At 42.3% G+C, this 72089-nt stretch overlaps 1 protein-coding gene across 2 annotated transcripts; it reads right to left on the bottom strand.

Moving 5' to 3' along the window:
• Window positions 1-39908: 39908 nt before the first annotated feature.
• On the bottom strand, window positions 39909-69095 carry LOC124710126 (transcription elongation factor SPT4-A). Of its 2 annotated transcripts, none has more exons than XM_047240897.1 (4): window positions 68896-69092; window positions 68684-68790; window positions 40290-40345; window positions 39909-40189 (listed from the first exon to the last, which is right to left on the bottom strand). In XM_047240897.1, the coding sequence occupies exons 1-4, from the start codon at window positions 68962-68964 to the stop codon at window positions 40071-40073; spliced, it is 351 nt and encodes a 116-aa protein (XP_047096853.1). In that variant the 5' UTR covers window positions 68965-69092; the 3' UTR covers window positions 39909-40070. The 2 variants fall into 2 exon arrangements, with proteins under 2 accessions (XP_047096853.1, XP_047096854.1); XM_047240898.1 differs by having other exon boundaries at window positions 40071-40185; window positions 68896-69095.
• Between the last annotated feature and the right edge of the window lie 2994 nt (window positions 69096-72089).

The following is a 72089-nucleotide window of genomic DNA, read 5'->3' as shown; positions in this document are numbered from 1 at the left end:
TGATTAAAAGAAGGAATCTGTTGATATGAAACATTCTGAGACATCAAGGTATCATCAATTTAGTATCGAAAAGGGGGGGGGGGGTAATGGGGTAAAAATCATAGAGGGAGGCCAAGGGATGAGTACAGTAAGCAGACTGAGAGGGATTGTTAGGAGATGAAGAGGCTTGCACAGGATAGTGTGTCATGGAGAGCTGCATCAAACCAGTCTTCAGATTGAAGACAACAACAACAACAACAACAACAACTACTACTACTACTACTACCACAGACTAGAAGGTTTAACTAAAGTTCATGTAGCTCTGCACTTTCTTAGAAGGTAATTAAGTAACTTTTTTCACTGCCTGAGGCTTTAAATCACATTTTCCTTTGATGTCACAATCTACCAGCTGTTGCAGATGGGAGATGATAGACATCAAAGAATCTTTAAGGACTTCAAGATACATAGACACCCATGCTTTGAACCTTCAGTGTCCTCACCTAAATGTATCATTCATGCTAGGCAGCTCTAAATGAATGACATTCATGAAAGTTAATGCCATGAGCAGCAGTGTGATGATGGAACTTTGCAGAATAGTACAGAAATTATAAAGGTGGACACGCAAATAAAGAGCCTTACCTGGTGAATGATCTAACACCTTATTTCCCAATAATGACTACAGAGATCCAGGAAGAGGTTGATGCTAAGGTTGTGATTGTATTGCTCAATGGAGCATTAGGTATTACTAAAGTCTAGCTTTTATGTGATGAATAGAGTTACTGGCCGCAATTGGCATATGACCAATTATATATCTCATATGTAATTTTCATGTATAGTTTAACCCTATTTGGATAAACTGAGGGCAGATGTGGTATCATATAGTCAGTTCTTAATGTGTAATGATTGCAGATGCCAACGGCTTTACAAATGTCTGCTTGTGTCTGTGTATGTGCGGATGGATATGTGTGTGTGTGCGAGTGTATACCTGTCCTTTTTTCCCCCTAAGGTAAGTTTTTCCGCTCCCGGAATTGGAATGACTCCTTACCCTCTCACTTAAAACCCACATCCTTTCGTCTTTCCCTCTCCTTCCCTCTTTCCTGATGAGGCAACAGTTTGTTGCGAAAGCTTGAATTTCATGTGTATGTGTTATTTTTCCCACGTGGAATGTTTCCCCTATATATATATATATATATATAATATATATATATATATATATATATATATATATATATATATATATATATATATATAAATACAAAGATGAGGTGACTTACCGAACAAAAACGCTGGCAGGTCGATAGACACACAAACAAACACAAACATACACACAAAATTCAAGCTTTCGCAACAAATTGTTGCCTCATCAGGAAAGAGGGAAGGAGAGGGGAAGACGAAAGGAAGTGGGTTTTAAAGGAGAGGGTAAGGAGTCATTCCAATCCCGGGAGCGGAAAGACTTACCTTAGGGGGAAAAAAGGACAGGTATACACTCGCACACACGCACATATCCATCCACACATACAGACACAAGCAGACATATTTAAAGACAAAGAGTTTGGGCAGAGATGTCAGTCGAGGCAGAAGTGTAGAAGCAAAGAAGTTGTTGAAAGACAGGTGAGGTATGAGTGGCGGCAACTTGAAATTAGCGGAGATTGAGGCCTGGCGGATGACGAGAAGAGAGGATATACTGAAGGGCAAGTTCCCATCTCCGGAGTTCGGATAGGTTGGTGTTGGTGGGAAGTATCCAGATAACCCGGACGGTGTAACACTGTGCCAAGATGTGCTGGCCGTGCACCAAGGCATGTTTAGCCACAGGGTGATCCTCATTACCAACAAACACTGTCTGCCTGTGTCCATTCATGCGAATGGACAGTTTGTTGCTGGTCATTCCCACATAGAATGCGTCACAGTGTAGACAGGTCAGTTGGTAAATCACGTGGGTGCTTTCACACGTGGCTCTGCCTTTGATCGTGTACACCTTCCGGGTTACAGGACTGGAGTAGGTAGTGGTGGGAGGGTGCATGGGACAGGTTTTGCATCGGGGGCGGTTACAAGGATAGAGCCAGAGGGTAGGGAAGGTGGTTTGGGGATTTCATAGGGATGAACTAACAGGTTACGAAGGTTAGGTGGACGGCGGAAAAGACACTCTTGGCGGAGTGGGGAGGATTTCATGAAGGATGGATCTCATTTCAGGGCAGGATTTGAGGAAGTCGTATCCCTGCTGGAGAGCCACATTCAGAGTCTGGTCCAGTCCCGGAAAGTATCCTGTCACAAGTGGGGCACTTTTGTGGTTCTTCTGTGGGGGATTCTGGGTTTGAGGGACAAGGAAGTGGCTCTGGTTATTTGCTTCTGTACCAGGTCGGGAGGGCTAGTTGCGGGATGCGAAAGCTGTTTTCAGGTTGTTGGTGTAATGATTCAGGGATTCCGGACTGGAGCAGATTCGTTTGCCACGAAGGCCTGGCTGTAGGGAAGGGACCGTTTGATGTGGAATGGGTGGCAGCTGTCATAATGGAGGTACTGTTGCTTGTTGGTGGGTTTGATGTGGACAGACGTGTGAAGTTGCCATTGGACAGGTGGAGGTCAACGTCAAGGAAATGTGGCATGGGATTGGAGTAGGACCAGGTGAAACTGATGGAACCAAAGGAGTTGAGGTTGGAGAGGAAATTCTGGAGTTCTTCTCACTGTGAGTCCAGATCATGAAGATGTCATCAATAAATCTGTACCAAACTTTGGGTTGGCAGGACTTGGGTAACCAAGAAGGCTTCCTCTAAGCGACCCATGAATAGGTTGGCGTACGAGGGGGGCCATCCTGGTACCCATGGCTGTTCCCTTTAATTGTTGGTATGTCTGGCCTTCAAAAGTGAAGAAGTTGTGGGTCAGGATGAAGCTGGCTAAGGTGATGAGGAAAGAGGTTTTAGGTAGGGTGGCAGGTGATCGGCGTGAAAGGAAATGCTCCATCGCAGCGAGGCCCTGGACGTGCGGAATATTTGTGTATAAGGACGTGGCATCAATGGTTACAAGGATGGTTTCCGGGGGTAACAGATTGGGTAAGGATTCCAGGCGTTCAAGGAAGTGGTTGGTGTCCTTGATGAAGGATGGGAGACTGCATGTAATGGGTTGAAGGTGTTGATCTACGTAGGCAGAGATACGTTCTGTGGGGGCTTGGTAACCAGCTACAATGGGGCGGCCGGGATGATTGGGTTTGTGGATTTTAGGAAGAAGGTAGAAGGTAGGGGTGCGGGGTGTCGGTGGGGTCAGGAGGTTGATGGAGTCAGGTGAAAGGTTTTGCAGGGGGCCTAAGGTTCTGAGGATTCCTTGAAGCTCCGCCTGGACATCGGGAATGGGGTTACCTTGGCAAACTTTGTATGTGGTGTTGTCTGAAAGCTGACGCAGTCCCTCAGCCACATACTCCCGACGATCAAGTACCACGGTCGTGGAACCCTTGTCTGCCGGAAGAATGATGATGGATCGGTCAGCCTTCAGATCACAGATAGCCTGGGCTTCAGCAGTGGTGATGTTGGGTGTAGGATTAAGGTTTTTTAAGAAGGATTGAGATGCAAGGCTGGAAGTCAGATATTCCTGGAAGGTTTGGAGAGGGTGATTTTGAGGAAGAGGAGGTGGGTCCCGCTGTGACGGAGGACGGAACTGTTCCAGGCAGGGTTCAATTTGGATGGTGTCTTGAGGAGTCGGATCATTAGGAGTAGGATTAGGATCATTTTTCTTCGTGGCAAAGTGATACTTCCAGCAGAGAGTACGAGTGTAGGACAGTAAATCTTTGACGAGGGCTGTTTGATTGAATCTGGGAGTGGGGCTGAAGGTGAGGCCTTTGGATAGGACAGAGGTTTCGGATTGGGAGAGAGGTTTGGAGGAAAGGTTAACTACTGAATTAGGGTGTTGTGGTTCCAGATTGTGTTGATCGGAATTTTGAGGTTTTGGAGGGAGTGGAGCTGGAAGTGGGAGATTGAGTAGATGGGAGAGACTGGGTTTGTGTGCAATGAGAGGAGGTTGAGGTTTGCTGGAAAGGTTGTGAAGGGTGAGTGAGTTGCCTTTCCGGAGGTGGGAACCAGGGGTTGGATAGTTTTTTGAGGTGGAGGGTGGCATGCTGTTCTAATTTACGGTTGGCCTGTAGGAGGATGCTCTGGACAGCCGGTGTGGATGTGGGAGAGGAAAGATTAAGGACTTTTATTAAGGATAGGAGTTGACGGGTGTGTTCATTGGCTGAGTTGATGTGTAGGTGAAGGATTAGGTGGGTGAGGGCAATGGATTGTTCAGTTTGGAACTGGTATGGGGACTGATGGAAGGAAGGGTTGCAGCCAGAGATGGGAACTTTAAGTGTAAGGCCTTTGGGGGTGATGCCAAATGTCAGACAAGCCTGAGAAAATAGAATATGGGAGTGTAATCTGGCTAGGGCGAAGGCATGTTTGCGGAGGGAATGTAAATAAAACTTAATGGGGTCATTGTGGGGGTGTTGTGAGGGTGACATGGTATTAGAAGGTGGAAAGTGTTAACATGAGGTGAAATGAAAATGAAAATAAAAATATATGGGGAGAGATAAAGGTGAACCGGAAAGAAACAGGAGATCTGGAATGAAAAAAGGCGAAAAGGTGTTGGTTACAGCTGGGCTATGTTGGACTTGGGTTGGTAGATAACGATGTGCAAGAAGGTTAGGTGGTTGTTGCCGCCAAAACACGTTAAAGGACGCAGAAATTCGGGAAAATTTCGAAAAAACTGCGTGTAGTATATTAAAAGGAGTGGTATTGTGGTGGCAGATTATGAAAATGAGACTAACAATTGTCTGACGAAGAAATAATCGCGTTAAAACCTGTGGGAAGCGGCTAAAAATGATCAGTGGTGTGGGAAAAACGGAGATGGAAATAAAGCGAAAGTTATTAGAACTGGCCGAAATGGTTGTTTAAAAGGTGAAAGGAGCTGTTTGTGAACTAGAAAACGGTGGATATTATAGCGGCGGTAGTGCTGAAAGCGGCAAAAAAATTTTTTTGGTTATGGTTTGGAAGTGGGTTACGTATTATTGAGTATATATATAGGCGGGATAAAATAGTATAGCAGATTACGGTAAAAAGGAGAAGGTGAATTCAAAGTGAAACCAAAGTGAAACTACTGGCAAAAACAGAAAGAGGAAAATAAGACGACAGAAAAGATTTCGAAATGCAACAGTGACAATAACAAACGTAATTGTTGGATTCAAATTAATGATATCAATATAATGGAAGGAAACATTCCACGTGGGAAAAATTATATATAAATACAAAGATGAGGTGACTTACCGAACAAAAACGCTGGCAGGTCGATAGACACACAAACAAACACAAACATACACACAAAATTCAAGCTTTCGCAACAAATTGTTGCCTCATCAGGAAAGAGGGAAGGAGAGGGGAAGACGAAAGGAAGTGGGTTTTAAAGGAGAGGGTAAGGAGTCATTCCAATCCCGGGAGCGGAAAGACTTACCTTAGGGGGAAAAAAGGACAGGTATACACTCGCACACACGCACATATCCATCCACACATACAGACACAAGCAGACATATTTAAAGACAAAGAGTTTGGGCAGAGATGTCAGTCGAGGCAGAAGTGTAGAAGCAAAGAAGTTGTTGAAAGACAGGTGAGGTATGAGTGGCGGCAACTTGAAATTAGCGGAGATTGAGGCCTGGCGGATGACGAGAAGAGAGGATATACTGAAGGGCAAGTTCCCATCTCCGGAGTTCGGATAGGTTGGTGTTGGTGGGAAGTATCCAGATAACCCGGACGGTGTAACACTGTGCCAAGATGTGCTGGCCGTGCACCAAGGCATGTTTAGCCACAGGGTGATCCTCATTACCAACAAACACTGTCTGCCTGTGTCCATTCATGCGAATGGACAGTTTGTTGCTGGTCATTCCCACATAGAATGCGTCACAGTGTAGACAGGTCAGTTGGTAAATCACGTGGGTGCTTTCACACGTGGCTCTGCCTTTGATCGTGTACACCTTCCGGGTTACAGGACTGGAGTAGGTAGTGGTGGGAGGGTGCATGGGACAGGTTTTGCATCGGGGGCGGTTACAAGGATAGGAGCCAGAGGGTAGGGAAGGTGGTTTGGGGATTTCATAGGGATGAACTAACAGGTTACGAAGGTTAGGTGGACGGCGGAAAGACACTCTTGGCGGAGTGGGGAGGATTTCATGAAGGATGGATCTCATTTCAGGGCAGGATTTGAGGAAGTCGTATCCCTGCTGGAGAGCCACATTCAGAGTCTGGTCCAGTCCCGGAAAGTATCCTGTCACAAGTGGGGCACTTTTGTGGTTCTTCTGTGGGGGATTCTGGGTTTGAGGGGACAAGGAAGTGGCTCTGGTTATTTGCTTCTGTACCAGGTCGGGAGGGTAGTTGCGGGATGCGAAAGCTGTTTTCAGGTTGTTGGTGTAATGATTCAGGGATTCCGGACTGGAGCAGATTCGTTTGCCACGAAGGCCTAGGCTGTAGGGAAGGGACCGTTTGATGTGGAATGGGTGGCAGCTGTCATAATGGAGGTACTGTTGCTTGTTGGTGGGTTTGATGTGGACAGACGTGTGAAGTTGGCCATTGGACAGGTGGAGGTCAACGTCAAGGAAAGTGGCATGGGATTTGGAGTAGGACCAGGTGAAACTGATGGAACCAAAGGAGTTGAGGTTGGAGAGGAAATTCTGGAGTTCTTCTTCACTGTGAGTCCAGATCATGAAGATGTCATCAATAAATCTGTACCAAACTTTGGGTTGGCAGACTTGGGTAACCAAGAAGGCTTCCTCTAAGCGACCCATGAATAGGTTGGCGTACGAGGGGGCCATCCTGGTACCCATGGCTGTTCCCTTTAATTGTTGGTATGTCTGGCCTTCAAAAGTGAAGAAGTTGTGGGTCAGGATGAAGCTGGCTAAGGTGATGAGGAAAGAGGTTTTAGGTAGGGTGGCAGGTGATCGGCGTGAAAGGAAATGCTCCATCGCAGCGAGGCCCTGGACGTGCGGAATATTTGTGTATAAGGACGTGGCATCAATGGTTACAAGGATGGTTTCCGGGGGTAACAGATTGGGTAAGGATTCCAGGCGTTCAAGGAAGTGGTTGGTGTCCTTGATGAAGGATGGGAGACTGCATGTAATGGGTTGAAGGTGTTGATCTACGTAGGCAGAGATACGTTCTGTGGGGGCTTGGTAACCAGCTACAATGGGGCGGCCGGGATGATTGGGTTTGTGGATTTTAGGAACCTCCGGAAAGGCAACTCACTCACCCTTCACAACCTTTCCAGCAAACCTCAACCTCCTCTCATTGCACACAAACCCAGTCTCTCCCATCTACTCAATCTCCCACTTCCAGCTCCACTCCCTCCAAAACCTCAAAATTCCGATCAACACAATCTGGAACCACAACACCCTAATTCAGTAGTTAACCTTTCCTCCAAACCTCTCTCCCAATCCGAAACCTCTGTCCTATCCAAAGGCCTCACCTTCAGCCCCACTCCCAGATTCAATCAAACAGCCCTCGTCAAAGATTTACTGTCCTACACTCGTACTCTCTGCTGGAAGTATCACTTTGCCACGAAGAAAAATGATCCTAATCCTACTCCTAATGATCCGACTCCTCAAGACACCATCCAAATTGAACCCTGCCTGGAACAGTTCCGTCCTCCGTCACAGCGGGACCCACCTCCTCTTCCTCAAAATCACCCTCTCCAAACCTTCCAGGAATATCTGACTTCCAGCCTTGCATCTCAATCCTTCTTAAAAAACCTTAATCCTACACCCAACATCACCACTGCTGAAGCCCAGGCTATCTGTGATCTGAAGGCTGACCGATCCATCATCATTCTTCCGGCAGACAAGGGTTCCACGACCGTGGTACTTGATCGTCGGGAGTATGTGGCTGAGGGACTGCGTCAGCTTTCAGACAACACCACATACAAAGTTTGCCAAGGTAACCCCATTCCCGATGTCCAGGCGGAGCTTCAAGGAATCCTCAGAACCTTAGGCCCCCTGCAAAACCTTTCACCTGACTCCATCAACCTCCTGACCCCACCGACACCCCGCACCCCTACCTTCTACCTTCTTCCTAAAATCCACAAACCCAATCATCCCGGCCGCCCCATTGTAGCTGGTTACCAAGCCCCCACAGAACGTATCTCTGCCTACGTAGATCAACACCTTCAACCCATTACATGCAGTCTCCCAACCTTCATCAAGGACACCAACCACTTCCTTGAACGCCTGGAATCCTTACCCAATCTGTTACCCCCGGAAACCATCCTTGTAACCATTGATGCCACGTCCTTATACACAAATATTCCGCACGTCCAGGGCCTCGCTGCGATGGAGCATTTCCTTTCACGCCGATCACCTGCCACCCTACCTAAAACCTCTTTCCTCATCACCTTAGCCAGCTTCATCCTGACCCACAACTTCTTCACTTTTGAAGGCCAGACATACCAACAATTAAAGGGAACAGCCATGGGTACCAGGATGGCCCCCTCGTACGCCAACCTATTCATGGGTCGCTTAGAGGAAGCCTTCTTGGTTACCCAAGTCTGCCAACCCAAAGTTTGGTACAGATTTATTGATGACATCTTCATGATCTGGACTCACAGTGAAGAAGAACTCCAGAATTTCCTCTCCAACCTCAACTCCTTTGGTTCCATCAGTTTCACCTGGTCCTACTCCAAATCCCATGCCACTTTCCTTGACGTTGACCTCCACCTGTCCAATGGCCAACTTCACATGTCTGTCCACATCAAACCCACCAACAAGCAACAGTACCTCCATTATGACAGCTGCCACCCATTCCACATCAAACGGTCCCTTCCCTACAGCCTAGGCCTTCGTGGCAAACGAATCTGCTCCAGTCCGGAATCCCTGAATCATTACACCAACAACCTGAAAACAGCTTTCGCATCCCGCAACTACCCTCCCGACCTGGTACAGAAGCAAATAACCAGAGCCACTTCCTTGTCCCCTCAAACCCAGAATCCCCCACAGAAGAACCACAAAAGTGCCCCACTTGTGACAGGATACTTTCCGGGACTGGACCAGACTCTGAATGTGGCTCTCCAGCAGGGATACGACTTCCTCAAATCCTGCCCTGAAATGAGATCCATCCTTCATGAAATCCTCCCCACTCCGCCAAGAGTGTCTTTCCGCCGTCCACCTAACCTTCGTAACCTGTTAGTTCATCCCTATGAAATCCCCAAACCACCTTCCCTACCCTCTGGCTCCTATCCTTGTAACCGCCCCCGATGCAAAACCTGTCCCATGCACCCTCCCACCACTACCTACTCCAGTCCTGTAACCCGGAAGGTGTACACGATCAAAGGCAGAGCCACGTGTGAAAGCACCCACGTGATTTACCAACTGACCTGTCTACACTGTGACGCATTCTATGTGGGAATGACCAGCAACAAACTGTCCATTCGCATGAATGGACACAGGCAGACAGTGTTTGTTGGTAATGAGGATCACCCTGTGGCTAAACATGCCTTGGTGCACGGCCAGCACATCTTGGCACAGTGTTACACCGTCCGGGTTATCTGGATACTTCCCACCAACACCAACCTATCCGAACTCTGGAGATGGGAACTTGCCCTTCAGTATATCCTCTCTTCTCGTCATCCGCCAGGCCTCAATCTCCGCTAATTTCAAGTTGCCGCCACTCATACCTCACCTGTCTTTCAACAACTTCTTTGCTTCTACACTTCTGCCTCGACTGACATCTCTGCCCAAACTCTTTGTCTTTAAATATGTCTGCTTGTGTCTGTATGTGTGGATGGATATGTGCGTGTGTGCGAGTGTATACCTGTCCTTTTTTCCCCCTAAGGTAAGTCTTTCCGCTCCCGGGATTGGAATGACTCCTTACCCTCTCCTTTAAAACCCACTTCCTTTCGTCTTCCCCTCTCCTTCCCTCTTTCCTGATGAGGCAACAATTTGTTGCGAAAGCTTGAATTTTGTGTGTATGTTTGTGTTTGTTTGTGTGTCTATCGACCTGCCAGCGTTTTTGTTCGGTAAGTCACCTCATCTTTGTATTTATATATAATTTTTCCCACGTGGAATGTTTCCTTCCATTATATTGATATATATATATATATATATATATATATATATATATATATATATATATATATATATATATATCTAAAAAGAAAGATGATGAAACTTACCAAACAAAAGCGCTGGCAGGTCGATAGACACACAAACAAACACAAACATACACACAAAATTCTAGCTTTCGCAACCAATGGTTGCCTCGTCAGGAAAGAGGGAAGGAGAAGGAAAGACAAAAGGATATGGGTTTTAAGGGAGAGGGTAAGGAGTCATTCCATTCCAAGGCCTTTACAAATGTCTGCTTGTGTCTGTGTATGTGTGGATGGATATGTGTGTGTGTGCGAGTGTATACCTGTCCTTTTTTCCCCCTAAGGTAAGTCTTTCCGCTCCCGGGATTGGAATGACTCCTTACCCTCTCCCTTAAAACCCATATCCTTTTGTCTTTCCTTCTCCTTCCCTCTTTCCTGACGAGGCAACCATTGGTTGCGAAAGCTAGAATTTTGTGTGTATGTTTGTGTTTGTTTGTGTGTCTATCGACCTGCCAGCGCTTTTGTTTGGTAAGTTTCATCATCTTTCTTTTTAGATATATTTTTCCCACGTGGAATGTTTCCCTCTATTATATATATATATATATATATATATATATATATATATATATATATATATATATATATATATATATATATATATATATATTTTTTTTTTTTTTATTTTTTTTTATTTTTTTTGTGGCGTAGCTGTTGAACATGGTCCATTGCTCCAAGATTGAATAGTAGAACCAAATCTGCTTGTTATGAGTAGAGGTGTCAACCATACAGATATCAGATGGAGTGGTTACTCTAGCAACATTGGCTGAGATATAGATCAGCCATGGAAAGAAGACATGGCTCAAAAGTAAACTGAAATATCACCACAAGTAATGAAATGGCAATAACATTTGATCTACAACAGACTGTAGAAACTTCTGTGGCAATTACTTTTTGCATGAAAAATGTTGATTGGGATCTCCTAGCTCCAATGACAGAGGCATTTTTGTTGCAACATGACGAATGCAGAGTTTGTTACAGAGAACACTTGTCAGAAGTTGTACAATACACACAATTTATCACAGTACCAAGGAACAAGACATCCAATATGTCAAAAACACCATGGAATAAACTGACCAAACAGGGGTTACAAGAAAGGAATTATTAACCCGAAATTACTGAATTTGGAACATATAGTATATAGACAATTACAGTTCAAATTGCTCCCTTAAGAAATCAATTCACCTGTAGCTATTTCAGCTCTACAAATGCATGAGAAGAGAAAAATTGTAGTTTCGAGGAATTCAGCATAGGACATCCTCCACATATCTCTTCCAGATAATGTCACTACTACAGACGATCCCAGACATACTTGCCATTGTGTTCCCTTTTGCAGAGAAAGTGGTCATCTCATAGGTGAAGTCAAATGGGTATTAAATATATGGCATTAGTTTTGTGTTTTCTTTTGCAGAGAAAGTGTTCCATCTCCAGGTGAAGTAGGAGAAAGTTCCAGTTCTGGCAATATTTACCCAGAGCTGTTATTGTATGTAACACCACAGATAGTACCTTCTTTAACATTTTAATAACTCACTCATACTAGGACGCGTTCTGATACCTGGAAATCAGCACAAGTCATTGTTACAAAAGGAGATCACAAGAGCTACAGACTCATATCTATCGTGAATACTTTGGCCACAGTCCATGAGAAGCTATTGTGTGACTGACTGACACACAGAACTTCACATGTTGTGTGAGAGTTAGTTGTGATTCAGAACGGAAAATCTACGGACATAATAAATATGGATACAAGCAAGTGGTTGACACCCATAAAAAATATTCATTTGCTATTGTGGTGGATATCTCAGGTGCTTTTGGCACAACTAGTATTCACTGCTCTTGTATTGACACATCTCCACACCACCTGTAAAAGGACAAATTGCTGAATGGCAAACAAATCAACTAGATGTCATGAAATGCCTTATCAAAGGCTGCCCATAGGATTCTATCTACAATATTTTGCTTTTTTGGGTTGGCGTGGATTTAACCACCGAGTCATTGTTAACTTTACTTAATGGGGAGGAAGATGCTGACAGTGCAGTCACATACACAGACTGTATATCAGTTTTTTATAAGAGGATTCATAAGGAAAGCTGTGGTAAAAAATAACAATTGTTGTATTGGTAATGCAGCAAATATGTGTAAAAGAACAAATTCACAGTAGCTATTCATAAGACAGAGTTTTTACTGATGAAAGATAGATTGTTCATAACTAGAAATCACACTTTCAAATTATATAGAATTTGCATTTGCACAAGTCAGATGTGTAGACCTTTACATATGTATTCACACAGTGAATTACAGTTCCTTTATAACTGCAACTTTCAAGTTTCCATTCTGTTATCTGTTAGTTAGTTTCCTTTCTTATATCTACTGTACCAATTTCCTGTACATTGTACAACTCAAGCAGTTTCTAACAATGCTAATACAGTATCCAATGTGCATTTGAAAATGATGCATTGTCACACTTCAACGCCACTTTAAATCTTACTTAAGGTCTGTGTTACTAATAATTACTTTCTATGCCTTTCCCTACAATTGATAAATCTCATAAACACTTTCTTTGAGCAATTAATGGTAAATAATTGGGACATGAAACAAGATTACAATGAATTTAAATATGGATTTACAGAAATTATTAAAATTTAGCAATGGTGCACTAGCTCCTGACATACAGTTTTCCCTCAATTTCACAAAACCAAGTTTCATGCTCAAGGAGCCACTTTGCTTACTCTATTACTGTTCCTATTCATAACTTCCTTATTCAACTGTGACCATATACTGCAAAGCTTAATTCTGCAATGTCTCATCCACACTCACATTCATTGTGGTAGCCCATGTCATTCTTTGAACAATATGATAAGTGTTGGCTTATGCATTTTGTGTGACATGTTATGCACACCTTGAGAAATTGCTCGTGAGAGGGGGACATCCACCCATAGATGTGACTGATGTTTCATCCCTCACTTGGTCTCTTCACACTCAACAGAATTTGCATCTGAAAAGCTTGTGGTAAAAGGCTACTTTCACAGCTAATTTCCAAAAGCATCCTCCTGATCAGTGCTCTATCCGTAGTGTTCTCTAGGCTTTTTTAGGGGTAGATTCATATCAAAGCTAGAGCTGCAGTATAAATACAATTACAGTTGAAACAGGTAGTACCAAAATAAAATACTGCAGTCAAGACAAAGTTAAGGATATTAAAGAAAACACAGTGTCCTCCATCAAGTCTCATAAATAAAAACGTATCCATATCCATACAAGAAAACGAAAAGGTAAATAGATTTTCAGCATACTTATGCATATCAGAACATGAAACGGGTATCACTGAAATTGATCAGATTCATGTTGATGGACACAAGCTAATACCATATTACTAGAAGACACTAAGAAGAAAGATGGAGTGTATATATATCACCTGCAGGGGCCATATAAAGCTTCACAAAACAGTTTTTTTTAGGTATCAGTCTTCTGACTGGTTTGATGCATTCCATCATGGATTTATCTCCTGTGCCAACCATTTCTGAGTAATTCTTGCACCCAATGACCTCAACTATTTGCTGGATTTATTCCAATCTCTGTCTTCCTCTGCAGTTTTATGCTCTACAACTCCCTCCAGTAACATGGAATATTCCCTGTTTCCTTAACCTGTGTCCTATCACCCTGTTGCTTATTTTTATCAGTGTTCATCTACAACTACATGGATACTCTGCAAATCACACTTAACTGCCTGGCAGAGGTTTCATTGAACCACTTTCACAATAATCCTCTATTATTCCAATCACAAATAGTGCATGGAAAAAAGAACATCTATATCTTGGGACAAGCTCTGATTTCCCTTATTTTATTGTTATGATTTTTTTCTCCCTATGTAGGTTGGCGTCAACAAAATATTTTTGCATTTAGAGGAGAAAGTTGGTGATTGAAATTTCATGAGAAGATTCTGCCGCAACTAAAAACACTTTTATTTTAATGATGTCCACCCCAAATAATGTATCATATCAGTGACACTTTCTCCCCTATTTAGCAATGAGAAAAAATGTGCTGCTCTTCTTGGAACTTTCTTGATGTACTCTGTTAATCCTGTCTAGTAAGGACCCCAGACCACACAGCAGTACCTCAAAAGAGGATGAATAAGAACGATGTAGGCAGTTCTGTAGTAGATCTGTTACATTTTCTAAGTGTTCTGCCAATAAACTGCAGTCTTTGCTTTGCCTTTCTCACAACATTTTCTGCATGTTCTTTCCAATTTAAGTTTGTAGTTGTAATTCCTAGGTATCTAGTTGAATGTATGTCCTTTACATTTGACTGATTTATTGTGTGACTGAAGGTTGGCGGATTCCAGTTAACACTCATGTGGATGAAATTTTCACACCATACAGATATCTTTTCTAAATTGTTTTGAAATTTGTTTTGATCCTCTGATGACTTTACTAGAAAATAAATGACAGCATCATCTACAGACAACCTAAGACAGCTGTCCAGATTGCCTCCTAAGTTGTTTATATAGATAAGGAACAGCAGAGAATCTGTAACCATATCTTGGGGAATGCCAGAAATCATTTCTGTTTTACTCGATGTCTTTCTGTGAATTACTACGAACTGTGACCTCTCTCACGAGAAATCACGAATCCAGTCAACAGAGATAATATTTCATAAGCAAGCAATTTCACTACAAGCCACTTGTGTCGTACAGTATCAAAAGCCTTCTGGAAATCTAGAAATATGTAATCAATTTGAAGTTCCTTGCCAGTAGCACTCAAAACTTCAAGTTAATAAAGAGCTAGTTGTGTTTCAGAAGAACTATGTTTTCTAAATCAGTGTTAACTGTGTGTCAATAGACTGTTTTCTTCAAAAGAGTCATAATGTTCAAACACAATATCTAAAATTCTGCTGCTTACTGACGTTAATGATATGTGACTGTAATTTAGTGGATTACTGTTTTCCGTAAGTTCCTTTCTTCATTAGTTCTGCAGAGAACTTCCTCATTCCTGACCTCAACAGTCCACCTAATTTTCAACATTCTTTCATAGCACCACATCTCAAATGCTTCTATTCTGTTCTGTTCCAGGTTTCCCACAATTCATGATTCACAACCATACAATGCTATGCTCCAAACATACATGCTCAGAAATATCTTCATCAAATTAAGGCCTATGTTTCATACTAATCAACTTGTTTAGGCCAGGCATGCCCTATTTGTGTGTGCTACTCTGCTTTTTGTGTCTCCCTTGCTTTGTCCATCATGGGTTATTTCACTTCCATGGTAGCCAGGATTCCTGAACTTCATGTGCTTCATGATCACCAATTTTGCTGTTGAACTTCTCACTGTTCTCCTTACCTTTAAATCTCAATCCATGTTCTGTACTCATTAGAATGTTCATTCCATTCAATCAAGTCTGTAATTATCCTTCACCTTCACTGATGATGGCAATGTCATCATTGAATCTTATCATTTATATCATTTCACACTGAATTTTAATCCCACTCTTGAATTGTTCTTTCATTTCTGTCTCTGCTTTTTCTGTGTATTGATTCAACATGAGGGGCGAAAGACTACATCCTTGTCTTACACCCTTTTTACATCTACATCTGCATAACAAACCTGCAATTCACACTTAAGTGCCTGGCAGAGGGTTCGTCAAAACACCTTCACACTATTTCTCTGCCATTCCATTCTCTAAAAGCGAACAGGGAAAACTGGACCTCAGATTTTTCTGAAGGATCTCAAATTTCTCTTACTTTAGTATGATGATCATTTCTCCCTGTGTTATAAGGTGACAATAAAATACGAGGGCCGTTCAGAAAGTAACCTCCGGTTGATTTAAAAAAATACACCAAGTTAAATAAAAATATTTTAATATATACATCTTACAACTACATCTTTGCACTATTTTTCTACATAGTCTCCATAGCGATTGAGGCACTTATTGTATCTCTTCACAAGCTTTGAAATTCCTTCTGCATAAAAATCACCCGCTTGTGCCTGGAGCCAGCCTGTGACCGCATCTTTGAGCTCTTCGTCGTCATCAAACCGCTGTGACCCGAGCCATTTCTTCAAATGCATGAAGAGGTGATAATCACTTGGCGCCAGGTCTGGGCTGTAAGGTGGATGGTTGATAACGTCCCACTTGAAGGACTCAAGAAGGGCCGTTGTTCTGCGAGCAGAGTGAGGACGGGCGTTATCGTGCAAAAAAACGATACCGGAAGTCAGCATACCACGGCGTTTGTTCTGTATAGCCCGTCGTAACTTTTTTATTGTTTCACAGTACACGTCTTGATTAATGGTCGTACCACGTTCCATGAATTCAACCAACAACACCCCTTTGGCATCCCAAAACACCGTTGCCATCAGTTTTCTGGCAGAAAAATCTTGCGAGGCTTTTCTTGGTTTGGTAGGCGAATTTGAATGTGCCCACATCTTTGATTGTTCTTTTGTCTCAGGGTTCACGTACTTAATCCAGGTTTCATCACCGGTCACGATTCTGTTTAACAATGGTTCTCCTTCGTCCTCATAACGTGACAGAAAGTCTAACGCAGAGGCCATTCTTTGAGTTTTGTGGTGGTCGGTAAGAATTTTGGGCACCCATCGTGCACAGAACTTACGGTAACCCAATCTTGCTGTCACTATCTCGTACAAGAGAGTCTTAGAAATCTGTGGAAAACCAGTAGACAACTCCGACATTGAGAAACGTCGATTTTCACGAACTTTTGCATCAACTGTCTGAACGAGTTCGTCAGTCACCAATGATGGTCTACCACTCCTCTCTTCATCATGAACGTTTTCTCGTCCACTTTTAAATAAACGTACCCATTCACGGACAACTCCTTCACTCATAACTCTTGGTCCGTACACGGCACAAAGCTCACGATGAATAGCTGCTGCAGAATATCCTTTGGCTGTAAAAAACCTTATGACAGCACGCACTTCACATTTGGCGGGGTTTTCTATTGCAGCACACATTTCAAACTGCCACAAAAACTAAACTAGCGCAGGTACGACGTTCACTCGACCACGGCTTGATGCCAACTGACCTGTTGAGTGCGTGAACGCACAGATGGCGTCGCTACTCCCCCCACAACCCGCACTGTGACCAATCGGAGGTTACTTTCTGAACCGCCCTCGTATCATCTCATTCAGAGGAGAAAGTTGGTGACTGAAATTTCATTAAGAGATCCCACTATAATAAAAAATGCCTTTGTTTTAATCATTGCCATTGCAACTTGCTTATCATATCCATGACACTCTCTCCCCAATTTCACAATATACAAGGTGAGTTGTCCTTCTTTTAACTTTTTTGATGTCCTCTGTGAATCCTGTCTAATAAGGATCCTATACAGCATGGCAGTACTCTAGTAGAGGACAAACAAGCGTATTATAGGCAGTCTCCTAAGTAGGCCTGTTGCATCTTCTAAGCATCATGCCAATAAAACTTAGCCTTTGATTTGCCTTCCTCACAGCATTACCTATGTGATCATTCCAATTTAAGTTGTTTGTAATTATAATTCCTAGGTATTTAGTCAAATCAACAGCCTTTAAATTTGTGTGATTTATCGTGTAACCGAAATCTAACGAATTTCCTTTTCTACTTATGTGAATGACCTCACACTTTTCCATTCTGAGTGAGGATTGCCACTTTTTGCACTGTAGGATATCATATCTAAATCATTTTGCTATTGGTTTTGATCTTCTGGTGTCTTTACTAGACTGTAAATGACAGCATCAACTGCAAACAATCTAAGAGGGCTGCTCAGATTGACTCCTGTCATTTATGAAGATTAGGAACAGCAGAGGGCCTATAACATTTCCTTGGGGAATGTCAGATATCACTTCTGTTTTACTCAATGACTTTCCATTGATCCATCGATTACTACTTCCTGACAGGAAACTGTGAATCTAGTTGCACAACTAAAGTTGATACTCCATTGGCAGCCATAACTAGAAGTCTCTTGTGGGTAACGATGTCAAAAGTCTTCTGGAAATTTATAAATATGGAATCAGTTGAAGACTACCTGTTGATAGCACTCATTATTTTTTGAATGAAGAGCTGGTTGTGTTTCACAGGAACAATATTTTCGTAATTTGTGCTGACAGTGTGTCAACAGGCCTTATCTTTGAGGCAATTCATAATGTTCAAACACAGTATATGTTCCAAAATCCTACTGCAAATCGACATTAGTAATATGGGTCCATAATTCAGTGGATTACTTCTATTTCCTTTCTAGAGTATTTGTGTGACCTGTGCAACGTTCCAGTCTTTTCGTATGGATCATTAGTTGAGTGAATGGTTGTATGTGCTTGTTAAATATCAGTATACACAGGAAGGAACATTATTGGTATGTTGTCAGGACTGGGAAACTTGCCTTTATTAAGTGCTTTAAGCTGATTTTAATCTGACAATTCATTCTTGGGCTTCCAGTCTTATCGTTCCCTCTTGGTTTTGTGCATTTTGTATATTACTCATCATTCCCTGCAGCTTACATTGTCAAACACTTTTTCATGGCCAATAAATCAAATGTTTCTGCCTTGACTTTTTTTTCAGTCTTGCTTCCATTATCAACCACAATGTCAGGAAAACCTCCCTGGTGCATTTACCTTTCCTAAAGCCAAACTGAATGTCATTTACCAAAATTCTTAATTTTCTCTCCTACTCTTCTGTATAATACTGTTGTCAGCAATGTGGCAGCATAAGCTGTTATTCCCACCGCACTCTTAATTTTGGCACCCTTGCTTTTGATTTCACCAAAGGTTGTTTTGACTTTTCTATATGCTGAATAAGTCTGTCCAACAATAACTTCTTTTTAGATTTCTTCACACCTTTTCCGACCTATGTTTATCTGTCCAATGTCTGTGATTGCTCCTTTTAGAGCTATCCACACCACTTCAACTGTAACTGCTTACCGTGGCATTCCTTATCGCAGTATCCACATCTTTAGCGAACGTCAAATGTGTCTCATCATTCCTCAGTATTTCAGTATCCAACTTCTGGTACACAGGTTCTTCCAGATGATTCTCTTAAACTTCAGTTTACTCTTCATCATTACTAAATTATGATCTGTGTCTACATCTGCCCCTGGGTGTGCCTAACAATCCAATATCTGATTTTGGGATCTCTGTTGGCCATGATGTAATCCAGCTGTAATCTTCCAGTCTCTCTGGGCCTATTCCATCTTCCTCTTGCAGTTCTTGAACAGGTTATTTACTATTACTAGATGAAATTTACTGCAGAACTCAATTAGTCTCTCTCTACTCTTATTCTTACTATCAAGCCAATATTCTCCCATAACTCTTTCTTCTGCTACTTCCCTTTAAACACTTTCTAACCCCCATAACTCTTAGATTATTGCCTCCTTTCACATACGGTATTAGCCATTCAGTATTCTCATATACTCACTCTCTCTGTTCAACTTCAGCTTGAAATGTCGATATGTATATCTGAACTATTGTTGTCAGTGTTAATTTGCTGTCAAATCTGACAAGAATAGCCCTGTCACTGAACAGTTCACAGAAACTCACTCTTTGCCCAACCTTCCTATTCAAAATAAATCCAACTGCCACTATATTTCTTTTTCTGCTACTGTTGACATTACACTCTATTATCCTGGCAAGAAATCCTTATCTTCTTTCCATTTCACTTCACTGACCCCTACTGTATCTAGATTGACTTTTTGCATTTCAGGTTTTCTAGCTTATTTACCAAGTTCAGACACGTGACATTCCACACACTGACTTATACAGTGTTAGCCTTTCATTGGTTATTCCATTTTTTTCTCAGCTATAAAAGCTAAAAATAGTTTTATGAAGGTTGTGCATATTTAACTAGTGACTTATTACTTGTGGAGTGTTTAATGTTTATTTTCCGCCAGATGATACTGACCAAGGGTATCTAGATTTGTTGATATCTGGCTTTGGATTATTTTTCACAGTAAAATTCTCTATGAGAATTGAAAGACATTGTGCAACAGTTATTGCCAGCAGACCCAACAACCTGCAGTGCCTTAGCTGTAAAACCTAGACATTGATTTATTTCACTATGAAAGTCAAATGTTAATAATGAAAAATACTGATCATTTAAATACATGTCTCAGAAGAAAAAGTATAATATTATACAATCATAAACAATGACTATATTTATTTATTTACACGTCAAGTTCCGTAGGACCAAATCGAGGAGCAAATCTCCAGGGTCATGGAACGTGTCAGTACATGAACTTACAGCATAAAAGTAATAACAGATAAAAATAAATGTTCATGAACCTGAAAAAAAGTCAGTCCATAAGTTTAAATAGACGCTATCAGCAATACAATAAGAATCAGCTTAATTTTTCAAGGAACTCCTCAACAGAGTAGAAGGAGTCACCCATGAGGAAACTCTTAAGTTTCAATTTGAAAGCACTAGGATTACTGCTAAGATTTTTGAGTTTGAGTGGCAGCTTATTGAAAATGGATGCAGCAGTATACTGCACACCTTTTTGCACAAGAGTTAAGGAAGTCCGATTCAAATGGAGGTTTGATTTCTGCTGAGTATTAACAGAGTGAAAGCTGCTTTTTCTTGGAAATAAACTAATATTGGTAACAAGAAATGACAATTAGGAATATAAATATTGAGAGGCCAATGTCAAAATACCCAGACTCGTGAACAGAGGTCGACAAGAGGTTCGTGAACTCACACCACTTACTGCCCGAACCGCCCGTTTCTAAGCCAAAATTATCCTTCTAGAATGGGAAGAGTTACCCCAAAACATAATACCATACAACATAAGTGAATGAAAATAAGCAAAGTAGACTAATTTACGTGTCCAAGTATCACTCACTTTTGATACCATTCGAATAGTGAAAATGGCAGTATTAAGTCTTTGAACAAGATCCTGAACATGGGCTTTCCACGACAGCTTACTATCTATCTGAACACCTAGAAATTTGAACTGTTCAGTTTCACTAATCATATGTCTGTTCTGCGAGATTAAAATGTCAGGTTTTGTTGAATTGTGTGTTAGAAACTGTAAAAACTGGGTCTTGCTGTGATTTAACATTAGTTTATTTTCTACAAGCCATGAACTGAGGTCATGTACTGCACTACTTGAAACTGAGTCAATGTTGCACACAACATCCTTTACTACCAAGCTAGTGTCATCAGCAAACAGAAATATTTTAGAGTTACCCATAATACTAGAGGGCATATCATTTATATAACTAAGGAACAGGAGCAGCCCCAACACTGATCCCTGAGGCACCCCACACTTGACAGTACCCCACTCAGATCCCACATCACAGCCATTATCAACATTGTTAATAATGACCTTTTGCTGCCTGTTGCTACAGTAAGAGGTGAACCAATTGTGAGCTACTCCCCTTATTCCGTAATGCTCCAACTTCTGGAGCAATATTGTAAGATCAACACAGTCAAATGCCTTTGATAAATCAAAAAATACACCAAGCATTCGAAACTTTTGGTTAGCCCATCCAGTACCTCACAGAGAAAAGAGAATATTGCATTTTCAGTTGTCAAAGCCGAACTGTACATTTGATAGCAAATTGTGTGATATAAAATGGTCAATTATCCTTACATACACAGCCTTCTCGATAACTTTTGCAAACACTGATGACATAGAAATAGGTCTAAATTATCTACATTATCCCTTTCTCCCTTTTTATAAAGTGGCTTTACTACTGAGTACTTTAATCGCTCAGAAAACTGACCATTCCTAAGGGAAAAATTACAAATATGGCTAAATACAGGGCTAACATGCACAGCACAGTACTTTAATATTCTGCTAGACACTCCATCATAACCACGAGAATCCTTAGTCTTCAGTGATTTAATTATTGACTCAATCTCCGTCTTGTCTGTATCACAGAGGAGTATTTCAGACGTCAATCTCAGAAAGCCATTTGCTAAGAAATTTATATGATTTCCTGTAGAAACTAAATTTTTATTTAATGCACCAGCAATGCTCAGAAAATGATTGTTAAATTCTGTACATAAGTCTGATTTATCAGTAACAGAAATATTATTACTGCGAGCTGACTTTATATTATCAATCTTGTGCTGCTGACCAGACACTTCCTTCACAACTGACCATATGGCTTTAATTTTATCCTGTGAATTAGCTATTCTATTTGCATACCACATACTTTTTGCCTTGCTAATAACATTTTTAAGCACCTTACAATATCATATTGTTTAGAGAGATATTCCTCAAACAGTGGGGAGAAATTAACGGCTGTATTGCCATTAAAACAAAAAAGAGCAAAATTAAACAGATGGAAGAATAAGGGAAAGTCAATCCTTGGGATTTCTACTTAATTCAGAGGACAAGTTGTAGGCAAGAGTTGAAAGTCCATTACCACCAGCACTGTAAAATCCTCTAGTCTGTCATTAAAAAAGTTACGCTCATGTACGAGGATGGTTTGAAAAGTTCTTGGAATCACCATGAGAGGTCAGCACTAGCGCAACGAGTTGCTCATGTGATATTCTTTGGACTGTTGCCTGTAAACACATGCCACGTCAGTGCTCTTTGAAGAGAGATGTGGTAGTGACATGGCTCTGTTGTTGTCCTGCATAGTGATTTTCGAAGATGGAAAAAAATCAAGATTCAAGCAGTGATTAGAAAGCAAAGGACATTCATGCCATTTTCCAGAACACACTGGGGGATACTGCTCCTTCATATTCAACTGTTGCCAGGTGGACAAATGAATTTAAATTTTGTCAGGAGAGCTCAGATGATGATCCATGCAGTGGTCGGCCAAAATGTGTCACTACTCCAGAAATCGTTGCAAAAGTGCACAAAATGGTCATGGAGGATTGCCGACAAAGTGCGTGAAACTGCTCACACTTGCTACATGTCATCTGAAAGGGTATATCACACTTTAACTGAAGAATTAGAAATGAAAAAATTATGTGCAAGATGGGTGCTGCAACTCTTGACGCTGGATCAAAAACGCATCAGAATGGACATATTGGAACAATGTCTGGCGAGTTTTAGGAGAAATGAACAAGATTTTTTGCGCCAGTTTGTGACCACATATGAAATTGGGGTGCACTACAATACCCCAGAGGCAAAACAACAGTCAGAGCAGAGGAAACATGCTGATTCTCTGCCACTAAAGAAAGCACAGACAATTCCCTTGGCAGGAAAGGTCACAGCACATGTGTTCCGAGATGTGAAGGGGATTCTGTTTGTAGATTATCTCCCCACTAGGCAAACAATTACTGGAGAACACTATGCTAACCTCCTGGACAAATTGCAATGAAAGATATGCAAAAAAAAAGGCAAATTTTAGGAAGGAAGAAAGTCCTCTTCCATCAAAACAATGTGTGCCCACACATGTGCCGTTGCGATGGCAAAATTACATGAACTAAAGTATGAATTGTTGCCAAACCCACCTTATTCACCTGATATGGCTCTGTCAGACTTCCATCTCTTCCCAAAACTGAAAATTTTTCTTGGTGGACAAAGATTCACTTCAAACGAAGAATTGATAGCCAAAGTTGACAACTATTTCGCAGGCCTGTAGGAAACTCATTTTCAAGATGGGATCAAGGCACTACAACATTGTTGGACCAATTGCATTAATCTACAAGGAGACTACATTGAAAAATAAAAAAGTTTCAGTGATGTAAGTACTTTTTTTCTATTCCATTCTGAGAACTTTTAAAAAACCACCCTCATACTTTGCTCAAAAAATAAAACACTCCGAAAAATGGCAAAAACTAATTGGAACATTATTAAACAAGAAACATTCAAGAATAATGACCCACTAGAAATCTAAATCTCTGGCAGAAATAGTGACACTTTCAATTCACTGGCTATCAGATTCAGGAATTACTTCCTAAAAGCGGCAGCACCCACTAATAAACAACCAAATACAGATCCATCAGATTTACTTATGCAGACACTACTGCACTACCAACAAACATTAGCTTAAAAAACTGAACCCCTAAGGAAATTATAAAATGCATCACATGACTAAAAGGAGAAATTCTGCTGGCTGTGATGATGTTTTGGCAGAATATTGAGATCTTGTGCTGGCTCAATAACAGTATCCTTTATAACACCTTTGCAATCATTCTGTGACTCATGGCATATTTCGTGACAGACCTGAAAGTGCGGTAGTGAGACTCGCGTATAAAATTACCAAATACGCAGCAACCAGTAGCAAAATCATGTTTTCTTTATTTACTTTTGCAAATCGATTTCAACTGATTAACAGCCATCATCATGGCAGAACATGCCTTAGAAAATGGACACCGAATTCTATTCAACGAAACATCTGCGGTTGTGAGGATGAAGGGATTTTGGGATGGCATCATAAAAGAAGCTATCGAAATAAAAATCTCTGGAAACACCATCAACAAGGACTGCAGTTTGCAGCTCAGCACAGTCTGGGACCCAGCCATTGCGAGGTTAAAATGGGTGCGACGGACGCAGGATGAAAACATTACCAAATATGGCAAGGAAGTGAGCACTAGTGATGTCACAGCCAGCGGTGCAGCAGTCAGTCTTACCACTTGACAATGACCGAGGAGACCTCGGTCGAGAAAATTTTATTAAATCATATCGCCTCGAAACCAAGCATTCATACACATTGTGTAAAATTAGTTGGGATCCAGTTGGATAACATGTTAAAATGAAGTTAACATGTACTGTTGGTGGTCAAGGCATAGATAAACTAACCAAGTTACTCAGTTCAGCATGTTATGTCCTTTAGAAACATCTCTCATTGTATTGACACTAAAAATAAGAGAATTTGCTAATTTGGGTATTTCTAGGCCCTCTTGTCTTATGGAATTATTTTCTGGTGCTGTGCACTTAATGCAAATGAGGTATTTATTCAGAAGAAGCAAGAAGTAAGAAGTAAGAACATTGTGTAATATAGAGAACAATGCGTCTTACTGAAGCCATTATTACACTTACTTCACAATACCATTTACTCCTTAATGGTTTTTAGATTGCTGGTGATAGAAATCAGTTACATGTGAACAGTGATTTATACAGACACAATACAAGACACAAAAATAATTTTCATGTAAATGTTTCATCTTTGTCTAGGGTCCAGTGAGGAGTTATATACTCTGATAGGAAAATATTCAACAAACTCCCATTGAAAAAAAGAAAGGATTGAAAATACCTATCATATCAAAAGAAAATCAAAAATATGTCGTTAGCCACTGTTTCTACAAATTATCTGAATATTTAGATTTAGGAACTGAAAAGTTCTGTTAGCAACAGGGCAAGTATCAGTGGTCTTCATAAACCCATTTTAAAATCACTAATGTACTATAAATGGGACTCAGTATTTAAAGAAATAAATCTCAGTATTTAAAGATGTCGGTAAATTTTTTTTTTTTTTTTTTTTTTAAATGTCACTGTAATCAAGTAATTGTTAAGCAACCAGTATCATATAAACAATAGTTCCTTGGTATAACCAAGTAGGTAAAATCTGTTTTCAGAGTAGCAGCTTTCTTTCTAATTAAGGGGAGGTTTACTATCTTTGGCCCGAAAAAAGCATGTTCTCTGAGAATTTTTTTCTCAGGACGTGTTACAGATATAAAAGTCAAATTTGGTCAAAATGCTTATTCATATTTCCTCTACAAACTGGAATTTTTTTGACCGGAAGTGTTGAAGAATAAAGGCGGAAGCGCCGTGAGAACGAAACAAAATTTCGATGAAGACCTCCACGCGCGGTATGTCACAGGTCAGCCACCTCATCTGAAATCAAAATTGAGTTGACGTTAGCGAAGTATATAAGATTCTTTAGGAATTGTACTTCGCTTAAGTTATTTGGACCATAGGTAACAAAACGGCGGCCATTTGAAAAAAAATAGGGTTTCTTTCATTGATTTTTCGACTTCGTCGGCCTAATAAAAATGTTTACAGTTGATGGATATGAATAAAAGTGGTACAACTCCTAGACAATTTTGTTAGCTTCATTGGAAACAAAGAATCATGCCGATCGGTTCAGTAGATTTGAAGTTACCATACCACGTGAAAAAAAAAGTCATTTCGAGAAAAACGCAAATTAAGTTTTGACTACATAAAAATGCAATGTTATGCAACTTACGTTCAATCGCTATTCTGGGACGAAAAACTAGTCCTTCCTCTTCCTCATAGAGGATGTTCTGCTCAATCTAGGCCATCCTGCGCTGCTCCAGAGCCACTCATACGGCCGGTGATAAGTGGTTTTTCGCCCGCTTGAATCCGGTGGTCGTCCGAATGCTTGGCGAACTGCATTGAACAGAATCCCAGGGTGACGTCCATCATTATCGTGGTCGTCAGAATTGCTGAATATCCTTTGTTGAAGCTGCTCACTGCCAGGAACATCGCAATCTCCACAGCCTTCACACCAGAATGCAAATGCGTGGGGGGTAACTTGCAAACACACGCGTTCAAACTTTCATTTTCATTTTGTGTCCATCCAAGCACCAGTACAATAACTTGCCCACCGAAAGAAAAAAACTGGTGCGTGAAAAAGGTCGATTTCAAGCAGGTGCATTTTTTTTTTTTTTTTTTTTTGTTCAACCGCAAATAACAAACATTTCCATTCCATATTCGGAAAAACCGTGGATTCTAAACACTTTTATGGATCCAAAAATGCAATTAAAAAAATCGATTTTTTGAACCAAAAGATATAAACTCCCCTTAACTTGATTGAAGTTAGCTGTGATAAGCTTTAATACCATCAAGCAGTAGTATATCTTGACTCGGTGCAACATTCCTGAAGGTTCTCCTTCACTATGGATCTACATAACAAGCTGAATAAATGAACTCCACTGAGCTGTAAAAATTTGCCGAGTTGCCTAGAAATTGCCTGCAGAGCTTGGTAATAGTTACATATACAAAAATACTATCACGATAAAGCAATTACCTGGATGGAAAAATCTGCAAAAAAAGAAAGCAGTTAACACTAACTTTTGAGCCCTTGCTCTTTTTCTAGTGGGACTAGATGCACGCATACCCCCGCGCTACACGCACGCGCACACCACACACACACACACACACACACACACACACACACACACACACAAACACAAACACACAAACAATCAACCAAACATCCACACTTGCGGTAGAGTGATTATCAAAAGTTCGCGGTGCAGCGCAGGAACTTCCATGTTTGATATGTTTGCCGTTACTCATTATTGAGTGGGGCTGAGCATATTCAAAAGGGCAGGACCTAACTCTCTCTCTCTCTCTCTCTCTCTCTCTCTCTCTCTCTCTCTCTCTCTTTTTTTTTTAAGTAGTGGTCATATAGTGGATGAGAGAGGAGCATGTGTTTGGTATGGTGACTTACTTTTCCAATAGCCATTTGGAATGACCAAAGTAAGTCACCATACCAAACACATACTCCTCTCTCATCCACTGCATACATTCATAGAAAAGTTTAGTATCGCACTTGCAGATCATGTTCCTGATCAAAAGGCTAATGTTATGTGGGTGGACACATTTATGGATACTGGTAGTGTGCAGAAAAAGAAACCAGGGCCTTCGAGAACCACCAGGCCAGCAGAAAACATTGAGAAAGTATGGCTGGTGATTTTGAATTCCGCAAGCAATCTGCATTCAAACATGCAGCTGCCATTGCACTTCCTGACTGAGCACAGTCAGACAAATTCTTCATGAGGACTTGAAATTTCATCCATACAAACTGGCAGCAGTGCACACGTTTAATCCATGCTGTATTGTTTCACAAAAAGTGCATGTGAAGTCTTGATCAGAAACCTGTCTCATGATGCCCCTGCCTTGTGTACTTCAGCAATGAGGCAAAATTTCATTTGACTGGATGCGTGAATAAAACAAATTATATGATTTTGAAGTGGCATGAACCCCCGAAAACTTCATGAGCAGCCCCTGCATACATGGTGTGTGACTGTTTGGTGTGCAAATTGGCATTTCTGGCCCACAGAATGATAGGGCAGTTACCGTCACTTCTGAGTGTGGATAACTGAAGAGTTTTTTCTTCCTTAACTTGAAAGATATGGATGTGGAGTATGTCTGGTTCCAACAAGACAGTGCCACAGTTCACATAGCATGATCATCAATTAATCTCGTGGACCAACACTTCCCTAACCATCTCATCTCTTTGAGGTGCAATCTTCAGTGGCCACCTTGCTTGGCAGATTTAGCTCCCCTGTGACTTTTCCTTATGGGACTATCTTAAGTCCTTGGTGTATATCAATCGTTCAAAGACCTGGATGAGATGTAGAACAATACTCATGCTCCTCTTGCCATCATAGACAGATGTGCTGGACAAAGTGGACAGAAACTTCTGATTTTGACTTTCGAAATGCCTCGAGCAGAATGAAGGCCACCTTTACGATATAATTTTCAAAACCTAATGAAATAAAGCTTTAAAAATACCTGTATGTAAAGAAATGAGAATTAAATTGATAATGCAGATACTTTCAGTTTTTCGATTTTTTATTAGTAATAAGTATATTTCCACGCTGCACCCTGTAGTTGCCTGGATCGATGAAGATTTTTTTTTTTTTGGGGGGCGGAGGGGGGGGGGCGGGTTACACAGCAAAAATACTATCAATTGGATAAAATAAAATATGCACAATATTGTACTTTGGTTCCACAAAGCACCTACTTTTTATAGTTTTTGCAAATATTTAGAAAATAAAACAAATTTTTCCCTACCTGGATATTATCTCAATCATATAAATCACCTCACCACACAGAGTCACGGACTGGCATGATGAAGAATAATGCTAAATATTTAAAAGCTTTTAGACAAAGTTCTTCTTCAGAAGTAGAAAACACACACTCATTCACACGACTCACAAACATGGCCACTGTCTCAATGTACTAAGCCCAAAAAAGAGTGGCCATGTGTGTGTGTGTGTGTGTGTGTGTGTGTGTGTGTGTGGTTGTTGTTGTTGTTGTTGTGTGAATGTGTGTCTGTATTTTCTACTGAGAAAGACTTTGCCTTAAAGTTCAAATATTTAGAATTCTTGTTAATTGTGCTTGTCTGCAGCTCGCTGCCTTCTCTTTGTTGTGAGTAGCAATCTATTCTTTCTGTGTTGTTATTCCATCCTGGACTTTCCACTGAAAGAAATCTGCCACTCTGAAATGAGCTGCCTCCTCTTCAGTTATACTGGATAGTTGACTTTTCTCTGCTATTGATAGAACTATCAGACAAATGAAAAGTAGTGGCATTACAAAGAAAACCATCAAAAATGTTCAAACCACATGGTAATAGAAATATAAACGAACACATACAAATAGAACAGGTAAGAGCATCGTACACCCCAGTATTCTTACAAGTGGAGTGGTCTCAAATGGTACACACAGCACAACCCTGGGTAAATGAAATAACAGGGAGTGGGGGCTGTTTTAGATAAGAATTTTTTTGGTTACACAATGAACATCTAATTTCTACTACAGTATTTTGTATTGTACATATTTTTGAAAGTTCTGACGGTCAAAGAAATTTAAAAAACCTCTTTTTGTAGCATTTGCTTTTGTTCTTTACTAAAGTTAAAATTATAGTTTTAGGATTAAAGTACATTAATACACAGTATGTTGTACTTCACTGTTTATAGTAAAGCACAAAAGCACAGGGACAGGGACTGATGACCATGCACTTTGGTCCCCCCCTCCCCTCTGTGAACCAACCAACCACAAAAATACCCAGGCAATGGAAAGAAACAACCACTTCAATGCAGTGTTGTTGGCAGCGTAGCTCCATTTAGACTGGTAACTAAGTGGATGGGGAAGCAACTCACCAAGGTCAGTAACCTCTCACCACAAACAACCACCTTGCACACTCAGCTGCAACTGTTTCTATGAGTATAGTTTCTCTTTCATTTGCGATTTTTGGAGTTGTTTCAGGTAACTTGGGTTTCGGCTGACCCCACCTTGGTTAACCGTGGTTTTCCTGTATCTATAAAACAATATGTAACATTGTATACTCAAGTATTCTAACAAGTGGAACACTATACATGCCACACATCTGCATGCCAACACCCTGCAAGTACAATACTTTGACTGGTATTTTTGTTTGGCAAAACTTTTCATACACAATCCACAGTGTAATGTGCATATAGATCCACATTTCCTCTGAATAACTCATCAACTGCTTTCATTCTGATGCTTCGTCTTTTCGTACAAACCTAATGCAATATGCCTTTTTGAAATTATGTCATATTGTTCACACATGATGACTAATATATTTTGGTAACTTTCAAAACCAAATTCCATAGAAAGAGCAATTTTTTCTGTTTCCTGATGCCCAGTTCTGTGCAACAAAAGCAGTGAAGTTTTTACAGAGTATGTCTTTCTTTGTACAATTCATAACAGAGATTGTTGCCTAACAGTAGCCATATCATCAGTGGGATATTCATTGTGTGTACTTTGCTCAATCTTCTTCTTTGGGCTAAATACAGGATGTACATAGTGTTCGGGAACACTTTCAATCATTTATTGCACAAGAACTAAACACTGAACAGATGTATTGCATTTTGAAGAGAAACTCTTAAAGTTTTTTTTACGAACATTCGATATGCGAACCATGAGAGACCCGGCGGATGTCAACATGGTAATCGAATTCTTGCCATACCTGTCCCAGCATGTCATCGACTGTGGCAGTCGCTTCCCTTATTCTCTCACAGAGCTCTGATACATCATGTGGTAGAGGTGGTACATACACCAGATTTTTAATGTGTCCCACAGAAAAAGGTCACATGGAGTGAGATGTGATGATCGGGGAGGCCATGTCAAGAAACATCTGTCCCCTTCCATACCTCGGCCGATCCATCGATACGGCAGCTCCGTGTTCAGGTACCCACAAACTTCACGATGAAAATGGGATGGAGCACCATCCTGTTGAAAGGTAAACAGAGAATCTGACTGCATTTGAAGCATCAGCCATTGTTGCAACATGTCCAAGTATGAACATCCAGTGACAGTGCTCTCGGCAAAGAAGACTGGCCAATAGGTTTTTGACATGACAAGGCACAAAAAACATTTACCTTTGGGGAATCACACTCAAATTCAATCCATTCGTGTGGATGCTTTGCACCCCAGATTCAACAATTATACCTGTTCACTTTCCCATTGTTGTGGAAAGTGGCTTCCTAACTAAAAATTAAGCGATCAACAATGCCATCCCCATCCTCATTCAATTGTTGCAACTGTGAACAAAACTCAAAACACTTGTCTTTGTCGTTGTCACTGAGCTTCTGCACTAGCTCAAATTTGAATAGTTTCATGGGCAGCTTATGTCGAAGGACTTTCAACTCTGTCCTTGAAGCCAATTCGAGTTCACAGGATGCGTGACACACCAATTTCTTTGGTCTCCTTATGAATGTCTCTCTTATGCGCTCGACATTCACTTCACTCACACTGGGACGTCCGCTTCTCTTTGCTGGGCAACCCGTCGTAACAAATTTATTGTGCCAGTGGTAAATGGCCTTCCTTGTTGGTGGCTTCTTACCATACTTGGTTCTAAACATCCATTGAACAGCTGTAGCACACTTATTTTTGTCGAACTCCAACACACAGAAAGCTCGCTCCGCACCTGAACGCGCCATGTTTGCGACTAGCACTATCAGTAAATTACCAAACTACACTGTGGTGGTATACACAAAAAAAAACTTTCAGGGTCTCTCTTCAAAATGACATATGAATGATAACTGTACAATGTCTGGTTCTTATGCAATAAATAATTTAAAGTGTTCCCGGACTTTAAGTGTGCTTGATTCCCACTCCCCTCAGTATCAAGACCCTCCTGCCATGATTTGTACATCATCAATGTAGTCAACTTTAATATTTTGCTTGCATGTTCCATCACCTTTTCTGTTAGCACTGTCAGTTCTTTCTGCTTCCCATCATAACTACAAGCCACTGCAGGTACACACTGTGAGGCATTTTTCCATGACTTGAACTGCAAGTTTACAGTGTGCACTGCTCTGAACTAGAATGCGGCTGTACCTAGTCATATGACTAAATTAGTTCCAGCTATAGCCGGACTGCAATTTGCTTTGCTGGATAATAAAACATAGTTCACAAATAAGGCCAAGCAAGCATCAATTTGTGTATCTTGCATCTTTGGGCGAATGTCCCAATGAATCCCCAAGCAATGAAAACTGAACCATGCCAGCTTGTAAATCATGTCCAAGCCATTGCTTGATCTTTTAAATCTTTTCTATTTTCCTTTTCTCCTGTACTACCAATGTGTGTATTTACTTCTTAGGTACAGTTGTTGCTGATGAACACAGCATCAATTTTCTGCAGAGAATCTTGCATTTTGCTGTTGCTTTTATACCCTTTATTTTTAATGTTCCTCAGACACAGGTAAGTTCGACACTTTGTTGGCTGAACTCCTCTGTCTTCACACTGTATACACCAATCTTAACCAAACCTCAACAAAACAAGAACTCTGAACATAAATGTGAGATAGCACCCCCATAGCAGCAATACGCTGCAGCTGGACAGAAACAATGTTTCCTCTGATTTGTACCAACACTGCCATGAATAGGTGTTTCCGTGCTTCAAACATGATTTCAATATAAACACATAAACAGATGTGTATGTCATACTTGTCAAAACCTGTAAAACTTTACAAGCATATCAGAAGAAAAATGTTCTAAAGGAAACTATGAAATTAAGAGACTGAATTATTGGCCAGTAATTCTCTTCTCAATATATGTTTGTACTGCTGATTTCACACATAAAAGTAAATGCCATGTATCCCCCATTCGCCTAAAGGCATAGGCAGCCCATCAGACACTGAAGCATCATGGATTTGCCTACATAGAAGGTGTGCCTCTCCAGACTGCATCGACCAAAACAAGAAACAGGTAGAAGAGATTAAAACAAAGAAAGCAGTTACCGTGGCTGGCTCACCACGAGAATAAAAAGGAAAAGTCAGCCACTCCACAACACATTAAAATCCCCAGCCTAAAAGCACTAGGGTGCAGGACACAGAGGGACAAAGGACATACGGTAAAACTTAGACAGAATGATAAAACCCACCCTCACGTACAAAACATAAAATTAAATCAGGTAATGAGACACTGTCAGCTAAAATTAATGGCAACGAGTCTGGTAACCGAAGATTTCAACGCAGGGCAGCCTAAGTAGGAAAGTGCAACAGAATATGGGCCACTGTAACCCCAGCACCACACCGATACTGACGTGGGTCTTCAAGGTGCAGGAAATAGCTGTGGGTGACCCAAGTGTGGCCAATATGGTGCCAGCAAAGAATCACAAAGTCTCTGTGAGAGGCCCACATGGAACACTTCCACACATCCGTAGCCTCCTTAATGACATGCAATTTGTTGTGCATAATGTTATTCCATTCAGTCTCCCGGAGCCAAAAACCTTGCGGCGTAATAAGGAAAGCAGGTCAGTTACAGGAATGCCGATCTCCGTAAGTGGTTTCCTTGGAAGCTGTTTGGCCAGTCTATCAGCAAGTTCATTGTCTGGGATGCCGACATGTCCCGGGGTCCAGACAAACACCACTGAATGACTCGACCCTTCCAGGGCATGGATAGACTCCTGGATGGTCACTACCAAAGGATGGTGAGGGTAGCACTGGTCAAAAGCTTGGAGGCTGCTCGAGGAGTCAGTACAGAGAAGAAACGACTTGCCAGGGCACGAGCAGATGTTCTCAAGGGCATGAGATACGGCCGCCAGCTCTGCAGTGGAAACACTGCATCCATATGGCAAGGAGTGCTGTTCAATATGTCCTCTGTAAACATAGGCGAAGCCAACATGACCATCAGCCATCGAGCTATTGGTGTAAACCACTTCAGAGCTCCAGGACATGTCAAGAACCGAAAGGAAGTGACAGTGGAAAGCCGCGGGGTTAACTGAGTCCTTAGGGCCATGCTAAATGTCCAGACGAAGCTTTGACCTATGTTTACATCATGGAGATGTACGTGAATGGACCTCGAGTAGAGTTGGTAAAGGAAAGAACTCGACTTCAGACAGAAGGGATTGGACGCGAACCACAATCTTAAGCCCTGACCTGGGCTGCCAATGCGGGAGATGAACTGCCATGGTTGTGAAAAAAGAGACAGTAATTTGGATGCTCAGGAGAGCTACGAATGTGTACTACATAACTGCCAAGCAGTTGTGCACGTCTGATCTGTAATGGAGGGACTCCAGCCTCCACCAGTACACTCATCCTAAAAGCTCCCGTCGCTAGTCGAACTCCACAGTGGTGCACTGGGTTCAGTAAACGCAACACTTAGGACGCTGCTGAACCATAAACCAGACTCCCATAGTCAAGATGGGATTGAACAACGTCTCTATAGAGTTGCAGCAGCACAGAGCAATCAGTGACTGTAGGCTTTCCTGGCGTAAACTATTGATGAAGGTTTCTCGGGTCTCCAGCCGGGTGGTAGCGTTGATATCTCGCGACGTTTCGGGAAGTGTCATACTACCCATCTTCTGACGAAGTGACTTCGCCAGAAGATGGTTAGTATGACACTTCCCGAAGCGTCGCGAGATATCAACGCTACCACCCGGCTGGAGACCCGAGAAACCTTCATCAATAGAGCAATCTGCATCCCACTTGGTGTTGCTCAGGCAGTGGAGGGCATTGAGGTGCTGCCAGCATTTCCACTTAAGGATGATGAAGATGAGGAAGCCAAGCCAACTGACTGGATCATCATTAAGGTAAAGTTCTAGTTCCAGCTGAATGGTACAATGTCGACAGAAGTGCATGACACACAACCTTGCGGCTGAAACGGCTGAAAACTGGAAGCCGTCGGCTGGAGCCCATGACTTCGTCTTGTGAATGGCTCCCTGTAGGCACCGCTCAGCTACACCAGTATTGGAGGAGCAGTATGAAATACAGAAGTCGTCAGCATACAGAGAAAGTGAGACTGACAGCCCTACAGCTGCTGCTAGACCGTTAATGGACACTAAAATAAAATAGAGAGACAGTCAATACAGAGCCCTGTGGGACTCCATTCTCCTGGATACCGGGAGGGGGGGGGGGGGGAGGCACCAAGTTGGACAAGGGAAGTACGGAGTGACAGGAAGTTTTGGATAAAAATCGGGAGCGGGCCCCAGAGACCCCACTCACACAATGTGGCAAGGATATGATGTTGCCAGGTCATGTCGCAAGCTTTACGTAAGAAAAAAGATGGCGCAACCAGGTGTTGGCGTCTGGAAAATGCTGTCCAGATGGTAGACTCAAGGGACAAGATTATCAGTGGTAGAGCAACCCTGGCAGAAACCGTCCTGGCATGGAACCAGTAGGCCCCGTGACTCCAGGAGCCAACACAACTGGTGACTTACCATACATTCTAACAGCTTTCAAAGAATGTCAGTGAGGCTCATGGGCCGATAGCTATCCGCATCAAGTGGTTATCTGCCAGGCTTGAGCACTGGAATGATGGTGCTCTCCCTCCATTGCAATGGAAAGACGCCATTTCACCAGATCCAGTTGAAGATGACGAGGAGATGTCACTTGTAGTTGGATGAGAGAGGTTTGATCATCTGACTGTGGATCCGATCTGGCCCAGGAGCTGTGTCGGGGCAATGTGCAAGGGCACTGAGAAGCTCCCACTCAGTAAATGGAGCACTATAGGGTTCACTGTGACGTTCAGTGGACGAGAGGACTTTCCTATCAATCCGCCATTTGAGGGTACAAAGGGCTGGGGGGTAGTTCGATGTAGAGGCTCAAGAACAGTGCTCAGCAAAGTGCTCTGCAATTGCATTTGCATCGGTAGATAACATACCATTGATGTTAATGCCAGGGACACTTGTCGGGGTCTGGTACCCGAAAATATGTCTGATCTTCATCCAGACATGGGAAGGTGACTTATGGCACCCAATGGTTGAGACGTACCTCTCCCAGCACTCATGTTTCCATCTTTTTATACGCTGGTGAACGTGGGCACGGAGCCGTTTAAAAGCTATTAGGTGCTCTACAGACGGATGACGTTTATGTCACTGTAAAGCTTGCTGACACTCTTTAATTGCTTCTGTGATTTATGGCAACCACCAAGGTACTGACTTTCGCCAGGGGCACCCTACAGAACAAGGGTTCACCGCAGAAATGATTGTTCTAGTGACCCGCTCAACCACCACATCGATGCTACTATGTGGGGGAGATTAAACGGTGACAGCAGAGATGAATGCTTCCCAGTCTGCCTCGTTTAAAGCCCATCTGGGGAGATGTCTGGAGGAATGGCGACTGGGGGAGTGACAGGAAGATGGGAAAGTGGTCACTACCACACAAGTCATCGTGGGCTCTCGAGTTGACAGATGGGAGAAGTCCTGGGCTGCAGAGGGATAAATCAATGGCTGATTAAGTACCATGAGCCACACTGAAATGTGTGGGGGGCCCCAGTATTTAAGAGGCAGAGCTCAACTTGAAACAGTAAATTTTCAACATCTCTACCTCGGCCAGTAAGCAAAGTGCCACCCCACAAGGGGTTATGGGTGTTAAAATCTCCCAAAAGTAGGAAAGGTTTAGGGAGTCGATGAATCAGTGCAGCCAACACGTTCAGGAGTATTGCAGCAATCTGGAGGAAGATATACGTTGCAAATGTGTGTCGTCCTTATCTTGACAGCCACAGCTTCAAGAGGAGTTTGAAGGGGGACAGGTTCACTAAATACCGAGTTCAGGACATACACGCAAACTCCACCTGACACTATTATATTCTCTATGGTTCTTGTAATATCCCCTATAGCCACAGAGGGCAGGGGTTTGCATTGCCAGGAACCAGGTTTCTTGGAGGTCACTGCAGAAAGCAGGGGTAAAGCTTAATAGTTGCCGTAGCTCAGCCAGGTGGTGGAAAAACTGCAGCACTGCAGCAATTCCACTGGAGGATGACGATATCGTGACGCTGGGAAGGCAAGAAGCGCACAATGAGGCAGGTTATGCCTCAGGGTCACCTGCTGCCACCAATTGAGTATTTGTATTTATTCCTACTCCAGATGAGGCACCAGTGAGATCCAGAACCTCAGGGGACGTTAAGATCTCCACCTCATCCTCAGATGCAGAATTGATAGGGAGTGATGGTGTTGGGGTGACCAGAGGGTACTGTTTCTTAGTAGACATCTTCTTGGTTTGCTTGCCCTCTCGCTTCTCTTTAGGAGCTTGGTGAGAGGACTTTTCCGAAGTAGCTTCAGGCATGGAGGAAGACCGTGAAGCTCTTAGTCCAGCAGCTCTTGGCTCCTTTAGCCACTGGCGAGTGTCCGCTGTGGCATTAATGGAGACCTCGGGAGAGAGGGTCCCAAGGGACCCCTTCCGCACGAGAGGAGCCGAAGGAGGCTGTTGCTTCTCCGGCTGGGAGGGGGGGGGGGGGACGACGACGATGACGACAACCAATGTCCCTTGTGTTTGGGAGGGGGTGGGGGGCCTTGCTCTCGAAGTAGGTGCTTTGTGAGCAACAGAAGATGAGCCCCCTACCACCAAGGGGGCAGATGGATTCTGGTGGCCCAGCGCTGGTCGCAGCACACAGCATGGAAATACCATCATTTGTGATGGTGATGAAGTAGCTGCAGCATATGTGGACATCAACCGAATGGGGTGTAATATTTCAACTTTTAGTTTAGCCTCTTGGTAAGTCAGCTGGTCCAGGGTCTTGTACTACATAATTTACTGCTCCTTTTGGAGTACTGTGCAGTCTGGCGAGCTGGGGGAGTGGTGTTCTCCACAGCTGATACAAGTGGGGGGAGGCGCACATGGAGTATCTGGATGCAGTGGACATCTGCAGTGTCAACATGTGGCACTGGAAGTGCAGCAGGAAGACGTGCCCGAATTTCCAGCACTTAAAGCACCACATGGGGGAAGGACGTATGGTTTAATGTCACAGCAGTAAACCATCACCTTGACATTTTCAGGCAATGAATCATCCTCAAAGGCAAAGATGAAGGCACCAATGGCAACCCTGTTGTCTTTGGGTTTCCTGTGAATATGCCGGATGAAATGAACACCTCGCCATTCTACATTGGTGTGGAGCTCTTCGTCAGACTGCAAGGGGAGGTCATGATGGAAAATAATCCCTTGGACCATGTTACCATGTTGGGGCTTTTATGGGGAGTGACGGAAACAGGAATATCACCCAGATTGTGACAAGCGAGTGATGCCCAGTATTGGGCTGGGGAGGCTGTCTGAATCAAGACTACAACGTTTCTCATATTGGACAGCGCTGTCACTTCCCCAGACTTATCCTCAAGATGTTCAACAAAAAAATGAGGCTTTGTAGGTAGAAAGGAGTCCCCATCCATTCTGCTACAGACTAAATACCGAGGCAAATATGACACTCTTGTTTCTGTAGTCCTATGTTCCTGCCATGGTGTAGCAAGAGAGGCAAACGGTTTAGGGTCATACCTGTCAGCATTGTATTCGAACCTGCCCTTCTTAGAGACTGCTGGTGCCGTTCAGTCACCAGCGAGAGATGACTTTGTCCGCTTCATTGCAGGTCATCCGCCCTGATGCCACCCACTCCGATCAGGGGCTCTCCCCACGGGCGCCACCCAGCCAGAAGCAAAGGCCACCTGGCATGATGGCTGTTGCTGGGAGTCCGGATGCCCGATGAAGATGGGAATCTACTCCTTGGCATACATGGGGAATTTACAGCTTGGGGCATCAGCAGTGTGATCCCTGTGCTGTCAGGGGGCTACCACCAAATTAGTACGTGACAGCCTCACCACAATGGACTGGCTACCGTACTGGATTCTGGGCACAGAGAAATCCAATACTGTCATGGGGCGAAGAGGACAGGAGACAACGGAAGAAGATGACCTATCCCAAAAAGTGTCCTTGCCCAGATAGATGAATTGCAGGTGAAGATGCAAAGCCATGACGAGAAGAGGTTCAGGAGAACAAATCTAAGGGCACTATGGATAACTCATGCACCACATAAGGCGTCCTTCCCCATATGGCCTGCACTTCTGTAGAATTTGGAAAGTGGGAGGTCAAACCATAAATTGGGACCTGAACTTATAGGACCGAAAATGAGAGACTTCTTTTAGTCACCTCTTACGACAAGCAGGAATACCGTGAGCCTATTCTAACCCCTGGACCTGCAGGGGGAGTGCCACCAGAGGTCCTCTGTGCCAGGTACCTATTTCCTCAGCCATGTCACATGTGCAGAACTCCATCAGCACAAATTTGATTGTGCCCTGCCTGGCTATATAGGGTGGAAGCCAACATTTTGGCAGTTCACTTTACTGGAGATCTGGGCCAGTCTATGTGCTGACTCTTAGCAGCCCATCAGTCAGAGCCCAGTCAGAATCCACCGCAACAGGACCTAAGACATTCCAGCTACAATCCAGGACATACCTGTGGGCCAAATATGCTAAATGCTCAACCTTGTCATTGAGGGTTATCAGTGACATAGTCTTCACGTCACACTATGCTTACTCACAGTGTGCTTCAGGCATATGCCTGTCAATGTCTGGGAAGTTGTATTATTTTTCATTGAGAAGTTTTCCTTCATTATTAAATCTCTCTAATGTGGTTGTAATAAACTCTTGTTCTCATTTACCTGTGTCTTATTATTCCTTATGAATCATTTCCCCATTGGAGGTACAGCAGTAAATACACAATCCAACTTTTGAAACTAGTAACTCCTCCCCTCAGGAGGCGGGAAGGATAAACTGGGGAAGGCTACAAAGAAGGGCTGGTTGGTCAGAAAGTCAGCTATTGTGAGAACAAAAGGAGACAATGAGCTTCATCGCTGGAATTGCTTTAGCAGTCATTTTGACGTAAACAAACTGACAGCAACAATTACACAAGGCTATATTCTATATTCTATCGAACTGTAATTTCTACATAAGATGGCAACCCATAGATCAATAGAAGTATAGTGAATACAAAAGTTCAGTGCATTTTTCCAGAAAATCATTTATTCTAGTAACAACTTTACAAAATGAATAAATTTACATACTTTTTGGTCATACATGTGTGAAAATAATCAAAATAAAATAAGTTCATTGTCCATACAAAGTGTCAGAAGTCCAAATCACACCAGCTGAAGGATAGAAATTCAGCGTTGGCTGGTGTCTCGAGATCTGTACGTGATTCCTCGGCTCTTCATCTCTCTCACAATACCAGCTGGCAGGCGACCAGACACTGATATCGCATATACTCCTTTAGTGAACCTATCTGCAGAAAAAATTGGTTTAGCAGATTACTAGGTCAAATAAATAAAATTAAATATAAAAAACAATGTATTTTCTGTAATGTAATCTTAAATATTACTTACTTATCCGCTGCCATTTACAGACCCAGCTGTCCTCAGGACTCATTGCAGCAATCATCCTGCGTGTATAGAAATAAAAATTAATATAAAAATCATTACATTAAGTAACAGCTGGAAATGAATTAAAACAAAAGCTAGAGTGCAGAAAAATACTGTCCTTGCCTTGCTGTGTTTAGGCATTTTACAACTGATTGTGTTTTCTTTTTAGGGCACAAAAACAACTAAGGTCATTTGCATCCATGTCAGAACCATATAACAATAAGATGAAAAAGGAGTTAAATGTGACTATGCGTTAAGCCCAATTGACGGAAGGAAGGTAGCTAAAAACAAGGACTTTCTCTTGGAGTAAGGTCCACGACATATGCCACAGGTCCTGAACTGAAGATTAAATGTCCTTCCCCTTATTGCTATGATTGAAAAACGCAAAAAGCAGTCAAGAGTCCACACATCATTCATTAAAACAGCCAATAACTCGGATGGCAAACACAAATTAGAACATACGTGGTTAAAAAAAAAAAGAGCATTCTGTCAGGAAATGGTGAACCGTCAAAGATTGGTGACAATAAGCACAACGAGGTAGTGGATCACCACTTAACAAACAGCAATGGCTAAAATGAGCCCAGCACACAACCTAGCTAAAATGATCTCCTTGGGCTGACAGGAGGTCGGCCAAACAGCTGGGAAAGTTTTAATTCCCTGGAGCTTGTTCCCATGAAGGAAAGACCAGGGGTAAGGCCAAAGGGACACCACCTGCAGACAGACGGCAACACAGAGATCATCAGAAGTAATGGAAGAACTAGTGGGCTGAGGTAGGAGGACTACAGGGCAGCAGTGTAAGCAGCCTCGTTTCTTGTCAGACCGATATGACCATGGACCCACATCACATCAAGAAGAAGCAAGTGAAAGCTTTCTTGGACCCGTTGCACAAAGGAATGGACTGTGTACAGGACACAGAAGCTTGGAAGGGCACTGAGTGAGTTGGAGCAAATGACAATTGAAAAGCCTGTGTTGCTTGAGTACTGCATGGTCTGATACAGGGCAAAGAGCTCCACTGTAAATTCTGAGCAAGCCAATACCGAAAGAAGCCAATACTGAAAATGGTTGGTCCCAATGACGAAGGCACACCCGACACCACAGTCAGTCCAAGAGCCATCAGTGTACACAAAGGTTGGACAAATGGACACCACGATGATGGATTGTATTTAGGCGGCATAAGATGGATGGATGTGCAGATGCATAAACAAAACACCCATAGTCTAGTTTCGAACAGACAAGGGATCGGTACAGACTGAGGAGGGTGGTCCAATCTGCTCCCCAGGAAGTACTGCTGAGGACACATAGGACACTGACAGACCGGGTACAGCGGGTGGTCCAGGTAAGACATGTGGGATGACCAAGAAAGCTTCCTATTGAGCACGAGCCCCAGGAATTTTGTTGTTACAGTGAATGGAAGAACAATAGACCCAAGATGTAAAGACAGCGGAAGAAGCCCATTGTGCCACAAGAAATACATAAAAAACAGTTTTGTCAGTGGAAAAGCAAAAGCCATTCTCGATGTCCATGAGTAAAGATGATCGAGACATCATTGAAGAAGCCGCACAGGAAGAGAAATGCATGGAGAACTGCAATCAGTCACAAGATTATCAACAAAAAGTGAAGCTGGAGATGCCTGGTGGGAGACAGGCCATAATGGGGTTAATGGCGATAGCAAAGAGGACGATACTCGCGACGGAACCCTGAGGCACACCATTTTCCCGGATAAAGGTGTCCAAGATGACAGAACCCACACATACCTTGCAAACTCTTGTCTTTTAAAAATTTCTGAAGGAGAAAGGCGCGCAGCCATGGAAGCCATGTGTGTAGAGTGTATGGAGGACACCACTCCTCCAGCAGATGTTGTAGACTTTCTCCAAATCAAAAAACAGGGCCACAGTCTGGGATTTCAGCAGAAAACCATTCATGAGATGGGTTGACAAAGTAATGAGATGGTCAACCGCAGAACAGCCCACTCGAAATCCACAAAGTGCAATGGTTAGTAGATTGCGAGACTTGAGCCACCATACCAGCCGGGCATGAATTACACGTTCCAGCACCTGGGAAACACAACTGGTGAGAGAAATTGGGCAATAGTCAGAAGGAAGGTTTTTCTCCTTACCAGGCTTAGGTATGAGTATGAGAGTGACCTCACAACAGTATCTGGGGAACATGCCATCTGCTCAGATGCGATCGTACAAATGAAGGAGAAAGTGCTTGCCCGAGAGAAATATGCCGCAACATCTGAATGTGAACATTGTCCGGCACTGGGGCAGAAGATCGGGAGGAAGTGATAGTATGATCCAGCTCCCGCGCAGGAAAGGTGACATTGTAGCATTCATGATTCTGAGAGTGGAGGGGTGTCACCCTAGCTCCCTCAACTCATTTCTCAAGTGGGAAGGCAGAGTGATGAGTGGAATTCGAAATCTCTGCAAAATAGCAGCCCAAGGTGTTGGAGATAGCAATATGGTCCACTATGACATCATATGCTACAGTCAGGTTGGAAATTTGAGAATGGACCTTGGATCCCCGAGAGCTGTCAGTGGCTGGCCCAAACGATGGAGGAGGGGGTTGAACTGTTAAAAGAAGTAGTCAATGAAATCCAGCTAGCTTTTTTGCTAACCCAAAGAATGTGATGACACTGTGCACGCAACTGTTAAAAACTAATGTGGTTCACCATCTTAGGATGGCTGTTAAAAAAGCGGAGAGCATGTCTCCGCATGTGAATTGCGTCACAGCATGACCCAGTCCACCAAGGGACTTGAATATGGCGCGGTAAAAATGAAATGCGAGGAATGGAATATTCTGTGGTGATAAGGATAACGTTTGTAAGGTATTCTACCTGATCATCCCAATTGGGAAAATGTTGTTCATCAAAGGTCACCAGGGAGGAGCAAAGCCTCCGATTGCTTCTAGAAGCAGCCAATTGGACTTGCACATAGGTGGGGTAGGAGTCAGCAAATGGACAGCACATGGGGGGGGGGGGGGGGGTATCAAAGTGCACTTGAAAGAAATGCCAGAGGTCAAAGCGGTCATGAGGATACAATTTTGTTTCCTGGAGTCGGAGAACAAGTGGACACTGCAATTCCAAGACAGCTTTAAATCTTCTTTGTTGGACCTATGGCTGCGAATGTTCCATTGGAGGAGTCGTGATGAGGAAAGAGGAGGAAGTAAAAAATGAAGGGGTGTCACCTCAGTGGCTACTCAGTACCAGCCAACAGTGTGCAGAGGCTGGAGAATCCAACTCCATGAGATCTACAGAGACGTCAGCATTTGCACTGGGTCAGCCAGTGAATTCCAGTTCAGAAAAACAGTTGGCAGTGCGCACCAGCGAAACAGAGGCCAGCCAGATGAGGCTATCACGGGGGACACCATCAAAGAGGATGTCCGAGTCGGTGAAGGAGAGCACTGTTTTCTTTGTTTGGTTTCTTGAAGCCTTTGCAGTTGGCAGATGAAGACACAGGTGTTCGTTGGCTGGAGGGACATAAGAAGTCTTTGCAAGAGTACTCCTGTTCTTTCTGGCCTGCCAGTTGTGTATCATGTGATTTCACCGTCTGAAGCAAAAATTTGGTGGCTTGGTACATAGCTGGAGGAGGAGATGGGGTGCTATCACGACACTGGGCAATTTTACTCTGCAGTGCTGAATTTGAGATCCCAAGTCTACATGGCCGCGTCGTTTTTGGAGTGAGGTATAGTGAGAACAGTACTGTAAATGCCAGATGGTAAAATGCAGGGCTTCCGAAAATCCAACAGCTTGTGAGCAACAGGATGAGGCACTTCTTCCTTCAGCCATATCTCCTGGATGGCTACCTCATCAAGATACACAGGACAGTCTCGGGAGGAGGCTACAAGGTCGGCACTGCAATTGATACAGCAGAGAGGAGGCGGCTGGCAATCACCCTTGTGAGTATCCCTACCATACGTAGCACATTTGTCCAGGTTTTGACAGAACATTTGAGTATGGTTGTAACATTGACACTGGTAGCAGCGCATTGGGTTACTTCATAGCCTACTTTGACCTTTGATGGAAGCACTACTCTTTCCAACATGAGAAAAAGAGTGCCTGTAGGCACAAAGGACACATCATCATTTTTCATGACCCTAAGGACAGCACTGATGCCCTAATCAGAGAGGACAGTTTGGATTTCTCCCTTGGTCACACTATCAAGCAGCCTAGTGTAAATAACACCATGCAAAGAATTCAGCTTTTGATGGGCCTCGACATAAACGGGATAGCCATGGAGGAGCGAAGCTGCAAGCAGTTGTTGTGCCTGAGAAGCACAAGTAGTCTCCAAAAACAAAGTGCATTGCATAAACAAATAATAAATGGATTAACTGTAGCAGAGGACTGACCACCTCTAGTATGCAATGCCACAATGAACTGATATGCAGCTGAGAGAGTCTTTGAATTTTCAGCCTCACTCTGTTTTCATTTAGTACACAAAGACCAAGTTGATGATGGCTAACTGCAACAAAATCTCCCATAATTGCAAGCAGCCCTGATGGTGCACTCCTTCCAACTGGGGGCCACCTCAGAGGAAGCCTCACCCACCTTAGGTGATTGTTCACACCTTGGGTCACACCTCCCAAGCTCCTGACAGAGGGCCCAACTGGCAATTTGGGAAGGTAGCAGTTCAGGCCATCACTCCTCCCTGGGCCTGGCCTGTAGCAGGGGGTGCGTGTGAGTCCTACGAAATGAGCCAGTACTGGGAATTGTGTGTTATTCAGTCACCTTTTACTACATGTCAGACGTGTGGGTCAGCATTCAGGAGTGCACAGGCAGGAAGAATAAACAAAGAGGAACCTCAAATGCCACAGTGGAGGAAGGATAGGGGACAGAGAATGAAGAAAGAAAGAAAGAAAGAACAGTGGAGGGACTGTTCTGATGTCAGGCTACTGAAAATTAAGAACACATATCCCAAATATGCTCCCCATGGGAGGGAAAAAAGAATAGCAGGACGACAGACATGCAGCATGGAAGGGAGAAGTTGTTACAAAGGCTGGGTGTCCTGAGTTACACAATGAATTCTGCATTGTTGCACACAATTCAGCATCAGTGGATTATTTACAACAAACTTCATGAGGGAATAAATATACTGTGAAGCTGTAGTCAGAATGCAACATGCCTTAAACATATGTACAAGATGATCTTTCTTTCAGAAAGACAAACCGATTTCGCATCACAAAGCAGAGGTGGAGCTGGTAATGCACTGAAAATTCCAGTGACAGATCTACTTTACAGAGATTAAGGAGAAAAACTCAATTTATTTCAAACGGTGGGGATATGTGTAGTTCTCTTGACATATATTTCGAAAGGACCATAGACTAGTTGTGGCAAAGGGGATTGGGAGTGGGAGGAATGGTAAGACCGTGTGGCAGAGCAATCTTTGAGTTGTTAGAGAAGTTACATGAGCTGCCATGCCATGACAAGCTGTTTAAATTCTGTTTAACCACAGCATTTTATTAGACTGCTTTAAAATCATTCAATAATGCTACTGCTATAATTAATGATATAAAATGACAATACAGGATGGGTGAAAATCTTTACTGATTGTACTTCATGTCAAAACATTTCAGTTTATGTTGCGCTGTGAACTTTCAGCTTGTTGCACACCATTCAGTACCAGTAAACTTCAGAAAGACAAACATATTTCATAACACAAAGCAATGGTGAAGCTGGTAATGCAAATCAGTAATATGCAACCCAAATACAATGTGGCCTTTAAAATTGCTGTAAGTTCCTTGGAACAATAAAAATTGAAACAACAGTATGACAAAAATAACAAGCAATAAGTCCAAACAACAAGCACTGTCTAGTGAACAGCAGTATAAATGTCAAAGAAAGTCTTCCAAGTCGCAGTGAGTGATGTCTGGCTATGGATTACCCTGACAAAAGAGCCCTTTATTGCACTTTCACTTTCATAGCACTAACTGGCAGTCTAATAAATATGAAGACAAAAATAAATGTAAATGGAAGTGTTTTGTTTGAAGACATTACGGGCTGATCTCAGGCACAGTTAGTTCATTAATATGATTGATCATAGTGATGTCGAATGAGTCACTTTACATTCGTATTACACATTCATTTGTAAATATCAATACATAATGATCATTTACAAGATGTATTACATTTTTATATACAGCTGCAATTTAGTAATTAATGTCCATCACCTTTTAAGATTACAGAAATAGAAATTCATCCACAGAAGAGAAAGAGATGTCTAGGACAAACTTTTTCAGTTTGTTTTCAAATTTTACTTTGCTGTGTCAGACATTTTATATCACTAGGTGAGTGATCAGAAATTTTAGTTGCAGCTTTGGGCACCCCTTTCTGTGCTAAAGACAACCTTAAAGGGGAATAATTAATGTCATTTTTCTTTCAGGTATTGTAATTATGTACATCATTGTTCCTTTTGAAGTGCAGTGGATTATTTACAATAAACTTCATGAGGGAATAAATATACTGTGAAGCTGAAGTCAGAATGCACAATGCCTTAAACATATATACAAGATGATCATGGGTGAACACCACATATTATTCACACAACATATTTTTGAGCAATGAAGACTTTCTTTATTAAACCATAATACTACTCTGTATGACATTATTGAGTGAAAATACACAAAATATGGCAACTTAGTGATTTCTCTCTCTCCAAATTTGTAAGTATTTAAAGTGCAAATGTGGCTGAATTACATTGTTTTAGGAGTTCCAAAATGTGATTTTTCCAATTTACATACTCCTCAATAAGAGTGCCAAAAATTTTAAAATGTCCGCTCCAGTTATTATTTGCTCATCATGTGTTACACTTATCATTTGTGTAATACTGTATCTTTCTGGAATGGAGAGTGAGACCATTTACTAAAAATCACTCAGTGATACTTTTAAGAACATTAATTATCATTTCTTCTGTTGCTGTAGCTGTGTTTGGATTGGCTACAATGTTAGCGTTGTCTGCAAAAATAGAACTAATTCTGCTTGTTATATATTAGATGGAAGGTCATTTACATATTATGAGAAACAACTGGGGAATTACGATGGAGCCTTGTGAACCCTATAAGTGATTTCTTCCCATTCACACAAATCTCCTCTGCTTCCATTGGTTGAATTATTAAGTACAACTTTCCATTGGTTGGCTGTACCATGAATTCCATGAAGGCCCGTTTCATCTAAGAGAATATTGTAATTCACAATATCAAATACCTTAGATAGGTCACAGGAAATAACAAATGGTGCTATTTGTTTTTTTAACTCTCTTAAAATTTGGTGAGTGAACCGTAAATGGCATTTTCAGATGAGCAACTCTTCTTATATCCAAACTGTGATTCACTGAAGATACTACTGTTGCTAAACTACGTTGCCTTCTCAAAAATTTTGGAAAACAATGTGAAACAAGTCGGTAGTTATTGACATGTCTCCTATCACCTTTCTTACAGTCAATTTAGCAATGACATATTTCAATCTATCTGGATAGATGCTGTGAGTTAATGATGCATTGCATATTCCAGAAACGACACCATTTACTATACGGGAACAAGTCTTGTACTCTGTTAAAAACACTGTTAAATCCAGATGATCTTTCATTTTCAAGAGAATATAAATTTTTTTGATTTCAGAAGGAGAAGTTGATGAGACATTAATATGACTGGATTTTACATGACTTGTTTTTTCAACACCTTGCTTTCATTTTTTCTCTTCAACTGTTTGTCACTATATAGATCAAGGGGATGTGCTGAATAAGATTTTCTCTCATGAACTAACGTGTCCACATTGTGCCTAAACAGAAATATTTCTCTCATCTCAGACTCTTAGTTTCTCAAACAGGTAGATTGGGAAGGAAGGCTAGGGTCCACTCTGTATGCTTGCTTGGATAGGAGTAGCAAGGGCAACAGATTGCCGGTAACTATGGAGAACACTGGGTGCACCATGCTGCAAATCGTGACTCATGTCGTCAGCAAAGATGCCTGACACCCGAGTTCTGTGGCCATCCTGTTGTTACAAGCACCTAGCTACTGGTGATAATACCCAGTGAGGTAAGTACAGATTCTTAATGTGAAAAAAATTGGATAGTGCTCACGACAGATCAAACATAATAGATGGATGCTTTTATTGACATTCCCCCACCCTACTTCACAATCAGTATTGGCAGAACATTTTTGGGAAAACCTTTAGAAAGTTCAAGGTCAGTAGTGATGGAACATTTGAGGGAAAGCCTGTAGTAAATTGTGCATATACTTAATGGTCACATTATAGTTTTAGAGGAAAATTTCAACTTAACAACTATTGGCTGGGGTAGTCACATGATTATGACAGGTAATTGTCTGAATGTGTTCTAAATCTCTTACCCAAAAATTATCTTGAGCATTTAATCAGGGTAACTTCTGAGATCTGGTTACAAACAGGTCCAAACTTTCAAACTCAGTTAGTGTAGAGCAGGAAATCAGGCCCATAAAGCCATTATAGCATCAATGACTACAGGAGTAATAGAAAAGTAAAGAAGGTAGAGTAATATTTACAACTCATAAATGCAACAAGAAACATTTTACATTACAAGAGCAATCAACATCAAAAATTCATCTTCGAATCTGAAAATCTTGAATATACACGATCAAAATTCCAGACATTGTACCACACGTCTCAGATAGGTATGGTACAATATGTCTCAGATAGGTATGTGCTGAGCAAAGTTATGAAGGGTGGGAAAGGCACATTGTGGTTTGAAATGCATTGGAAAAAAGCACCAAAAGAAAAGTGAGGATCACTGCAGATTTACCATAACCAAAGCCTTGTCAACAAACAAACACTGAACAAAGTGAAAATTAGCCTAACAAGAGCCCTGCGTCAAATGTTCAATGAATTTAAAGTAAAATTCTGTTTACTGATTTTATAGAAAATCCTAAGAGGTGTTTGTTTGTACACAAAGTATTTTGGTCTTACGTAAAGTCAATAAATGGAACAAATCCATCCGTCTGCATATTCAGAGACCATAATTGCATCAAAATAGAGGATGACAGAAGATCCAAACACTGCATTTCTTTTTCTGAAATTGTTTCACTGAGAAAGACTGTACTGAGATTCTTGTATTATTGAGGAAGATTGTACTGAAGTTTGTTCATTAAATCTCTGCACAAACATAAAAAATGACATACTGAAAACAGTGATTGCAGGACAGAAAATTAACTATAATCACTTGATACATGGGATTCCTATACAATTTATAAACTTCTGCTACCAGCCATCTATGATAGGTCAGTGAAGGATAAAGTGTTCACGTGACTGCAAAAATGTACAGGTCATTCCCATATTCAAGAAGTGTCAGAGTCATGACCACCTACATTTAAGTAAATTTTATGTCAACTACTATGAAGTGCATGGCAGAGGGTGCTTAGAATGGCACCACACATTAGTATGGCTTCTTCCCATTACAAATGTGTATGAAGTGCGGGAAGCAAGAGTGCTAAATGCTTCTGTTTGTGCTTTAATTAGTCTACTTCCATCTTTATGGTCTCTAAGAGAGTGATATATAGGGGCTGAAGAATATAACTAGATTCTTTACCAAATTCCAGTTCTTGAAAATTTGTATTTGTAAATGATTTTCTAATTATTTTATTCTGACTGGGGAGAAATCACATGGAGTTCCCAAAGGCTCAGTTTTAGAGCCACTATTACTCCTCAATACATGTAAACAATCTTCTATCTAACATATGTCAAGCAGAATTAGTTCTTTTTGCACAGATGATACTAGTATTATAATCAATCTAATCATACATACAGCAAAAGGCGACATGGTAAACAATGTTTTTAAAAGTATCATTGCCCTGTTTTCTATGAATGATCTCACATTCAATTTTAGAAAGACGCATCATATTCACATCTAGGGGGGACTACACCCATGAGTAGTGTAACACATGGTGAGGAAATAATAAATAGGGTGGAAACTTCAAAATCTTACGTGTCAATATGAATGAGGATTTAAACTTGAAAAAGCTCATTTTGGAACTCCTAAAACCAATTAGTTCAGTCACATTTTCGCTTATATCTAAACTTCCACATTTCAGACACTCAGATCTGGACTAAACATTGTACGTCTATAGAGCATCAATCAAGTCTCTGATTTAGTTCGTACTACGTGCTGTCGTCCAGCAGAATGGGCGTAAATGTTAACTAAAAGTAACACTAGAACTACCAAAGCACAGCAAAAGCATATCTGAGAATAATTTATTCATATGACTTCCATATGTGAGTTGCTGGAGCGTTAGGTTGTTGTGCCAAAGGTCGTGGGTTCAAAACGCCCAAATTAGAATTTCTTTTTTTTCTGTGTTATGTGTGAAAGTGTTATAAGGGACATGTAAAGGCTGTTTGAAGATTACAGCTATGTCCTCTTGGCAGTCTGCTTTCAAAATAAAGAAACAATTGCATCACATGTGTGGAAGTAATAGTAATAGTAGTAGTACAACAACAAAAACAATAATAAAACTAACAGTATTAATAATAAACAAAATAAGAACACACACACTACACACAATGTGTCATTCATATATGTAAATGATCTTCTACCTAACATACAACAAGCAGAATTAGTTATGTTTGCAAATGATACTAGTATTGTAATCTATCCAAGCATACATACAGCAAAAGGAAGCTTCAACTATAATGGTTGTGTTTTGGCACAACATCAAGTGCCGGTACATCGGGCAAGAAGTGCGGTGCCGGCACATCGGGCAAGAAGTGCGCAGAGAGCGGTGAGACAATGTCGCCAATAGTAAGCTGACAGACCTCTCTCTAGGATGACACCGAGACAGGAGCGGCATCTAGGTGAGAATGTAAGTGCTGCTCTGCCTGGGTGTGGCCCAAGTTGAAGATGAGACTTCCTCCGAATGCAACAGCAGTGACTTACGAATGGTACTGTTTTGCTTGCATTGGAATTGTATATGCTGAAGGATACTGATTATTTGCAAGTCACCATTGCCTTTGTGAATACGCATAGTTAAGTATTGTCCTTTATCCTACTTTAACAAAAATCTATTAATATCATTTGCTTGAACTGTTGTCTAGCAATACGAGAAAGGAGGCTTCCTAGGCACCCTATATCAGACGAATGGGCAGAACAACAGATTGCATACGAAGAAGTGTGTGAAGCAAATTACTTTGGTACACCAAGCGCATTTAATGAATCCCACATTTGCGCATCCACCCTGTAGATCATACAATGAAAGCTTTTGTCTGAAACAGAACTTTGTTGAAGTTTCAACGGGTTTAGCCATTATCCACCTGTGACTGAGAATAATAGAAATGTGGAGAACACAATTGATCATTGGATTGCAGCTTAAGAAGATTATTCCACTGTTGCAAACTAGTCTCTTCTGAAGAATCTCAAGCAGCATTGGATATTTTACGAATCATAGGCTTGTACATTCTGAAGAAATGAAGATCAAATGGTTGACAAATCAAGGTTGTGTTTGCTGGAATTATGTGAACTGTGACTTTGTCTTCCGGTAGATTGTTTTGTATTTGCAGGTCATGAAGAACACTAGTGTCTTTGTGGGGCCCATAAGTAACCAGTATTAGTGGAAATTTCTCTCCACTCATTTGTTCCACTACAGTTTCTTGTAGAAATGTCCTGAACAATTCTTTGGTCATTTTGCCCAAGGTGTGAGAGTGGATGATTAAATTTGGCACTGGAATCATGGACAGATGTGTATGAGTACTCAAAGAACGAGGCTCTTGAAGGACAAAAAACAGCTTTGGAGCCAGTTTGACCGTCTGTGAAAGCAATGGAACAACAGTGTATGTATAGGTTGTTGCGTAACGGAATATACAGGGTGGCGCAGATGGATCCAGGTTTTGAAGTGGACTGTATGTCTGGAGGGGGGGAGCCAGGTGTTCGGCGACTTCGTCCTGTGGTGGGGGGGGGACGGGAAGTTTCAGTTGCAGGCTGGCAGTCAGTCGCGATGGCTACGTGGTCCGTTGAGCATCGTGTTTTCGCAGTGGAAGAGTTCATACGCAATAACGAGTCAATTGTTGCTGTGACGCGTGCCTTTCGCCGGCGTTTCAACATCCCACCTCGCGGTAGTGTTCCTAAGCGAGATACGATATTGAGTTGGGTGCATAATTTCCGCACTACTGGTTCATGTGCTCCAAAATGGACGCCTAGACCGCCAACAATAACAACGCCTGAGAACGTGGAGCGTGTGAGACGCGATGTCACTGCGAGCCCACGTCGATCAACGAGACGTCGTGCTCAAGCTCTTGGAATGTCACGTCGGAGCCTTCAAAGGATTCTTAACGAAGAACTGAAATTCCACCCCTATAAAATCCTGTTGGTACAGAAGATTCTCCCAACAGACCATCTTCAAAGGCTTCAGTTTAGCCAACAGATGTTGGAGTTATTGGAAGATGTAAACCTGATTATCATGATGTCTGACGAGGCTCACTTTCACATTAACGGATACGTAAACAAGCAAAATTGCCGTTACTGGGCCGACACTAACCCAAGAGATCTACACCAACGGCCTCTCCATAGTGACAAAGTGACGGTTTGGTGTGGGGTTTCTAAGGTAGGGATAATTGGTCCTTACTTTTTTGAAAATGAAAGGGAGCAGGCGGTTACTGTTAATTCGCAGCGTTATGTGAACATGATTGAAGATTTTCTTCTCCCACAACTTGAAGAGAACAATTACGACATGGGCAATATGTGGTTCCAACAAGACGGGGCAACTGCACATACCGCTAGGATATCAATGCAAGCTGTACGCGCTCTGTTCCCTGGCCGTTTGATTTCCCGTAATGGAGATGTCCATTGGCCCCCTCGCTCGCCGGACCTCACGGTATGTGACTTTTTCTTATGGGGCTATTTAAAAGCAAGGGTCTACATGAACAAACCCCGGACCATTCAGGAGTTGAAGGCAGCAATTCACACCGAAATCACATCAATTCCTGGTGATGTGCTTGAGCTGGCAATGCGGAACGTTAAGGACCGACTCCAAGAATGCGCCGCTCGAGAAGGAGGGCATTTGATGGATGTAATTTTTAAAAACTAACATTACTATTTTTTTGTTAATAAACTTCCATTGTAACTACACGTTTTGCACTTTATTTCAATCCAATACCTTTACAATTGACAGTTTGACAAGTATTTTAAAACCACCCGATCCATCTGCGCCACCCTGTACAACCCCCACGATATCTTTAGAACACCTAGCTGGAAGAGTGTGGCCCACAGACATCTCCTTGTTGAACCCACTTTCGTTGGTGTTGTAGATATTTGCATCTGTGTTAGGCTGTCATGAGTGGACAAGATGCTTGTTGCCAGTCTTCTACCGTTTTCTGGATGTCATCTCTGTTGTGGCACATTTTCATTGTAACAAAATGCTTGTCTTTGTGGCTTACAGTACTGCTTTTATGCTTCCAGTGCAAGACCCAAATGTCACTGGTGTCAAATCATGAGAAATTTAACTGTCTCACTTTTGGTTTTGCTATGACCTTCCTGATGGTGGAGTTTGAAGATCTCCATCACATGCATTGTAATATGCTTGTACTTCTCCTTCACAGACGATAACTCTCCACATTCCCACTTCCATTTCCAATCATGAAGCATACACCATGCAGGACATCTAGTGTGAAATCTGTTTTTCATTGGAGACATCATGCAATGTGCACATGTTTGATTTGGCTTTGGCTGCTTTTTTACTTTAAGCCAATATTTGAGAGCATTTCGATAGATGGCAAATCTGTCTGCAAGTGTTACTGGTGCCCTCTGATCCAAAAAATAAAACAAAGTCTAGTAAAATTTGGTGCACTGTGATCTGTACGCCACGAGTATCACACACTGGAGGGTCCTCTTGCTGGAGACATGCATCATAGGACTACGACCTAAGAGAAGACAAGTAAGGAGAACCTCATTCCACCTGCGTGACTGGAAGGAGGTACGCCATGGCTGCACTGTGGACTTACCAAGACACAGTTAATTATCTGCGAATTTCAGCCATTCTCCTTCCCACTGACGCATGACCCTGTGCCTCAACAGCAAGCAAAAGCTTGCAAGGGGATGGCACAATGAACTAATTGAGGATCGCGACATGCCTCCTTGTGTGCTATATCCGCACCGCACTTTTGTTCCCCTCCATACCCCTGTGCCCTGGCACCTAACAGAAACACACCTCCTTTCCCAGCTTTTGTAGTCAAAGGAGGGCACTAAGGGAATTAGAATAGACATGGAATTTAGCACTTGAAACATGTCTCATTTGCTCCATTGCCAGTAAGATTGTGCATAATTCTGCACTGAAAACAGTTAAGCCTTGAGGTAGTTGGATCATGAGGATATGGTTGGGCAAAACAACAGAGCAACCAATGGAGTTCCCCTGTTTAGACACATCCGTAAAAACAGCTACTGAGTTGTGGTGCCCAGTTTATTAAAAACATAAGCAGGAGTGCAATCTCTCCTGTACTGTGCTAAATCTAAAATCACTCTTGGCCCCTGCAGTAACCAGGGTGGCAGGCAGTTAAAACCCTGGAGTTGGGGTTGTACTTGCTCCACACCAAGTGACTCCAACACATGTTGCACATGAAACCCAAATCACCCTGTTGCTCATGGACGAATGGAGAAAGGCAGCCCAGAGATTGACAAGAACAGTACAGTGTGCAAATGAATTCGGAGCAATGAGGAACTTACATGCCTGATGAACCAAGAGCTGCTGCCAGATGGTGAGTGGCAATTCCCCAGCTTCAGCATAGAGACTGAGTAAGGGGGTGGACCTGTAGGGACCTAGGCCAGCTGAATCTCCCCATGGTGGACAGCATCAATAGTCTTCAGATAAGGGGGTTTCACTAACCCATATACCCGTAATCCAGACACAATCGCACGTACACTGTGTAAAACTGGAGTAGACGCACCTTGTCTGTTCTTGGAGTCCTGTGGCTAAGACACTTTGAGACATTCAATGCCTTCTGTGTTCTGGCTTGTGGCTTTCAGATCTTTCCGGTGTGGTAACTAACACAATTTGAGGCCCAAAAACTGCATAGATTATTTAAAATGTAGAATGGTGAGTCAGGTAAATTAAAAATGCAATGAGAGTTATTAAAGTGAGCACACACACATTTATCCGCATAAAATTCAAAACCTGTCTTTGCAGCCCATTACTCTAACCTCTGCACTTCAAGTTGCAACTGACGAGTTTCTGTTAAAGCACTGTAGGAGGAACATAAAACTGCAAAAGCATCCAAAAATAAGGAACACTGTACAGCATTGTTTACCATAGACGCGATTCTGTTTAATGTTACAGTAAGGAGGGTAACATTTAAAACACTGTCCTGAGGAACACCATTCTCCTGCTCAAAATGATCTGACAGCACGTCACCAACTCAGGACACAAAAGTCCACATAGACAGGAAAGACCATATGAAGATGAGGAGCCAGCCACAAAAGGCTCATTGATGGACCTGCGTAAGGATACAGTGTCTCCAAGTAGTGCAGTATGCCTTATTGATGGCAAAGAAAATACCGAAACAAAGATGTTTATGTATGGAAGTCTGATGAATAGCCACCTACAGCAGGGTCAGGTTGTTGACAGTGGACCAAAATCTCTGGAATTCACACAGAGTGGCTAACAAGTTGCCTGGTTGCTAATAACCAGTCAGTCGGTGGTTAACCATTCGCTCCAGTGTCTTTCCTGCACAGCCCATAATGATGACTCTCCAGTAACTGTTGAAGTATTAATCACCAGATATGGTTGTGACTGTGTGCAGTATCATGAGTCTCGGATAGTGCCGAATCCAACTCCCACATGGAGAAAGGGCAGTTGTAAAGACTCAGAATTGTTGTTTCTAAAGGCCAACTTCCACCTCTCTACTGCTGCACGATAGCAACAGAACACTGGATCCTGGCTGGCACTGGCAGAAGTCATTGCAAAAAGCTCTGCCATCATTTGAGTGATGTCTCCAGACATTGTTTGCAGTCATCCCTGCTTTAGCAGTGCTCCTGTTGGAAAATGACTGTGTTTACTGGAAATCCTATTGACGTCTTCCCATACTTTCACAGAACAAGTGAGCTATTGACAGAGTCCAGGAACACCTGCCACGGCTTTTTGCTACCTTCCCTAATTACGTGTTGCGCCTTGGCTTTCACAACTTGAAAGGCTGTAAGGTTGTCTGCTGTTGGGTGGTATTTAAATCATCAGAGAGCAGTTCACCTGTCCCAAACTGCTCAGCAGCACTATCAGTCCACCAACGTTCAGGCTGCCTCCCAAGGTGACCTGAGGACTTTGGGATGGATAAATCTGTAGCATGATGGATCACCCGTGTGATGCGGTACACCCACTCCGGGGCACTGTTATGGTGTTCAAACACAGTCAGCTGGCTGAACAGTACCCAGTTAGTCCTGATGATCATCCATTTAGTGGCTTCTGTTGATGTAATGCTCCACCCATTAGGTGGATGCACAGCGTGAAGTGGTAACTGAAATGAAGGTCATCAGCTGCTTCCCACTGAGCAGGGCTTGCCAGGTCCAGAGAGAAGAAAGAAAGGATGACTCAGTAGCACCTGAGAAATGAGTGGTACCGCCTGTGTTGAGGATGCACAGCTATTGAGGTATCACACCTTTCTCCAAGACTTGACCCCTAGGGCAAATATAGTCCGAGCCCCATAAGACATTATGAGCATTGAAATCACCCAGTATGAGAAATGGGCAGGAGAGTTGTTGCATAAGATCTGTGGGAGCTTCAATGTCTATTGCTCCCTGCAGAAGTAATTACAGTGAGTAGATAATGATGATCTGACCTTTATGAACTGCAAGGGCCATGTCTTGCAGGTCAGTAACCAAGAAGAGAGCAGAGGAGTGATGTGTGTTACTGACAAACAGCAACCCCTCCCTTGGCCCATTTTCCAGTAAGGTTATCCTTGTGATGCAGGGTATAGCCCCATAGTACATGGGTATCAGACACTTTAAAATGTGTTTTCTGCAAACACAAGCACAGGGGGCATTCCCGTGCTAGGATTTTCAGTTTCTCCAAATGTGTCCTGAACCCATTAACACTCCACTGCAGTGTGGGAGGCATTTACCACAGGGTTAGCACTTTCAGCCCATCTTTCGACTGGGGAGGGGAGCCAATAATGGGTGCAGTCTCAATCCTGGGGCGACGAGCGTGCCCTAGGCCAACATCACAGTCCATCAGCTCAGAAGACAAATCATGAGAGATCTCTGTTAATCTACTGTGGATACTGACAGTGTTGTGTCGGTAGCTGGACCGACACCGTGAAGTGGATTGCTGAAAAGGAATGCTAGACTAACGCTGTGGCCGATAGTGCACGCACGGCATAAAGCAGACGGGCGTGAAGTCTGGAACATGAGAACTTATAAATGAATAAGAAGAAAAGTATGTAGATGCTTAGTACTTATCTTTTATTTAGTTCTTGGAATACATCTCTCTTGAATACTCGTAAGCTATAGGCACTGATACAAATGGCTCCTTGCTAGTTCGTAGCCATTAACTTAGCTGATGGCTATTCTGTCTCTCGGCTAATGAGAGAGAAAGGCTTCATACAACTGGGCGGTAGCTAGGTTCTCGTACAACTGGGCGATAGCTAGGTTCGCGTACAACTGGGCGATAGCTAGGTTCGCGTACAACTGGGCGATAGCTAGGTTCGCGTACAACTGGGCGATAGCTTGGTTCTCGTACAACTGGGGCGAGTCCACTCTCGTATCACGAGACCTGCCTAGGTGGTGGCGCTAGGTCTGCGATCACAGTGGCGACACGCGGGTCCGACATGTACTACATGGACCGCGGCCGATTTAAGCTACCACCTAGCAAGTGTGGTGTCTGGCGGTGACACCACAGACAGCAGCCAGTTAAATATTTATAAAAAAATATCACCAAAGCAGCTGTATGTTTTGAGAAATTATTTTATTTACACAACCAATTTCGGCATTTCAGTAATGCCCCTATGCACTCCATACATAGACAATCAGATATTTCAGTACTTGCATAACTGGAGCCCTCAATATCCAGATTCAGTGAATTTGGTTCTGGATTGTGTTCTTCACAGACTTTATGAAACTTGCAGACTCCATATACTGAGGGCTCCAGTAATGCAAGAATCTATATGTCTGCCTATCTATACATGGAGTGCATAGGTGCATTGGGACCTGAAGATGACATTGAGATGCCAAAACTGGTTATCTAACCAAATAACTTCTCAAAACATACAGCTGTTTTGGTGATTTTCCTTGGTGAAAATCATGAGAGAGTGACAGTGACATCATCAGACTGCTTATTCTGTCAGCGGCTGATCTTTTGCCTTTGATTTTTTTGTCCTGGGTAGCCTTCAGAGCCACAACCATGGCTGCAGTAGAGGTAGCACTCGACAGTGGACCAGAGTGAACTCTTGGAGGGGCAGGGAGCTCTGAAACACAGCAACCACAGCCTTATCTGATGTTCTGAGGGGGGTAGGAGTTTCAAAATAACTGCAGCAGCAAAGGTGCATTGACAAAAGCAGGTACTTGTGCTGACACTAGCAACTTCCACTTGTGTAGTGTTTCAGAATGGAAGCAAAGGGGGCAGTGCATGTGGAAGGGTGCATGGCCATGTAAGTGTTTTTGGCTTCGCCATATGGGATGTGCTTTGTCATTTTTATCTCCTGGCTCTTCCTTTCTTCAAGGAAGACACTGCAGTTCCTATTACATACAGGATGATGCCCAGAGCAGTTGACACACTTCAGAGGACATGAACAACCAACTCCTTCGCAGGTGGCCTTACCACATTTGGCACACGTGGCTTCTCCCTTACAACCGAGAGCAGTGCACCCAAAGCACTGGCATTTGTAACAGCACACTGGGTTGGGAACATAAGGCCGCACACCGAGGCAAAGGAAATCTGCCTTGACACACCCTTGGTAGGTTGGTGCTGTTAAATGTAAGTATAAACAAGTCTGATTTGATCAGATCACTGTCCACCTATCTCATGACATTTTGCACATCAACAATACCTTATTTGGCCAACTTAGCTTTCAGTTCTTCTTTGGGAATATCGAATAATTCTCTGCATGTCACAATGCCTTTGCTGCAGTTCAAACTGTTATGCAGTTCACTTTTGATTGCATACTCCCTAAAGCATTGAGGTTTCTGCAAGTTCTTTACTTGTTGGAAACTAGACTTTTCTACCAGCAGGTTACCATTACAAAAGTGCATGACAGATTTTGAAGTTCTAGCAATGCCCCCCCCCCCCCCCCCCTACACCGTCTTGGATGTAGAATGGAGAGACTTTCTCGTAGCTGCCCTCTTTCCATTTCATTATTAGAAACACATTCTGACCACCATCTTCATTCTGTTACTATACACCAAAAGACTCTGCATAATCCCTAAGTCTGGAGGACTGGCTACATGCCTCTTGTTGGACTGGGTTACCAATCAGCAATTCCCCTGGGAAGAGGAAGAGAAAATTCTGAGGGGACTGTCTCGGTCCCACAAGCAGCTAGGGGTAATAAAGGTCCACTCAGACAGAGCCCTGATTGCCTGAGTAAGCCTTATGCAACTGAGGTTGTCCCCTAATGACTGTTCTACCTCAACAGCCATCAGCCTCAGCAGTGCACAGCACACCTTGAGACTGAGAGGGTTTTTGATAGAGGTTTTTACCATCCTTGTGATCTGGCTGGACAGGCCAAGAACCCCATTCCCTGACACACAATGTCCACTGCCACACCACAGGGTGGTTGCTGAAGGCTGCCCAGAGCTTATGTTTTTGTTTTTGTTTATGGCGCTCAACTACTAAGGTCATTAGCGCCCAGTCACAAATGTTAGTGCACTAATAGCGTAGAAAAACGCAAGGGGGCAACACCAGAGAGTACTTACAAAAACGCAAGGGGGCAACACCAGAGTACTTACAAAGATGCAGATAAACAAAATAAAAGAGTTTGATCTTTTTGGACAAGTCTGTCAATGTAATAAAACTAAGGATACGAGCAGCTGCTCAAGCGTCATCAGCTAAAAGTTCGTGTAACGTAGACGGCAGACACAGGACAACACGAGAGTGAATAAAATGGGGACAGGACAATAAAATATGGTGCACCATCAATGGATGACCACAGGGGCACTGCGGGGCGGTAGCTAAATCGGCAATGCCCAATCCGCAACATGGCCAAAATGACCTCCTCTCGCTGGGAAGGGCGTGTGGAGGTCGTCCAAGCTGTCGGGATCAGTTTGATGGCCCTAAGCTTATTTTCATGGAGAGAGGACCAAGCCTCATGCCACAATGATGAAACATGCCGACAAAGAACCCCACTAACATCAGTTGATGGGACACAAAAGGAAGCTGTCTGAGGCAGGAGGACAGCAGCCTTGGCCACAGCATCAAGAGCTTCGTTCCCAGGCACACCAATGTGGGCAGGAATCCACAAAAAAAGGATACGAGCACCGGTATCAGCTAGCAACTGAAGGGACCGTTGAATTTGTTCCACGAGAGGGTGGTTCGAATATGGGTCACGGAGACTCTGTATGGCGCTCAAAGAATCAGAGCAGATGGCATAGGGAGAATGACGATGGCGGCAGATCTACTGAATAGCCTGATACGAGAGCAAAAAGCTCAGCTGTAAAGCTTGAACACTGGTCAAGGGGCCGGTACTGAAAGGTATCTGACGCCAGCAGTAGTCTCGGAGTCATCTGTGTAAATAAAGATGTTAATAGCGAGCCTCGAACTAAGTTCGACAAACCTTGAGCAGTATATCGAATCTGCGGTCCTCTCCTTTGGGAGTGAGCTGAGTTCAAGGTGAACGCGAACCTGAGCCTGGAGCCAAGGTGGCGTCGGGCTCTCACCCACTTGAAAAGTTGTAGGGAGGATAAAATCAAGTTGCTGAAGCAGACGACGAAAGCGAACTCCAAGAGGTAACAAGGCAGAGACATACAGCCCATATTGGCGGTCGAGAGAGTTGTCAAAGAAGGAGAAATATGACGGGTGGTCGGGCATTAACATCAGTCGCCAGGCATACTGACAAAGGAACATATCACGCCGGTAGTTTAGGGGTAATTCGGCAGCTTCGGCATACAGACTCGACAGGGCTCATGTAGAATGCTCCAGTCGCCAGACGTAACCCCCGATGGTGGATAGAGTTTAGACGGTGTAAGATGGACGGCCGGGCAGAAGAGTAGACAAAGCTCCCATAATTCAGCTTAGATCAGACAATGGACTGATATAAGCGAAGCAGGACCAATCGATCTGCTCCCTATGATGTACCGCTGAGAACACGGAGGACATTTAGGGAACGGGTACAATGAGCAGCCAAGTAAGACACATGTGGAGACCAGCAAAATTTCCTGTCAAATGTAATACCTAAAAAATTTTGTTGTCTCCATGAATGGGAGAGCAACGGGACAGATGTAAGGATGGTGGAAGAAACTGTTTGTAACACCAGAAGTTCATACAGACCATTTACTCACCAGATAAATGGAAAGCGTTAGCAACACTCAAGGAAAATAGACGGTCGAGACAACGCTGAAGACAGCGCTCCAGGAGACATGTTCTCTGAGCGCTGCAGTAGATCGTAAAGTCGTCCACGGAAAGGGAGCCTGAAACGTCAGCGGGAATGCAATCCATTATTGGATTGATAGCTATGGCAAAAAGGGCCATGCTCAAAACAGAGCCCTGGAGCACCTCATTCAACAGAACCCTGGAGCACCTCATTCTCCTGGCGAAAGGCATTTGACAAAACAGAACTCACATGTACCCTGAACATTCGATCCATTAAAAATGCATTAATAAAAAGAAGGAGGCGAGCACAAAGGCCCCAAGTGTGCATGGTGCGGAAAATACCCGCCCTCCAACAGGTGTTGTAAGCCTTCTCCAAATCTAAGAACACAGCCACTGTCTGGCGCTTACGCAAAAAGTTGTTCACAATGAAGGTCGACAAGGTAACTAGGTGGTCAACAGCAAAGCGGTGCCTTCTAAAGCCACATTGGACATTGGTGAGGAGGCGTCGAGATTCAAGGAGCCAAACCAATCGAGAATTTACCATGCACTCCATCACCTTGCAGACGCAGCTGGTAAGGGAGATAGGGCGATAACTGGAAGGAAGGTGTTTGTCCTGTCCTGGTTTGGGAGTGGGAACAACAACTGCTTCACGCCAGTGTGCGGGAACATGACCTTCAGTCCAGATGCGATTATAGGCTCAAAGAAGAAAGCCTTTACCTGCAGGAGAAAGGTTCTTCAGCATCTGAATACGGATACCATCAGGCCTCAGAGCAGAGGATCGGGACCGGGTGAGTGCACTTTCAAGTTCCCACATGGTGAAGATGGCATTGTAACTTTCACGATTCAAAGATTGGAAAGAAGGTGGCCGTGCCTCCTCTGTTTGTTTTCGGGGGAGCAAGGCAGGGTGGTACTGGTAATGGGCAGAGCTCGAAACCTCCGCGTAAAAGTGACCATGGTGTCAGATAGCCATCGCAGGCCACCCCAGACAACCGAAGGAGGAGCAAAACTGTTGAAAGAGCTGGTGAAAGCCACCCAACAAGCCTTTTTGCTTTCTTTGATAACATTATGACATTGTGCACGGAGTCATTTGTAACTGATACAGTTCGCCATTGTAGGGTGGCATTGGAAGTTGCGTAAAGCACGTCGCTGAGCACAAATAGCGTCACTGCATGCTGTAGTCCACCAGGGGATTAGGACTTGACATGGAGAAGAGGAAGTACGAGGGATGGAATATTCAGCAGGAGTGAGAATAACGTCCATGATGTATGCAACCTGACTATCGCAGCTGGAGAAGTTTAGATCATGGAAGGTCGCCAGGGAAGTGAAAAGCCCCCAGTCGGCTTTGGAGATGTTCCAGCTAGTGGAACGTGGAGAAGGGGTGTGATGCAGGAGATGGATTATGCAGGAGAAATGGTCGTTTGAGTATGTGTCAGACAGAGCATACCAATCGAACCGACGTGCAAGTTAGATAGTGGATATTGAGAGGTCCAAGTGGGAATAGGTATGCGTTGCGTCCGAAAGGAAGGTAGGTGCACCGGTATTTAAGCAGACTAGACTGAGGTGGTTGAAAATGTCTGCCAAGAGGGAGCCTCTCGGCCCGGATGCTGGAGAGCCCCAAAGGGGATGGTGAGCATTAAAGTCTCCAATCAACAAAAATGGTGTAGGAAGCTGAGCAATCAGTTGTATCTTGTCTGCCTTAGTAAAGGCAGATGATGATGGAGTGTAAACAGTACAAACGGAAAATGTGAAAGTGGGGAGAGTAATTCGGACGGCAACTGCCTGCAGATATGTGTGCAATGTGATTGGATCATAGTAGACATCATCCCAAACCAGCAATATGACCCCTCCACGAGCTGGAATACCTGCCACAGGGGGGTAGGTCAAAATGCACGGAGGTATAGTGTGCCAGGTCAATACGATCATATGGGTGTAACTTCGTTTCTTGGAGACCTACGACAAGCGGGCAGTGCATTCGAAAGAGCAATTTTAGTTCCTCTCGGTTGGACCGAGTGCCGCGTATATTCCATTGAACAAGTGCCATTATGAAAACAAAAAGAAGAAACAAGAAAGGGTCACCTCGACGGACACTGAAGGCTTGGCTTCGAGGGAGCACTGCTGCTGCAATCGATAGGTGGTGAGTCATTGTCCATCAACTCAACAGCTGCGTCTGCCACCGTCCTGAGCCGGTCAGGAGGGGCAGCGTCCTCCGCTGGTGAAAGGCCAGATGATCGGCTACCAGCGGTGCAGCCTAGCAAAACTGAAGATGGCTGGGGACGGCAACCACTGCGTGACGCAGGAGAAGAAACGCGCCTCGGCGGTGATGGAGAACTCTTTTTTTCTATGAGCCTTCTTAGAAGAATTACGTTTTGTCGAAAGAACAGTTGATGGCTGTGAAGTTTGTGTATGCAAGAAATCTTCGCGTGTCAGTTCTTTGTTGAAGGTCCAAGCATCTGATTTAGAGGTCCTCGTCTTAGCAGTAGCAGATGATGATGTTTGAGCCTTAGGGTTGGTGGAAGGAAGAGGAGACGTTGATCGGGCGATCTTAGCACTGGCCGATCGGACGACCGAATCGCTAAATGTTAGATTGCATTTCTGTGTAGCTACCTCTCTGGTAGGCCGAGGGGAGGCGAGAACGGTACTGTATTTACCTGCCGGAAGCATAGTGGGCTTTCTGCTATTGAATAACTTGCGAGCAGCCAAGGTCGACACCTTCTCTTTCACTTGAATTTCCTGTATACTTTCCTCATCTTTGTAGACGGGGCAGTCGTGAGAGGAGGCAGCATGGTCACCCCTACAGTTGATGCAATGAGGGGACGGAGGTGGACAGTCACCCTCGTGGGCGTTCCTGCCACAGGTAACGCATTTAGCCGCACTTGAACAAGACTGCCGTGTATGGTTAAACCGCTGACACTGGTAACACCTTGTAGGCCGAACAGAAATAAGCTCATAACCCACTTTAATCTGTGAAGGCACTTGCACATTGTCGAATGTCAGGAATATGGTATGGGTCAGTCTAGAACAGCAGTGAATTTCATTACAGTTTCATTCAGCAAGACAAAATTATCAAGGAGACACTCATCCATCTCCAGTGGCAGACAATAAAATGGAGAGATCGTGCATCCCATGCAGTTTATGGTTAAAATTCCCAAAGTGTATGTTCCTATAAGAGTCAGCCAATATATTTCTTTCTCCTACATAAATTTTGTGTGTGTGTGTGTGTGTGGGGGGGGGGGGGGGGGGGGAGATAGAAAAGATTACAGACATTTCGGCTTGCACAAATACTTACCAACAATTGTTCTTCCCATCACTTCATTTGTTACTGGAATAGCGAATGGGGGGAAATGACCACACACACACACACACACACACACACACACACACACACACACACACACACACACACACACACCAAGTACCCTCCAACACAAAAATAGAGATGTAGATGTGATAGTACAGTAATGGGAAACTGTGATTAAAATAGTACTTGTTGCTAATAGTAACAAAATGATCAGTCACCTGAGCAGTTTTCGTAAGGCTCATATGACTACAGAACACACCTTTAACAGTTATATATTACGCTATTGTGTACATAATTAGATATTATATTGAAGGAGCTCCCATTCTGGGAACTACAACCGTACAAAGACAAAAATAGTTATCACAAAGATGAGCTGGTTTTTTTCGTATAAATAAACAGTATATATAATTTTAAAATATCAAGTCTATATAGTTTGATAAATAAAAATTTTCTCTCTGTTTAGCTGCAGTTTCATTCCTGACAAATATCATCATTTAGTGAGAAACTACTGCCTCATAATGGAGACAAAATACTTCATTCCATGGCTGCCACACATTTTGAATACCGCACAAGAAAACAGAACAATAGGACACAACAAACAACTGAGTACAATGTGGTGATGTTTTTATACAGGTATAAAATGGAAAGGCATTACACAAGGGAAGATTGCAAAATCATCTTAGAAAGTTCTCCACAAGTAATATATTTATTTCTATCATTTGCCCTCATTTCTTTTCATTGCCAAGGTCATAATATATGTCAAAACACACTCAAAACTTTGTAACAGAAAAAAATATCAGGTTTAAAAAATGTTAGACTATGGCAGTCTGTGAATAAATAATGAAATACAGCACCAAAATTAGTTTAGTTTACAATAATAACAGGCAAAGAAATTGGATGCTGTCACTTATAACCTATTAGTTTAAATCATCCTGGCATTAGCCTGAAATTGTGTACATCAGTAGGCATCCTTTTTCACGGAAAGTGAATTTCTTCACAATTAGTACAACTACATCGGATTATCTGCGTGGCTTCTTGGTGATATGTCATTATTGCCGTATACTGACTACTTCAGAGGCTGGATAATTCTTGGAACAATACAGTCAGATGATAAAGGTATGTAACCAATTACGTAATTGCCCAAATCAGTGTTAAGTGCTGAAAGAAAGACATTATCATCGGAGAAGGATCTCCAGCAAAGCATATAATGAGGAATATATGGGTACTTCACACATTCTTTTTGAGTGCCTGCCTTTTGAGAAATCCAAAGCTATAAGCAAAATGTACTATATTTGGCTATTCTGGAGTGCCATCCATTTTCTACGTCAAAACTAACCTTACAATCAAAGATTTTGTTGTTCGGCTAGAGTGCAATATTGGTGCTGTTCTAACATCCCCTTGGTTTACAAACTGCTTATAAGAGTTTACAACTAAATTATCAACATCTTTACTTTTCATAGTAAAACATTTCCATCACAATCTAATAAACAAATAAAAAAGATATGTCAACAATTCGTATGGAATACTAGAGTATGGGTAGAATTACTAAAATTTCATAAAACCTAGTACAAATACTAATCATTGAAGACACGCAGATTTACCTGATATAATTTAAACATTTGAGCTGCTGAGAACCATAAGGGCCTAAGACAAACGGATGTCGCTATAAACGTAAAGAGTGAAAAATATATGTAATATATAGATGCCGTGGATTTTATAGTGCTCCTAAGTATATTGTGCATCATATTATCACAAAAATAGAGGAAAGGCGGTTGTAGAACAGTTAAACATAGTGTAACAAACCAAGATAGCACGTGCTTAGTGAAATAATCCTATGAATATAATCAAATTTGCGAAAATAAATGAGAGAAGAATCAAGGCTACAGGTGTAATTTTTGCTGTTACGAGAGAGTTTGTTACAATATCAAGCTAGTGAAATTTGTATAAAGTGTGGACACAGCGTAACTATAAATCAGTGTATGTACTAGTGAAAATCTTTCAAATAAGTGTTTAGTACAACTCTGAACTGTATGTTTAAAGTGCACAAATGAAATGAATGAATACGGTACCTGTATTCCAGGTATGCTCACTCCAATAAAAATTTTTTTTGTGAAGCATGCTGGAGAAAAACAAACAACTATCATCATGATGCACGGTATGTAAACTGATCAGCGCAAGGCACAGAACGAAATCAACGGCTCGAAACTAAAATAATAGACAAAGCTGAAATTTTGCAAGTCGATGCTCTAATTGCACATCTTACTGATAGTTTGAAGCTCTACAAAAACAAGGAAACTATATGAATGCGACAAACCATCTGTCAATTCATTCAGATGACCGAAAATGTAGACCAAATTTACAAAAGGAACAACAAAACAGAGACAATGCTGAATGTTTCGATAACTGTGTTACATCACACGTCCCAGTAAAAGTAAGTATTGTACACACAGAAATGGAATTAGTAGTGAAAGGAACGAGGAATCATTGTAATACAGCTATATACAAAATGACCTAATTTTAAATCTAAAAAAAAGACAATGTTCATGGTGTTCACAAATAGAGAAAAGGAAGAACACATAGACATATTCATAGGTGAAACAAGACTGTAAGAAGTCAACACTATTAAATTTTTGGGGATTACAGTTGACAATAAGCTCCAGTGGAGTCAACATATGGATAATATTAGCTACATTATGCTGACAAGGAGCTTTTATGTATAGTGTACCATGCTCTATTTGAGCCACACCTACAATATGGAATTACTGTTTGGGGAAATTCCAGCAGCAAAAATACAAAAAGACTCATGCAGTCTAAAAATACTGACATTTCCACCTCTATAATTTACAAAACAATAATATCATTAATATAAGGACTTGCAGTATTAGAAAGAAATGCAGACGTTCATACATATGAAACAAGAAAATAATGTCCAGCTGAGAAGTATAAAACGCCAACCGAGGGTTGCTGAAAAAGGTCCTCGATACTAGGGTGTCAAACTGGTAAAATGTCTTCCAAAGGGTTTGCAGGAAAACGAAAAGACATTCCAAAAACTTTCAAAGGATTATTTAATGGAAAAGAAATTTCATAGTGTAGAAGAGTATATGTATCAATGAATAACGAAAACTACTGTTACTGTTATAGAGGTGCTGTAACTAAATGAACATATTATATCAAAATAACAATTTTCAGAACCTAAAAAATGGGTAAAAAATGTATGCAATGTTATTATAAATATTGCCACTTTGATGTATTAAATTATAATAAATAGGTTACATATTGTAAGAAAATAGGTATAAGGCCGACTTGTCTTATAAGTACACACTTTGTACGAAATGTAATCAAATTGGGTCAAATAAATATCAATCAATCAGTTAGTTGTGGCATATATGTATGTGCCTGACAGCTGTACATCTTTCAGTGGAGCAGGCTGTGCTGTTACGAGAAAATGTTTCAAAAGTTTCGCTGGGTCTCGCTTCAATATGGGCCCGCTTCTGGTGAGCTTTAGGCCCTTGCGGTCCTCAGTGGCTCATTTCAAGAACAGTGGCACAGATATATAAAAGAAATGCGTGACTTATTATACAAGAGGTACAAAATAATATATTAAAAAGATTACCCATCAAAATTGGCACTCGTACAATCGTATACATTATCTCTGTTGTTTTTCATACGCAGAAATTCATCGCAATTGTCACAGCCGTCGAATTCAAACTGATCTAATGTCTGAAAATGAGAAATCTCTTGCCAGTTACCCACATCGTAGGACTACTTACAACTGTAAATACAGAAATAAACTGTGAATTAAATATCAACCAATACTGAACTGACCTTTATGAGCGAGCACACTAGACACGCTCTAAGATTTCTCAGATCTTTTGGAATTGTTTCAAGAGACATTGTGTCTGCAGTCCAGCACCACACGTCAATACAATTCACAAAACCACAACTTTTCCGCAGTACTAAGCGTAAATTCACAACAAAACAATACTACGACAGTTCGCCAAAGCTCTTAGCACTTGCAGTTGTTCCAGTGATCAATTTCCCATAAATTCAAAGTTCGTACAAGTAAAGAGAGATAACGACATGAAGGTCAGTTGCGTCAGTGAGGCGTTTATGGCAGTCTTGGGCAATAGCTTCGGCTCGGGGAAAACTTTGTACAAGCTTAAAGCAGAGGTTAGCGGAGGCCGCACATGTTAAACAGATTGCATGCAGTATTTAACTTAGCGTTTTTTTTTAAAAAAAGGTATAAATTGTTACATAAAAATTGTCATTATCTTGGCAATCCGCATAAAGATCATTAGTTTTACGGAGAACTTTAACGTTTGTGAAACGAGTTAAGTTATATTAAACAATATGTACATCCGTTCGCAATGAACTTACCATTTTGCATACTATTAGTACTTAAAAATAGTTTTTTTTTTTATAAAAAAACGCATTCCCATCACAGTCAAGTACAGAATTAGAATGAATTAGAAGTGTTCATACACGCACTTCAAATAGAAATGTTTCAGTATAGAGTGCAGACGGTGAAAGTCACAGACATTTACAACAAAACGACGATTTTTTTCATATAGCTTTTAAGTAATGGTAAACAGTTTTAAATATGGGACTATGTAGGCATAATATTGGGTGGCTGCACACCCAAAAAGATTATCATCGGTAAAATAAATAACTTCAGGGGTGACATTTAAATCTAAAGTAAAAGAAGGAACTGAAAGATATCAGTAAATTCCCCCTATAAAACGGCTTTTCTGAGGAGATTTCTAGTAAGAGACAAGTCACCCACCTCTGCATGTATGGAAATTCAGATTTCGTACCATTCTTGAGACAAAAGACTTTGACCCTCTGCCCTTTCCTTCTTTCCCCACTGGCAGTCCAACTTGTGATGTAACCCACACGCTTGAGATGCATTGTAGCGTAGGCAGAGCAAGCATTTCATAACTAATTTACCGGTATTCATTTCCATTCATCCAAGAATAATCTGACAGTGGCAGGGGAACTGTCATGGTAAATAATAAAAATCAATAGATCGAAATATACATATGCACAAAATAAGTAAAAACGTTCTTTAAGGATAGGCATATAGTTTCTTTCTTCACACAGCAGCAGCCAGTAAGCTAGATGGTAATCTCATGCTTACACTGCCAGCATCCTTATCAAAAAGTACAAAGTAGTATCATTTATGTAATACTCATTAGCCCCCACCTCCCATGAACCATGGACCTTGCTGTTGGTGGGGAGGCTTGTGTGCCTGAGCGATGTAGATAGCCGTACTATATGCGCAATCATAATGGAGGGGTATTTGTCGAGAGGCCAGACAAACGTGTGGTTCCTGAAGAGGGGCAGCAGCCTTTCCAGTAGTTTCAGGGGCAACAGTCTGGATGACTGGCTGCTCTGGCCTTGTGAAACTGAACTCCATCCGAACAGGCCTTGGAAGGCGCAATGGTACTAACCGGCCGCCGTGTCATCCTCAGCCCACAGGTGTCACTGCATGCATATATGGGGAGGCATGTGGTCAGCACACTGCTCTCCCGTCTGTATGTCAGTTTACAAGATGGGAGTCGCTACTTCTCAATCAAGTAGCTCCTTAGTTTGCCTGACAAGGGCTGAATGCATCCCGCTTGCCAACAGTGCTCGGTAGACCAGATGCTCATCCGTCCAAATGCTAGCCCAGGCTGACAGTGCTTAACTTCAGTGATCTGACAGGAACTGGTGTTATCACTGCAGCAAGCCCATTGGTGATCTGGCCTTGTAGCGTTAACCAAAACAGCCTTGCTGTGCTGGTATTGTGAATGGCTGAAAACCAGGGGAAACTACAGCCGTAATTTTTCCCGAGGGCATGCAGCTTTACTGTATGGTTAGGTGATGATGGCATCCTCTGTGGTAAAATATTCTGGAGGTAAAATAGCCCCCCATTTGGATCTCCAGGCTGGGACTACTCACAAGGACGTTCTTATCAGGAGAAACAAAACTGGCGTTCTTCGGATCGGAGCACGGAATGTCAGATCCCATAATCCGGCAGGTAGGTTAGAGAATTTAAAAAGGGAAGTGGATAGGTTAAAGTTAGATACAGTGGGAGTTAGTGAAGTTCGGTGGCAAGAGGAACAAGACTTCTTGTCAGGTGAATACAGGGTTATAAATACAAAATCAAAGACAGGTAATGCAGGAGTAGGTTTAATAATGAATTAAAAAAATAGGAGTGCAGGTAAGCATAGTGAACGAATTATTTAACCAAGACAGACACGAAGCCCATGCCTACCACAGTAGTACAAGTTTATATGCCAACTAGCTCTGCAGATGATGAAAAGATTGAAGAAATGCATGATGAGATAAAAGAAATTATTCAGATAGTGGAGGGAGACAAGAATTTAACAGTCATGGGAGACCGGAATTCGATAGTAGGGAAAGGAAGAGAAAGAAAAGAAGTAGCTGAATGGGGTAAGGAACGAAAGAGGAAGCCACCTGGTAGAATTTTGCACAGAGCATAACTTAATCACAACTAACACTTGGTTTAAGAACGATAAAAGAAGGTTTTATATGTGGAAGAGGCCTGGAGACACTGGAAGGATTCAGATAGATTATATAATGGCCAGGCAGAGATTTAGGAAACAGGTTTTAAATTGGAAGACATTTCCAGGAGCAGATGTGGATTCTGACCACAATCTATTGTTTATGAACGGTAGATTAAAACTGAAGAAACTACAAATAAGTGGGAATTTAAGGAGATGGGACCTGGATAAACTGAAAGAACCAGAGGTTGTAGAGAGTTTCAGAGAGAGCATTTGGGAATGATTGACAAGAACAGGGGAAAGAAATACAGTAGAACAAGAATGGGTAGTTTTGAGAGATGAAATAGTGAAGGCAGTAGACTATAAGCAGGTAAAAAGACGAGGGCTATTAGAAATCCTCAAGTAACAGAATAGATATTGAATGTAATTGATGAAAGGAGAAAATATAAAAATGAAGTAGGCAAAAAGGAATAGAAATGCCTCAAAAATGAGATTGACAGGGAGTGTAAAATG

This window comes from Schistocerca piceifrons, chromosome 1 (genome assembly GCF_021461385.2).
Source record: "Schistocerca piceifrons isolate TAMUIC-IGC-003096 chromosome 1, iqSchPice1.1, whole genome shotgun sequence".
NCBI classification, from domain to species: domain Eukaryota; kingdom Metazoa; phylum Arthropoda; class Insecta; order Orthoptera; family Acrididae; genus Schistocerca; species Schistocerca piceifrons.
This window is presented reverse-complemented; position numbering and strand designations above follow the sequence as displayed.

Excerpts from the sequence above, each read along its gene's own strand:
- LOC124710126 (XM_047240897.1), bottom strand. The coding sequence starts at position 68,964 with ATGTCTCTTGAAACAATTCCAAAAGATCTGAGAAATCTTAGAGCGTGT. Across the intron at positions 68,791-68,895 it reads TAGTGTGCTCGCTCATAAAG|ACATTAGATCAGTTTGAATT; the intron begins GTCAGTTCAGTA and ends TCTCATTTTCAG. Across the intron at positions 40,346-68,683 it reads ACGAGTGCCAATTTTGATGG|GATGATTGCTGCAATGAGTC; the intron begins GTAATCTTTTTA and ends CTATACACGCAG.